This window comes from Rana temporaria, chromosome 6, assembly GCF_905171775.1.
Source record: "Rana temporaria chromosome 6, aRanTem1.1, whole genome shotgun sequence".
Taxonomy (NCBI): domain Eukaryota; kingdom Metazoa; phylum Chordata; class Amphibia; order Anura; family Ranidae; genus Rana; species Rana temporaria.
In genome coordinates, this window is record NC_053494.1 from 17,453,850 (window position 1) to 17,516,545 (window position 62,696).

Here is a 62,696-nt window from a genome sequence, read left to right on the forward strand (position 1 = left end):
AATCTCCTATTGCCTGGTGGCCCCATAATCTCCTATTGCCTGGTGGCCCCATAATCTCCTGTTGCCTGGTGGCCCCATAATCTCCTATTGCCTGGTGGCCCCATAATTTCCTATTGCCTGGTGGCCCCATAATCTCCTATTGCCTGGTGGCCCCATAATTTCCTATTGCCTGGTGGCCCCATAATCTCCTATTGCCCGGGGGCCCCATAATCTCCTATTGCCTGGTGGCCCCATAATCTCCTATTGCCTGGTGGCCCCATAATCTCCTATTGCCCGGGGGCCCCATAATCTCCTATTGCCCGGGGGCCCCATAATCTCCTATTGCCCGGGGGCCCCATAATCTCCTATTGCCTGGGGGCCCCATAATCTCCTATTGTCTGGTGGCCCCATAATCTCCTATTGCCCGGGGGCCCCATAATCTCCTATTGCCTGGTGGCCCCATAATCTCCTATTGCCCGGGGGCCCCATGAGTTTTCAGTCCGTCCCTGTGTGTGTATATATATATATATATATATATATATATATATATATATATATATATGTGCGATTTGCACAGGAGTCCTGTGCGTCTTTCGGGTCCAAATTTAGCCAAAAATTCAGGCTGAAGTCAGACCCGAAGCGGTGAACGAGGACGCGCCGGACTCCCGCTGCGAGCTGCCGCTGCTGCGCGCTCATAGGTGAACCCAGGCTTCATCTTGCACTCGGCAATGCGGATTTCACATGTTAAACCTGAAACACTGCTGCAGCCTTCACCTTGTTTAAAACTTATTGGAAGAAGCGACTCAGAAAAAGAATGTTAGCGTGAGGTAGCTTGTCATACGGCGCCACCTGCTGGCCACATGGTGCAACGGCCTCCCGTTTACAAAGCTGTCAGCGTCTTCGGAGTTTAGAGCAGGGGCATGCTGAGGCTTGTAGTTCTCCATCTGTTTTTTAAAGCATATGATGGTTAATATTACAGACAGGAACTCCGCTCATAATAATTTCAGCAATTACTTTTCTAGATCTGGACATAAAATAAACACGTAATTTGGTTGTCTCTTGATCTTTTACAGCAGGGGGTAGGCAACCCCGGCCCTCCAGCTGTGGTGAGACTACAAATCCCATCATGCCTCTGCCTCTAGGGGTCATGCCTGTGATTGTCGGGGTCCTGCAATGTCTCATGGGACTTGTCGTTTCAAAACAGCTGGAGGGCTGAGGTTGCCTTCCCCTGGTTTACAGCATGGGGCGGACTGACAACTCATGGGGTCCCCGGGCAAAAGGAGATCATGGGGCCCCCGGGCAATAGGAGATTATGGGGCCCCCGGGCAAAAGGAGATTATGGGGCCCCCCGGGCAATAGGAGATTATGGGGCCCCCGGGCAATAGGAGATTATGGGGCCCCCGGGCAATAGGAGATTATGGGGCCCCCAGGCAATAGGAGATTATGGAGCCCCCAGGCAATAGGAGATTATGGGGCCCCCGGGCAATAGGAGATTATGGGGCCCCCAGGCAATAGGAGATTATGGAGCCCCCAGGCAATAGGAGATTATGGAGCCCCCAGGCAATAGGAGATTATGGGACCACCAGGCAATAGGAGATTATGGGGCCCCCAGGCAAAAGGAGATTATGGGGCCCCTAGGCAATAGGAGATTATGGGGCCCCCAGGCAATAGGAGATTATGGGGCCCCCGGGCAAAAGGAGATTATGGGGCCCCCAGTCAAAAGAAGATTATGGGGCCACACAGTATACACACACAATATACATACACACACAATATACACACACACAATATACACACACACACAATATACATACACACAATATACATACACACACAATATACACACACACACAATATACACACACACAATATACATACACACAATATACACACACACAATATACATACACACACACAATATACATACACACAATATACACACACAATATACATACACACACAATATACATACACACACAATATACGTACACACAGTATACACACACACACACACAATATACGTACACACAGTATACACACACAATTTACATACACACAATATACACACACACAATATACACACACACAATATACACACACACACAATATACATACACACACAATATACATACACACAATATACACACACACACAATATATATATACACACAATATACATACACACACAATATACATACACACAATATACGCACACACAATATACACACACACAGTATACATACAGACAGTATACACACACAATATACACACACACAATATACACAATATACATACACACAATATACATACACACACACACAATACAGTATACATACACAGTATACACACACAATATACATACACACACAATATACATACATACACACAGTATATACACACACATACAGTATACATACACAATAGGTTAAGCGCTCATGTTTTACAGTGTGACAGAATAAGGTTATCTCTAACCAGCTGGTTTATGATCTTCCAAGGTGGACGAAGTATTAGAGAAATAATCAGACTGAGAAGTGTTCCTCAGTTTTTCTTTCTAGAAATAAAAATAAAAATTCTAATAAAGAAATAAAAAAATAAATAAAACATTTAGAAATCGTCAGGATAGGGCGCCCCCTTTTGGCTGGTCCTCCTCCCAGCAGTGTCTGCGCAGGGATTAGTATCCTTATTTTTGAACCTATAACAACCTTCAGAAGGATGACAGAGCGGATGATTCTTTAATTGGAACAATGAATGTCAAATGATCGGTGCGGGGGATGGGCTGTTATTAACATTTTAAAAAGGTCATATAAAGTTATGGGATTTGTTGGGATGCAGCTTTGCTGATCCTCACACACCCAGAGTCGTTCTACCCCTTGTAAAAACCTTCCATGTGTGCGCACAGAAGCGTAAAGATGGATTCCAGGTATGGCAGGTTCAATCTCGGATCATTGGAACTATGTAGAGATCATACCTGTGGGATCCCTCCAAACCCTCGCAATAAAGGGCCAGTGTACCGTCCTTCAGAGTTTAGGGGGCCGGAGGGAGAAGAAAATGTCTCAGACTTGGTGGTCAGTGGAAGTAGAAAACTTACATAATGTCTGTGATCAGTTGGATGAGAAATAATGCCCCATCATTGGTGTCAGTGGGGAGGAATAGTGCCCCATCATTGGTGTCATGGGAGGAATAGTGTCCCATCATTGGTGTCAGTGCGAGAAATAGTGCCCCATCATTGGTTTTAGTGGGAGAATTATTCCCCATCATTGGTGTCATGGGAGGAATAGTGCCCCATCATTGGTATCAGTGGGAGGAATGGTCCCCTATCATTGGAATCAGTGAAAATAAGTATTCCCCATCATTGGTGTCAGTGGAAATAATATTTCAATATCATTGGTGTCAGTGGGGGGAATAGTGCCCCATCATTGATATCAGTGAAAGGAATAATTCCCCATCATTGATATCTGTGAAAGGAATAATTCCCCATCATTGGTGTCAATAAATAATAGATCAATATCATTGGTGTCAGTGAAAAGAAAAATGCCTCACTGTTGATGTCAGCAAAAAGAATGGTGCCTCGTGGTTGGTGTCAGCACACTTACTGTTTGGTCAGGAGCAGGGATGGACTGGCCATCGGAACTACCGGGAGTTTCCTGGTGGGCCGATGGCTCTGTGGGCCGTTTTAAAAAGGAGACCCCCCTCTGTCTCTCAGACCCCCCTCTGTCTCTCCGACCCATCCTCTCTCTCAGACCCCTCCTCTGTCTCTCAGACCCCTCCTCTGTCTCTCAGCCCCCTCCTCTGTCTCTCAGCCCCCTCCTCTGTCTCTCAGCCCCCTCTTCTGTCTCTAAGATCTTCTCCTCTGTCTCTCAGCCCCCTCTTCTGTCTCTAAGCTCTCCTTCTCTGTCTCTCAGCCCCCTCCTCTGTCTCTCAGCCCCCTCCTCTGTCTCTCAGCCCCCTCTTCTGTCTCTAAGATCTTCTCCTCTGTCTCTCAGCCCCCTCTTCTGTCTCTAAGCTCTCCTTCTCTGTCTCTCAGCCCCCTCTTCTGTCTCTAAGCTCTCCTTCTCTGTCTCTCAGCCCCCTCTTCTGTCTCTAAGATCTTCTCCTCTGTCTCTCAGCCCCCTCTTCTGTCTCTAAGCTCTCCTTCTCTGTCTCTCAGCCCCCTCTTCTGTCTCTAAGCTCTCCTCCTCTGTCTCTCAGCCCCCTCTTCTGTCTCTAAGCTCTCCTCCTCTGTCTATCAGCTCCCCCCTCTGTCTCTCAGACCCCTCCTCTCTCTCAGACCCCTCCTCTGTCTCTCAGCCCCCTCCTCTGTCTCTCAGCCCCCTCTTCTGTCTCTAAGATCTCCTCCTCTGTCTCTCAGCCCCCTCTTCTGTCTCTAAGATCTCCTCCTCCTGTCTCTCAGCTCCCCCCTCTGTCTCTTAGACCCCTCCTCTCTCTCAGACCCCTCCTCTGTCTCTCAGCCCCCTCTTCTGTCTCTAAGCTCTCCTCCTCTGTCTCTCAGCCCCCCTCTGTCTCTCAGCTTCCCCCTCTGTCTCTCAGCCCCCTCCTCTATCTCTCAGCACCCCCCCCCCCCTCTGTTTCTCAGGTCCCTCTGTCTCTCAGCACTCCCTCTGTCTCTCAGCTACCCCCTCTGTCTCTCACCCACCCTTTCTCTCTTACACTCACTCCCTTTTTCTTACACTCACCCCCCTTCCCTCAACCCTCCCTCTCTCTCTCTCTCTCTCTCTCTCTCTCTCTCTCACACACTCTCATGATATACAATAATGGATGTAGGGGCCTTTTGGTGGGTGTGATTTATTTTTTTTGGGGGGGGGCAGGGGCAGCATTTTATTGAATTAAAGTGGGCCGATCTGGATGAAGTCCAGGGCCAAATTTTTGTCCCAGTCCAGCCCTGGTCTTAGGATTCCAGGCCAATCGGGTCTTAGGACCCACTTACTGTTTGGTCGGGAGGAGAAGCAACAGCCCCAGAGCGAGGAGTAACAGCGAGGAGCAGCAACCCTACCCCGGATCCTTGTCATCTGCCTTCCTAAGGTAAGGAAGCCCCTTGATCGTCCGTCTCCCGTGGTGGGGGGGTGGGGGATGATCGCCGCCTTCCCATCCATCTCCCGCAGGGGAGGGGGGATAGAAGCATTGGTTTGCCCCTCCACCCGCCCAAAATATTGAGCACCAGCCGCCACTGCTTTGAATACACCTGAGCTCATTCCTACTTGCCATCAAACTGAGGACATCTAGTGGCAGAAAAAAGCACTGCAGGGCTGTAGTTCTTAAAAGTAACCTCCTTCCTTCCTTGGCACTACATTATATACCCACGGCACGGTGTCACCATAACCACTTGTGTTCCCCCCCCGTTGCGCCCTGCATCACTTGATGAGGGCAAACATTGTGCTGTCTCTATAGAAGACTTGAATGTCTGAGAATTATACCAGACAAAGGTCACATCTGACGCTGGAATTCTCGTACATTCTAACCTGGCAAATGAGATGAGCAATCTTTTTTTTTTTCTGTTCCATTCAGGACCTTTATAACATTTTATAACGTTCTGTACCTGCGCTCAAGTATGTATTCACTAATTGCCGTCAAGTATGTTTTATTTCATAGCTGAGCTAAAAGCTCTCCCAGCCGGCCTTCATTTTATGTCATCTCTAGCTTTCCATAACGAGTATGTCAAATCCTAAAGCTGGCCACAGACCGATCGCAAATTCGCCCAGGAACCGGCTGACTTTCCATCCACCTGTGGGCAGGCTGGTTGTACTGGAGTCGATCTCTTGATCGAAGTGGCGGCACATCCATAAGGGGCACAGGGGTGCCGCCCTCCTAATCCATGTGCCCACCATCTAATCTACATGAAGGGTGCCGGATGCATGGATTTCAATGGGATTGAGGCTCTAATTGGCTGCAAAAAAGGGTGGGCACTGAGCCCACCCAGTTGTGTGACAATAGCAAACTAATATTCGCTATTGTCTTCCTGATTCTCCTCCCAGCTAATCAGGAAGTTGGTCCTGAGATCCGATTGGTCGGGGAGTCTTAGTAGGGTGACTACATTTCCAACCCCCCCCCCCCCCGCCCCCCAACACGACCAAAAAATATGATTTTTGATACTTTTTTGACAATGTTTGGGAAAACAAAAGCAGTGGTCACCAGTTTGGACAGGTTATCAGCTTCATTATTGTCCCCCACTTGTGCCACCTTCTTCATTACTGTCCCCCACTTGTGCCACCTTCTTCTTTATTACTGTCCCCACTTGTGCCACCTTCTTCTTCATTACTATCCCCACTTGTGCCACCTTCTTCTTCATTACTGTCCCCACTTGTGCCACCTTCTTCTTCATTACTGTCCCCACTTGTGCCACCTTCTTCTTCATTATTGTCCCCCACTTGTGCCACCTTCTTCTTCATTATTGTCCCCCACTTGTGCCACCTTCTTCTTCATTACTGTCCCCCACTTGTGCCACCTTCTTCCTCATTACTGTCCCCCACTTGTGCCACCTTCTTCTTCATTATTGTCCCCACTTGTGCCACCTTCTTCTTCATTACTGTCCCCACTTGTGCCACCTTTTTCTTCATTACTGTCCCCCACTTGTGCCACCTTCTTCTTCATTACTGTCCCCACTTGTGCCACCTTCTTCTTCATTACTGTCCCCCACTTGTGCCACCTTCTTCTTCATTACTGCCCCCCACTTGTACCACCTTCTTCTTCATTACTGTCCCCACTTGTGCCACCTTCTTCTTCATTACTGTCCCCCACTTGTGCCACCTTCTTCTTCATTACTGTCCCCCACTTGTGCCACCTTCTTCTTCAATACTGTCCCCCACTTGTGCCACCTTCTTCTTCATTACTGTCCCCCACTTGTGCCACCTTCTTCTTCATTACTGTCCCCACTTGTGCCACCTTCTTCTTCATTACTGTTCCCCACTTGTGCCACCTTCTTCTTCATTACTGTCCCCCACTTGTGCCATATTTCTTCTTCATTACTGTCTTCCACTTGTGCCACCTTCTTCTTCATTACTGTCCCCACTTGTGCCACCTTCTTCTTCATTACTGTCCCCCACTTGTGCCACCTTCTTCTTCATTACTGTCCCCACTTGTGCCACCTTCTTCTTCATTAATGTCCCCACGTGTGCCACCTTCTTCTTCATTACTGTCCCCCACTTGTGCCACCTTCTTCTTCATTACTGTCCCCCACTTGTGCCACCTTCTTCTTCATTACTGTCCCCCACTTGTGCCACCTTCTTCGTCATTTCTGTCCCCACTTGTGCCACCTTCTTCTTCATTACTGTCCACCACTTGTGCCACATTTCTTCTTCATTACTGTCCCCCACTTGTGCCACATTTCTTCCTCATTACTGTCCTACACATGTGCCACCTTCTTCTTCATTACTGTCCCCACTTGTGCCACCTTCTTCTTCATTACTGTCCACCACTTGTGCCACCTTCTTCTTTATTACTGTCCCCCACTTGTGCCACCTTCTTCTTCATTACTGTCCCCACTTGTGCCACCTTCTTCTTTACTGTCCCCCACTTGTGCCACCTTCTTCTTCATTACTGTCCCCCACTTGTGCCACCTTCTTCTTCATTACTGTCCCCCACTTGTGCCACCTTCTTCTTCATTACTGTCCCCCACTTGTGCCACCTTCTTCTTCATTACTGTCCCCACTTGTGCCACCTTCTTCTTCATTACTGTCCCCCACTTGTGCCACCTTCTTCTTCATTACTGCCCCCCACTTGTACCACCTTCTTCTTCATTACTGTCCCCACTTGTGCCACCTTCTTCTTCATTACTGTCCCCCACTTGTGCCACCTTCTTCTTCATTACTGTCCCCCACTTGTGCCACCTTCTTCTTCAATACTGTCCCCCACTTGTGCCACCTTCTTCTTCATTACTGTCCCCCACTTGTGCCACCTTCTTCTTCATTACTGTCCCCACTTGTGCCACCTTCTTCTTCATTACTGTTCCCCACTTGTGCCACCTTCTTCTTCATTACTGTCCCCCACTTGTGCCATATTTCTTCTTCATTACTGTCTTCCACTTGTGCCACCTTCTTCTTCATTACTTTCCCCACTTGTGCCACCTTCTTCTTCATTACTGTCCCCCACTTGTGCCACCTTCTTCTTCATTACTGTCCCCACTTGTGCCACCTTCTTCTTCATTAATGTCCCCACGTGTGCCACCTTCTTCTTCATTACTGTCCCCCACTTGTGCCACCTTCTTCTTCATTACTGTCCCCCACTTGTGCCACCTTCTTCTTCATTACTGTCCCCCACTTGTGCCACCTTCTTCTTCATTTCTGTCCCCACTTGTGCCACCTTCTTCTTCAATACTGTCCCCCACTTGTGCCACCTTCTTCTTCATTACTGTCCCCCACTTGTGCCACCTTCTTCTTCATTACTGTCCCCACTTGTGCCACCTTCTTCTTCATTACTGTTCCCCACTTGTGCCACCTTCTTCTTCATTACTGTCCCCCACTTGTGCCATATTTCTTCTTCATTACTGTCTTCCACTTGTGCCACCTTCTTCTTCATTACTGTCCCCACTTGTGCCACCTTCTTCTTCATTACTGTCCCCCACTTGTGCCACCTTCTTCTTCATTACTGTCCCCACTTGTGCCACCTTCTTCTTCATTAATGTCCCCACGTGTGCCACCTTCTTCTTCATTACTGTCCCCCACTTGTGCCACCTTCTTCTTCATTACTGTCCCCCACTTGTGCCACCTTCTTCTTCATTACTGTCCCCCACTTGTGCCACCTTCTTCGTCATTTCTGTCCCCACTTGTGCCACCTTCTTCTTCATTACTGTCCACCACTTGTGCCACATTTCTTCTTCATTACTGTCCCCCACTTGTGCCACATTTCTTCCTCATTACTGTCCTACACATGTGCCACCTTCTTCTTCATTACTGTCCCCACTTGTGCCACCTTCTTCTTCATTACTGTCCACCACTTGTGCCACCTTCTTCTTTATTACTGTCCCCCACTTGTGCCACCTTCTTCTTCATTACTGTCCCCACTTGTGCCACCTTCTTCTTTACTGTCCCCCACTTGTGCCACCTTCTTCTTCATTACTGTCCCCCACTTGTGCCACCTTCTTCTTCATTACTGTCCCCCACTTGTGCCACCTTCTTCTTCATTACTGTCCCCCACTTGTGCCACCTTCTTCTTCATTACTGTCCCCACTTGTGCCACCTTCTTCTTCATTACTGTCCCCCACTTGTGCCACCTTCTTCTTCATTACTGCCCCCCACTTGTACCACCTTCTTCTTCATTACTGTCCCCACTTGTGCCACCTTCTTCTTCATTACTGTCCCCCACTTGTGCCACCTTCTTCTTCATTACTGTCCCCCACTTGTGCCACCTTCTTCTTCAATACTGTCCCCCACTTGTGCCACCTTCTTCTTCATTACTGTCCCCCACTTGTGCCACCTTCTTCTTCATTACTGTCCCCACTTGTGCCACCTTCTTCTTCATTACTGTTCCCCACTTGTGCCACCTTCTTCTTCATTACTGTCCCCCACTTGTGCCATATTTCTTCTTCATTACTGTCTTCCACTTGTGCCACCTTCTTCTTCATTACTGTCCCCACTTGTGCCACCTTCTTCTTCATTACTGTCCCCCACTTGTGCCACCTTCTTCTTCATTACTGTCCCCACTTGTGCCACCTTCTTCTTCATTAATGTCCCCACGTGTGCCACCTTCTTCTTCATTACTGTCCCCCACTTGTGCCACCTTCTTCTTCATTACTGTCCCCCACTTGTGCCACCTTCTTCTTCATTACTGTCCCCCACTTGTGCCACCTTCTTCGTCATTTCTGTCCCCACTTGTGCCACCTTCTTCTTCATTACTGTCCACCACTTGTGCCACATTTCTTCTTCATTACTGTCCCCCACTTGTGCCACATTTCTTCTTCATTACTGTCCTACACATGTGCCACCTTCTTCTTCATTACTGTCCCCACTTGTGCCACCTTCTTCTTCATTACTGTCCCCCACTTGTGCCACCTTCTTCTTTATTACTGTCCCCCACTTGTGCCACCTTCTTCTTCATTACTGTCCCCACTTGTGCCACCTTCTTCTTTACTGTCCCCCACTTGTGCCACCTTCTTCTTCATTACTGTCCCCCACTTGTGCCACCTTCTTCTTCATTACTGTCCCCCACTTGTGCCACCTTCTTCTTCATTACTGTCCCCCACTTGTGCCACCTTCTTCTTCATTACTGTCCCCACTTGTGCCACCTTCTTCTTCATTACTGTCCCCCACTTGTCGAGTGTTGTAGTGAAGGAAAATAGGACACCGGGGAATACATCTTAGCATAAGCCAATGAAGTTACTCTCCCATCACATCATTTTATGTATAGCTTATACCGGGTGGGTGTAGCTGCCTCTATCAAACATGTGCTCTCCTGTCATCATCAGTGGTGCTACCTCCACGTGGTGCTTTCTCCACCCTGACTTATTATTATTATTATTATACTAATGCGATTATTAAAGCAGCAGGCGGCCTGTTACACCCACGGTCATTTAACTACGCTATTTAATGGCTTTTATAAAGAGTGTTCTCTCTGTTCTACTTAATGTGAGGAATTAAACTGTAAGAGAAAAAAAAATATACCTTTGTGCTGCTGTGCCCGTGCCTTTACCCTTTCATCGTGCCGCACGTGTCTGTATTGAGTCACTGTGTCTGGTTTTTAAAACTCAACTACTGGTTAGAATTTTTTTTGCTTTGGTTGCAATGCTCACCTCCCCACCAGAACTGTCCCCTGGGAGGTTGGGGGGCCAGAATTGGGCTTTAGACTAGGGTGACCAGACATCCCTGGTTTCCGGGGACAGTCCCCGGATTAAGGACACTGTCACCGGAGCCACTCTGTCCCCGGATTTCATTGGTATGGGGGGGGGCTGGGAGCAGCGGCGGTCCATCCATAGAGGACGCTGGAGCGCCGCCCCCTCTGGCTCCGCACCGCCACTGAAAATAACATACATTCATGTATTGCATGAATGTATGTTATTGTTGCCAGCTGCCGCTGGTCTATTCAGGTGGCCGGAAATTGAGCGCCGACCACCTGAATAACGGCAGCTGATTGGCTGTGCGGAAGTGCCTATCAGAGCCAGCGGCATCAATGGGCACAGTAGTGACAATGGGCACAGTGGCGACAATTAAAGGGCACAGTGGTGACTATTGGCACAGTGGCGACAATTGAGGGGCACAGTGGCTGCGTTTGATGGCATGGCACAGTGGTGACAATTGATGGCACAGTCAGTGGCTGTGTTTGATGGCATGGCACAGTGACTGCGTTTGGCATGGCACAGCGACTGCGTTTGATGGCATGGCACAGTGACTGCGTTTGATGGCATGGCACAGCGGCTGCGTTTGATGGCATGGCACAGTGACTGTGTTTGATTGCATGGCACAGTGGTGATAATTGATGGCACAGTGGCTGTGTTTGATGGCATGGCACAGTGGTGACAATTGATGGCACAGTGGCTGCGTTTGATGGCATGGCACAGTGGTGACAATTGATGCCACAGTGGCTCCATTTGATGGGCAGAGTGAGGCTGCAATTTTTTTCTTTACGGGGGGGGGGTCATCTGGTACTCTCGCCTCAGGTGCAACATTTAGAGAGGTCACAAAATCATTACTGTGCCCCCCCCCCCAAGTCATGATCCCTCTGGTGCGGGTGGCCCATGTGTGTGAGAACGGCGGAGGGGAGGGGAGGGGCAGTGTAAGCGCGTACGGTGGCTATTGCAGAAGCTCTTGGCAGGGGATACCGAGGAGCGGCTGGGTTTCAGGAACAGCACCTGCTGCTGGGGAGGGCCCTGCTCCGATGGATTATCATGGAAGCCATGGAGAGGTGAGCAAAATCGATCAACAATGTTCATGTGGGTGGGGGGGGGGGGGGGAGTAGTGCAGAAAATCAGGTCAGTGTAGTGGGCAGTATAGGAATCAGGTAGGTCAGTGTAGGAATCAGGTAGGTCAGTGTAGTGGTCAGTGTAGGAATCAGGTAGGTCAGTGTAGGAATCAGGTAGGTCAGTGTAGTGGTCAGTGTAGGAATCAGGTAGGTCAGTGTAGTGGTCAGTATAGGAATCAGGTAGGTCAGTGTAGTGGTCAGTGTAGGGATCAGGTAGATCAGTATAGGGATCAGGTAGGTTGGTGTAGTGGATAGTGTAGGGATCAGGTAGATCAGTGTAGGAATCAGGTAGGTCAGTGTAGTGGATAGTGTAGGGATCAGGTTGGTCAGTCTAGTGGTCAGGTAGGTCAGTGTAGTGGTCATTGTAGGGATCAGGTAGGTCAGTGTAGGAATCAGGTAGGTCAATGTAGTGGTCAGGTAATCAGGGTAGTGGTCAGTGTAGGAATCAGGTAGGTTAGTATAGTGGTCAGTGTAGGAATCGGATCGGATTAGTTCTTTTTTAATAAAGGATTTTACAAAAACAGTTTTTTTACTTTTTTTTTACACTTTTTTGGTGAATGGGTAGGGGTGTGATGTACCTGGTACCCATTCACATGGGGTGAAGGGATCTGGGGGGCCCCTTGTTAAAGGGGGCTCCTGGATTACGATAAGCCCCCTGACTGCAAACCCCGACAACCACCGGCCAGGGTTGTCTGGAAGAGACCCTTGCCCCCATGTTCATTTTTTTATCTCTAGTGTCGGGAGCTGCCAATACATTACAGCCGCAAGCAAGTTTAAATGGCATTTTTTCCTTTAGAAATGTCATTATTGCTGCAGCATGTTCTATACATTGCACAGATGCTCCACTTTACAGGCAGAGTAAGGGGACCCCCCAGACACGGTTTTTAAAGTAATATTTCATTTTTATTGTTTAACTTTAAGCATCATTAAAATCACTACTCATTTAAAAACGATTGTTTTAAAAACTTTTTGTTTGCATTGATACATGTCCCTTAGGGCAGTACCCGGGCCCCCTTGCGCTTTTTATGGCAATAACTTGCATACAAGCCTTTAAAATTAGGACTTTTGATTTTTCATGTCCCATAGACTTTACTAGGGTTCGCTAGAACTTTTTGCCTGTTCGAGGTGTTCTGGTGCGAAGCGAACCAGCGGGTGTTCGGCCCATACCTAGTGAGGAGGAATTGGAGTATCCTGTACAAAGCTCTGACCTCAACCCTACTAAACACCTTTGGGATGAACTGGAACAAGCCAGGTCTTCTCAACCAACATCTCCATAAAGATACGGTTTGATGTAGAAGAACTGGAGTGTCCTGCACAAAGCCCCGACCTTGACCCCTAGTGAATACCTTTTGGGATGAATTGGAACCATTGTGAGCCAGGTTTTCTCATCAAACATCAGTACCTAACCCCACAAATGTTCTTTTTACTAAATGGGCCCAAAATCTTGTGGAAAGCCACACCAGAATATCGGAGGCTGGTAAAGCCACAAAGCAGGTTATAACCCATGGTTTTGGAATGGGATGCCCAACAAGCTCACCTGGCCTTTTGCTATGACAACGCGTTTCAGAGGTGTGGCCTCCTTTAACAAGTATTAAAGTAATCATGGGGATATTGGGATCCTTTGTCTGCACCACGGCCATCATCTCTGGTTACATGTCATATGCTTCGAGTGGTAAATATATCCCCACTACCTGTACTATGGGTGCCAGCATTTTGCATGAATGTTCGTATCCTAACATACTTTTTTTGACATCTTTCCAGAATACAAATCCCCCTGAAGAAGACCAAATTGTGGTTGAAACGCGTCAGTGTAAAGATCTCTTTTATATATTTCCATGTCTTTGAATTTAATATATTTTACACAGTATGTCGCTTAAAAGCCCCCGGGGGAATTTCTCTATTTTTGTCTTTACAACATCTTGGGGTGTGCGGCCCTTGGACTCTCAATATATGCGTTTTTTCTTGTCTCCTTTAACAAGTCCAAGCCCACGCCTCCAAAACACGTCATCATAGCAACCCAGACGTACTGTCTCTCCCCCCTGCTTTCCTGTGTCGACGACGTCTCTTTAGTGCACAGTGCCGGCTGGACTGCCAGAGCTGTCAGCTCCTTGGAGATCTGATGTTTCCAGCCAGATCCTACAGTGGCGACCCAGGAGAGAAGCTGAGACTTTATACATGTCTGAATGAATCACTAAATGCGAGTGTATTGATTTTAATCATTGTTCTTAAAGTGGTTGTAAACTCACTTTTCAAAAAAAAAATAACACCTGCAAGACAAAGGCATAATGAGCTAGTATGCATAGCATACTAGCTCATTATGTAATACTCATCTGGGATCGAAACCCCCCGCTGCGATGCCCGACACAGCACTGGCCGGCGACATGTCGTCCCGGAGTTACTTCCGGGTATCGCAGCTCCAGCGCTGTGATTGCATGCGCGCGCGGGAGCCGCCAGTCATGGCATGACCTCCTTTAGAAACGGCGCGATCGCCCATGGAGGTTTAGAAGATATTTCGAGCACCTATATGTAGAAAAGCGCAAATCGACTTTTACTTACACAAAATCAGCTAAAGCGTCGTACGTGTTGTACGTCACCGCGCTTTGCTAGAGCATTTTTTTTGTTCACGATCGTGTGTAGGCAAGGCCGGTTTAATAGGGAAGGGGTCTCGCGCCAAATTAATTGCACATGCACTTAATTGTGATTATTATCGTTACTGTTTTGGATTTTTCTTACATGTATTATCATTAATTTTTTCTAGCGCCCCCCTATTTATCTTATCAAGGCCGGTGTTGAAAAAAAAAAACGTTGTTTTTTCTAGACCCTTAAAAACTTCATTTTTTAGAACCCGAAAAAACCGTTGTGTGTACGCGGCATTAGTGATTTTTTTTTTTTTAAATGTCCTGCTTTATCATTTGAACTAGCGTTTCAAATTAGCGACGTCATGGCGTGGGCGCTGCGATTTTTAAAAAACAGCTCGGCTACGAATAAATTGTCTTTTACAAAACATAAACTAAGAAAGGTTAAAAGGTTATTTATTTTTTTCCAGTAGGTTGAAGAGGAAGAAAAGATGTAAACAAAGTGATTTTCGATGCACCTGTAAAGCAGAGAGAGAATTGAGGTCAATCAGGCTGGTTGATGAGTGGGAGAAGAACAGAACGAGCCGAGCCAGAGGCTGCAGATGCAGGCCGCGATCTATGGGATGGGGCTATGTTTAGAAGATGTTGACGTCCCATCAATATCCCTCGGTGTGGAGTTTCCGCCTCTGTTCTGGGAGCCATCAAGCACTGGAGAGGGACGCTGAGTGCTCCGAAGATTGCACGGTGACTAACACAGCGAGATCGCGCCTCAAGCCCGTCCTGGATCTGCTCCAGAGCTGCAGATTAGTCATTTGATCGCAGAACCTCAGCTCTGGCCAAGCCAGCGACACCGAGGTTGTCTCACAGCATGATAATGATATGGGTCAATGCCCGTCCTTTAATCATACAGCACCTTCCAAAAACTTTCCTCCTCAAACATGTAAATTATAGAGGACTTCTATTTGATGGACGCAATCAGTGACGTCTTCGAGGCGGGCCAAGCCTATCTAATGAGTGGTGCTGCCGGAAATTAATTAAAAGAAATTGAACAGATTACAGGTGCTTTAGATAACTGATAGCACTGTTGTAACTGAGCTGTTCAGTCATTTAAAGTGAACCTGTCATCAAGCCACATACAGCACCTTGGATACAGAACCTTGGATTGCAAGCATAATCCGTTCCAGGAGAATGCTTGTAATCCAAAGCGAGTTTCCCCATAGGAGTCAATGGAAACAAAGATAATTCGTTCCACATTGACTCCAATTGTATGCAGTACAGCATGTGGCCAGGGGTGCCGGAGAGACTCGGAAATACGTGGAGACCGCTCAGAAAGAAAACCTTGGAGAGGGACCCGAGTTTTTCTGAGTGCATCAAGCGGCTCCAAGTGTCACCGGTGCCCCAGCACCTCTGGCCAAATGCGGTACTACACACCGCAGAGGCTTGAATTCTGCTCGTTTTGCGAGACAACACTCGCAAACCAAGTCAGGATTTTTTTTAAATAATAACTCGTACAGTAAAAATAGGATTTTTTGTACTTGCCATAAAATCCTTTTCTCTGTCGTCCATGGATGGACACAGCTCTTTAACCCAAATGTCAAGATTTAAGGAGCTGTGTCCGCCCATGGACTTAGGGAGAAAAGGATTTTACGGTGAGTAGAGAAATCCTACTTTCTCTTTCGTCCATGGACGGACACAGCTCCTTTAGTCTTGACAAGTGGGTTATGTTCCGTCTATTAGGAGAGGACTTATGAACAGGAACATAACCCAAATGTCAAGATTTATGTTCCTGTTCATAAGTCCTCTCCTAATAGACGGAACATAACCCACTTGTCAAGACTAAAGGAGCTGTGTCCGTCCATGGACGAAAGAGAAAATAGGATTTTTTGTACTCACCGTAAAATCCTTTTCGCTGAAGTCCATGGACGGACACAGCTCCTTAAATCTTGACAAGTGGGTTATGTTCCGTCTATTAGGAGAGGACTTATGAACAGAAACATAACCCAAATGTCAAGATTTAAGGAGCCGTGTTAGTCCATGGACGAAAAAAGAAACTTTGGATTGCGAGCATAATTCGTTCCAGAAACATGCTTGTAATCCAAAGCACTTGTATATAAATTTTTGTTTTTTAACAGGGTATAAAAGAGGAGAGAGGAGCCTCTAAGTGTAGCAATAAGTTGCTAAATGTTGTACCTTCATTAAATGTAATCATATTGCTACACTTAGAGGCTCCTCTCTTCTCTTTTATACTCAGTTGGGACATGACGCTACTCTTATATCAAGACATCACTTGTATATCAAGGCAAAATTTATAAAAACACTTTGCTTGTCTTGCAAAACGCTCTCAAACCAAGGTTTTACTGTATTGCAAAATGCTTGTTAACCACGTTACTCGCAATCCAAGGTATTACTGTACTTAAAGTGGTTGTAAACCCTTCCATATACCCAGTGACTGGCCTCGGGTGATACACAGAGATTAAACAAATCCTCCTACATGTGTTGTACCCGTTTATCTGCATTCTTCTCTTCTCTACATCCGTTCAAAGTCCAGAATTTATAAAGCGTGTCTGAGCAGTGCCCCATTATTGGAGGGTCCTTGGGAGGAATAGCGCTCCATCAATAGCGTCAGTGGGAGGAATAGCGTCCCATCGTTGGGGGACCGTGGGAGGAATAGTGTCCCATTATTGTGGGTCCATGTGAGGAATAGTGCCCCATCATTGGAGGGTCCATGGGAGGAATAGTGCTCCATCGATGGTGTCAGTGGGAGGAATAGTGCCCCATCACTGGGGGGTCCGTGGGAGGAATAGTGCATCATCATTATGGGTCTGTGGGAGGAATAGCGCCCCACCATTGGGGGGGGCGTGGGAGGAATGGCGCACCACCGTTGGGGGGGGCGTGGGAGGAATGGCGCACCACCGTTGGGGGGGGCCGTGGGAGGAATGGCGCACCACCGTTGGGGGGGGCCGTGGGAGGAATGGCGCACCACCGTTGGGGGGGGCCGTGGGAGGAATGGCGCACCACCGTTGGGGGGGCCGTGGGAGGAATGGCGCACCACCGTTGGGGGGGCCGTGGGAGGAAAGGCGCACCACCGTTGGGGGGGGGGGGCCGTGGGGGGAATGGCGCTCCACCGTTGGGGGGGGGGGGGCCGTGGGGGGAATGGCGCTCCACCGTTGGAGGGTCCGTAGATGTGCCCGATTGTTGGTGTCAGTGGGAGGGAGGGTGCCCAAGGGCCGTATAAAAGTAAGCAAACGGACACATCTGGCCCCCAGGCTGCAGTTTGGAGATTGCCAATTTAAAGCATGCCTAAACCCAAGAACGAAAAAAAGTGCCTCATTGTTGGTCTCATGGGGGGGCAGTAGGGCCCCATATCAGCAGAAGTAATAGTGCCCCATCGGCATCAGTGGGAGGAATAGTACCCAAGGGCCAGATAAAGGCAAGCAAAGGGCCACATCTGGCCCCCAAGCTGCAGTTTGTAGATCATCACCTATTTAAGGTATGACTAAACTCAAAAACTAAATGTTTAATATAATACAGCTTTGCATATGTGTTGGCTGCATAAGCTTCGTATTTTTTTTCTGTCATTTTTACCTAGTGGGAGTAAGAAAATTACTGCTAATCACAGTGGTCACATGATCATTGACCATTCCTGCCCTCCCCCCAGGCGTACAGACCCTTATAAAGTAATTACGAGGCTGGGCAGGAAGGGGTTAAAAATGCCATCCCAAGTGAAATGACTTGCTCTCTGGCTGTCATCATAATCCAGTGATGATGATCAGAGATCTGGAAGAAGAATGAAGTTTGCATGCATGCTCCAGATCCGTGTTTCAGTATTAGGAACTTGCGAATGATAATGGCGGTGATAACAGTTAGGATCGGATACGCAATTCTTTTAACAAAGTGGATGTAAACCCAACAAAAGTACATTTGAGCACGTGGGATCCCTTTAGGCCTTAAGTCTTCGCCAAGTTACCTGCAATGTATAAGTATACAGGCTGACACAGATAGTTTAACACCCTTTAATTATCAGATTGGCAGGATTACCTAATAATAGCTTAAAGCACATGATCTGAATGATAACATCTTTCCAGCTTGAAATAAAAAACAACAACTCTATACACAAATTGTACAGGCACTTGCCCACGTGTTTGCCGCACAATTTTTAAAAAAAAACGCCCTCAATACAGGGAATTGTTCCCGCTCAAGGGCTGGGGAGTTGGAATTAAAGACACAACACGGGCCTTTCCATACACATGACCTGTCAGGGTTATAATCCAATACAAGAGACACAGAAGAGGTCTGTGTGCAATGGAATGATCTCCACTGGAGCCGAAGCCATTGTCTCCGGCAGCAGAGTCCGCTGAGTCCGGCCACGTCGGCTCCCATTGTCTCTGCCCCCCCAATATTAATCCTTGGGGATCTCAAACATGCACAGGCTCTTGTACTTCTGCAGGAGCTCGTTCTTGGTCTGCACTTGCGCTCGCAGGCTCTGGAGGTGCTGCTGTTGCTGTTCGGGGGTCATGTCGATCCCTGGCATGTTATTGATCTGCTTCCTCATGGACTGGAACTTGTTCTTGAGTTCGTTCAGCTCGTGGCAAACGTCTTGACTGTCTTTGTCCATGCTGAAAGAAAAGAAAGGGGGTTTTACAATAAAAAAAATAAAAAAAAAAGACGGATGGCTTTAGAGATTAAAGTATATCTAAAAAACGTAAAAAAAAAAAAAAAAAAAAGAAGAAGAGGAGGAGCTCCAATCACCCACCCCCCCCCCCCCCAAAAAAAATCAAAGTCAGCAGCTACAAATACTGGCCGGGCACCCGCAATCGCTCGTGACAAAGCAGGGATGTGGATCTGCTCGTCATTCTGCTGCCCCCCCCACCATCCTTGGTGAGGGAACCAGGAAGTGAAGCGCTCCGGCTTCACTGCCCGGTTCCTTACGGCGCATGTGCGAGTTGCGCTGCGCCTGCTGATTGGCTCCCGCTGTGCTCTGGGAGCCAAGTGTTCCCAGAGCACAATGGGGGGACGGGACGGGAGGCGACGTCCTGCCCGCAGTCTGCCCATAGACTGTGGCTGGAAGTGGGTGCAAATACCTGTCTTTAGACAGGTATCTGCACCCCCCTCCCCCCTGAAAGGTGTGAAAGGTGTCAAATGTGACACCGGAGGGGGGGAGGGATCCGATCAGCGGGAGTTCCACTTTAGGGTGAAGCTCCGCTTTAAGTGGCACCGATATGCAGCACCGATGAGCACTGACTGATGGGTGGCACCGACAGGCATTGGGCACCGATATTTATGGGCACTAATGGGCAGGCACTGAAATGCAGCCAGCAATAAATGACATGAGAGGAAAGGCTGCCTGCTACGCCCATCTTGGTACTCCTTGCACTCAGCCGCATAAAAGCAGCAGCGGACATCTTGTTACACCCATGCAAAGATACGAAGGAAACTTGGACAGCCGCACTCCAAAAATGTTCTTTTAATTAAAATCGATCACAAAATGAACATGCCACAGCAAAAAAGATTGGAACAAAAGCGAACGTTTCGCACTGTAGCTTCAGTGCTTAGTCATAGCTAGTACAAAGTCTTGTTACACCCAGCCTGAACTATATGGGCTGGGTGTAACAAGATGTCTACTGCTGGCTTACTGCAGCCGAGTGCAGGGTGTATCAAGATGGTCGTCGGGATGTTCCGTTGTTCCGCCCACTGACTTCCGTTTGCGCTGCCTCTCCCGGGTATCGAATTAGGCATCGGGAGCATTTGCACAAGTATTTGCACAAATGCTCAGTATCGGTCCCGTAATAGTATCGGTATCGTGACAACCCTACTTGAAAGCAACTGGGGTAAAATTCCAACCTCAAAACTAAAGCACCATAACCGTGGCATGTGTAAACCCCCCAGTCACTGTTTCTGCAGCCAAAGAGGGAAGTAGTTGGGAGCAGTAAATATGCAGCTCAGCTGCAAGGTTTTACCACCCCTCAGTAGTGTGTAACGAGCCCTATAAGCCAATTAAGGTCTTTGTGCGAAAGTAACTTTATATCATTGTTTTCCAGATCTACAGAATGGTCCTTACCCAGTAGGCTCGCTGGAGTGTATTGTGACACGCCATAGATTACACAGCAGACCGTCACACTTATCCATGACATTGTATATCACACACTGAATGTAAACAAAGAGATATGTCACATCCTTTAAAAACAGATCGTTACCAGAAAACAAAGTATCCTTTAGTGGTGACTGCTGATCCAATACCAGGAAGAACGTCTCTGTAGATTAGGTGGATTCCGCCTCGTATCGCCGCGTAAATGCTGTTTGTTTTTGAAGTGAAAACTTTATCCTGCGCTGGCTGAACGTGAGATTTAGATACACATCTCTGGCCAGATGGAGGGGAGCGTCTTTCATATGCATTCTTCTGGAGGCCTACGCACAGGAGCCCTTTCTCAAAGGTCTTCATATTTATTACCTGCCTTATTAATATCATTTCAGTCACCTGTCATAGTGCCACTAGACAACGTGCCGCTCTGCTGAGTTACTACAGGAGGCCTGGAGAAGGACTGGGTACCCATTGGAAATGTGGCAGCCGATTTCCTAGAGCAGCAAACATTATAATGCAGCTTTTCAATTATTCGATGTGGTGGCTGCATTCATTTTCTTTTTTTTTTAGACTTCCTTTCACCTGGTAAAGCAGCCAGTAAATCTGTTTTTTTTTTTTCAAAAGCACAAGCTCTCCTGAAAATGTATCAGTTAAGGTGGTTGAAAAAGCAGAAGGTTTAAGAAAGGACACACGGACCCGATCGCCGATGGAGTCCCGCGATCGGTCCCCGGAGCTGAAGAACGGGGAGAGCTGTGTGTAAACACAGCTTCCCCGTTCTTCACTGTGGCGCTGTCATTGATCGTGTGTTCCCCAATATAGGGAAACACATTCAATGATGTCACACGTCCAGCCCCGCCCCCTACAGTTAGAAACACAGATGAGGTCACACTTAACCCTTTCAGCGCTCCCTAGTGGTTAACTCCCAAACTGCAATTGGCATTTTCACAGTAAACAATGCATTTTGAATGCATTTTTTGCTGTGAAAATGACAATGGTCCCAAAAATGTGTCAAAAGTGTCCGCCATAATGTCGCAGTCACGAAAAAATAAATCGCTGATCGCCGCCATTAGTAGTAAAAAAATTTTTTAAATTTAATAAAAATGCAATAAAACTATCCCCTTTTTTGAAAACCCTATAAATTTTGCGCAAACCAATCGATAAACGCTTATTGCGATTTTTTTCACCAAAAATAGGTAGAAGAATACGTATCGGCCTAAACTGAGGGAAAAAAATGTTTTATATATTTTTGGGGGATATTTATTATAGCAAAAAGTAAAAAATATAGAATTTTTTTCAAAACTGTCACTATATTTTTGTTTATAGTGCAAAAAATAAAAACCGCAGAGGTGATCAAATACCACCAAAATAAAGCTCTATTGGTGGGGAAAAAAGGACGCCAATTTTGTTTGGGAGCCACGTCGCACGATCGCGCAATTGTCCGTTAAAGCGACGCAGTGCCGAATCGCAAAAACTGGCCGGGTCCTTTACCTGCCTAAAGGTCCGGGTCTTAAGTGGTTAAGATGACAAGTCATTGCACCCACCTTCCATGGTTGTATCTGCACTCATGTGCTGAACTGCATTAAAATGATTGCTAAAGCTGTTTGTTCCTATCCATTTGGGAGCGCCAGCAATCTCTTTTCAACTTTTACTAATTTCAATGACAATTATACTTTGACCTATGTAGATGAGTAACAATTTACTGTCAATGTTGTTCTCATTTGCTTGTTTGAAGTCCCCACGCATGTGATGCGGGCTTTTACTTCATTTTGTGTTTGAATGACAACCATTTATCTGCTGTTAGTTTTTCCTATTCCTTGTGAAAAATTCAGTAAACATGTTGAAAGGAAAATTACTGAAGCTGAATTACTGATGGTGAGGAAGGGGGTGGTTGTGAACCCCCCAATAAAATAAATAAATAAAAAAAGACAAACATGAAAAAAAAAAAAAAAGACAATCTAGCATCCAACTTCCCCAAGTGGCGGTTGTCGGGGAGCATCCCTCTAGAGTCTAGACACTGCTGCTTGGATATTAGGCTGTTGTCTACATTATTTTCCCCATCGCTGGAACGGAAAATATTGACAATAAAAAGACAAAAACAGCAATTCAGGAACCGCTCTTCCAGACGAGGGACTAATTGCACAATAGCCATTGGTTAACAATATTAACTCATTAAATCTGTGAAGTGGAAGAGTAAATACTAATACAGAATTGGGAAAACAGAGGCGTCTGTAAAAATCTATACTCCTGAGCTAGGTGGGTGAGGGCACAAAAATGACACCTCTCACCCATACACCAAAGAAGAAGCTGTTTTATCCATGGAGCAAACACCCGCCAAGTAATTCTTCTATCAGAACCAGGAGGAAAACACCCAACCAGTGTGCTGGAATGGTTGGCTGGGGTTCATAACATGGACCATCCATTCCAAACAAGGATTTCTCCAGAGGGGGTTCCTTGAGCTGTGGTTATTGACCTCCCAGCTGATGATGCCTGCAAAGGGCTGGGCTCAATGCCAACAGTATGACACCAATGATCTATTTTAGTGGTCTGTAAGGGTGGCATCCTTCCCCGCAGACCACCAATGTAATGGGAATCCTTAACCCTAGACCAGGGATAAGCAATTAGCGGACCTCCAGATGTTGCCAAACTACAAGTCCCATGAGGCATAGCGAGACTCTGACAGCATCAAGCATGACTCCCAGAGGCAGAGGCATGATGGGACTTGTAGTTTGGCAACAGCTGGAGGTCCGCTAATTGCTTATCCCTGCCCTAGACCATCAATGTAAGGGGCATTCTTCTCTCCCCCCTCAGACCACCAACGTAAGGGGCATCCCCTTTCCCCCCAGACCACCAAGGTAAGGGGTATCCTTTCCCCCCAGACCACCAAGGTAAGGGGAATCCTTTCCCCCCCCCCCCCACCCCCCCAAGGTAAGGGGCATCCTTCCCCCCCCCCCCCCACACCACCAAGGTAAGGGGCATCCTTTCCCCCCCCCACACCACCAAGGTAAGGGGCATCCTTTCCCCCACACACACCACCAAGGTAAGGGGCACCCTTCCCCCCCCCCCCCCACACACACCACCAATGTAAGGGGCAACCCTCCCCCCCCCCCACACCACCAAGGTAAGGGGCATCCTTCCCCCCCCCCCACACCACCAATGTAAGGGGCATCCTTTTCCCCCCCCACACCACCAATGTAAGGGGCATCCTTTCCTCCCCCCACACCACCAAGGTAAGGGGCATCCTTTCCCCCCCCCCCCACACCACCAAGGTAAGGGGCATCCTTTCCCCCACACACACCACCAAGGTAAGGGGCACCCTTTCCCCCCCCCCCCCCACACACCACCAATGTAAGGGGCATCCCTTCCCCCCCCCCCACACCACCAAGGTAAGGGGCATCCTTCCCCCCCCCCCACACCACCAAGGTAAGGGGCATCCTTTTCCCCCCCACACCACCAATGTAAGGGGCATCCTTTTCCCCCCCACACCACCAATGTAAGGGGCATCCTTTTCCCCCCCACACCACCAATGTAAGGGGCATCCTTTTCCCCCCCACACCACCAATGTAAGGGGCATCCTTTTCCCCCCCACACCACCAATGTAAGGGGCATCCTTTTCCCCCCCACACCACCAATGTAAGGGGCATCCTTTCCCCCCCCCACACCACCAATGTAAGGGGCATCCTTTTCCCCCCCACACCACCAATGTAAGGGGCATCCTTTCCCCCCCCCCCACCACCAATGTAAGGGGCATCCTTTTCCCCCCCACACCACCAATGTAAGGGGCATCCTTTTCCCCCCCACACCACCAATGTAAGGGGCATCCTTTTCCCCCCACACCACCAATGTAAGGGGCATCTTTTTCCCCCCACACCACCAATGTAAGGGACATCCTTTTCCCCCCACACCACCAAGGTAAGGGGCATCCTTTCCCCCCCACACCACCAAGTCAACGAATAATCAGAGTTTGCACTTTTGGTTGGAACTTCGCTTTAAAGCGATTGTGAAGGCAGAAGTGTTTTTTAAATCTTATTGCATTCTATGCATTAAGATAAAAAAACCTTCTGTGTGCAGCAGCCCCCCTAATACTTACCTGAACCCCATCTTTATCTAGCGGTGTTGCAGGAGTGTCTCAGCTGCCTGGGACTCCCCTCCCTATTGGCGGAGACAGCAGCATAGCGCGACTGGCTCCGGCTGCTGTCAAAATCAGTCAGTCAATCAGGAGAGAGGGGGGCAGGTCGGGGCTCTGTGTCTGAATGGACACGGGGAGCTGTGACTCGGCTCGGGTGCCCCCACAGCAAGCTGCAGGGGCCAGAAGCACAGAAGTGGGACCCGAGAAGAGGAGGATCTGGACCACTCTGTGCAAAACCACTGCAACAGAGCAGATAAGTATAACTTGCTTTTTTTTTTAAACAAGACTTTACAATCACTTTAAGCCTTTAGAACCACTTTAAAGGAACACTAAAGGCAGATTAAAAAAAATAAAAATAAAAATAACAAACATGTTATACTTACCTCCACTGTGCAGCTCGTTTTGCACAGAGTGTCCCCTAACCCTGTCTTCTGGGGTCCCTCGGCGGCTGTCTCGGCTCCTCCTCGCAAAAGCTTTCTACCTTCATGCGAGCTCCCTCGCATGGTGGAAAGCTTTTGCGAGCGCGCTCCCGTGATACAGCGGCGGCCATAGCCGCCGACTGTATCACTCGGCCCCGCCCCGCCACGTCAACCGCTGTGATTGACAGCAGCGCCAGCCAATGGCTGCGCTGCTATCAATCCGCCCATCCTAGCCAATCAACGGCCAGGCTGGGAACCGAACAGGATGACAAGCATGCGCCCGGGACTTTCGAACTGTGAGGTAAGTAAAACGGGGGCTGGGGGGGGGGGGGGGGTCGGTGCTGTCAGATGTTTTTTTACCTTAATGCATAGGATACATTAAGGTAAAAAAACTTTTACCTTTACAACCCCTTTAAGTCATTGGATTCTGGTGCTCTCATAGGCCCACATGTACCCCAGAAAATAACCAACTTGGCCCTCCATGGGGAAAACAAGTCTGCTTTAATGACAAAATAAATAATACAATTAACGTTTATGTGTTTATTTTAGCACTGAGTGGCCCGAGGTGAAGTTACAGTTACTTTTAATTAAACATCAGTTGACATTGAACAATAAAATTATTCATCCGTTTTTCTTGGTATCCATCGGATACGAGGAATCCAAACTGCGGAACTGGACCAGGCTAATATTACCTCACTTTCTGCAGATCTGTGGGAAACTGGCCAAGCCCAGCAGCCTGGGACCATGAAAAGAGCTGCTATAGGCTTGACATTATAGGTATTATGTAATAAGCCGACAGACAACCACGCCATTTAAAGTAGAACTAATGGCAAAACTTTATTTTTTCCCCCTTGGCTAGAGTAAAGCCGGGTACACACTAATAGTTTTTATTATTTTTTTCAAAAAACTGACAGCTCCAGTCGGAGCCGCTGTACTAATGACCTGACGTTAGTACATCGATTTCCCCCACTGAGCTGTTGTGTTCCGACAGGGGGATGCCCCACCCACCCACGCTATAACACTCCAATCAGCACTCTCAGCCAGGTCCGTCTTCAATGTTGATTGGACCCTGGGCAAAACTTTTCTTGCCCCCCCCTCCCATGCAATTTTTCTCTCCATCTGCTCTGAGACATACAATAAATATCAGCTAGACTTAAAATCAATTTACTGTATCAGATCAGGCAGTGATTGCGGTTGGTTGCCAGAGGTTACAGCATATCATTACCACTTACTGACTGGTTGCTAGAGGTTACAGCACACATTACGCCTCACTGATAAGTTGCTAGAGGTTACAGCACATGATTTCTTTTAGTTGCTTGGTTGCTAGAGGTTACTGTACAGTAATACTGCTCACCGATTGGTTGCTAGAGGTTACAGCACATTATCTCTTCACTGCAGAGTGGCATAATATACATATGAACGCTCCCGTTATTTACATATGAATGTCGGGCATGTGGAGGTGGAATCTTATCTGATATAATTGATATTGTACAGTATTGCATTTGCTGGGCATGTGGAGGTGGAATCTTATCCGATATTGTCAATATCGGATAAGATTCCACCGCCACATGCCCAGTAAATGCAATACTGTACAATATATCAGATAAGAGTGCATGCCCAGGCTGGCCCCAGACTAGGTCGGTCTCCCCCCCCCCCCCCCCCCCCCCCAGTCCCAGACACTTCCAATCCACACATGATGCCGGTCCTCACCTGCGCTGCCTGCTCTAGTGCACTGTCTGTGTCACTCGTCGTCTGTCTCTCTCACTCTCTTCGCAGGGCCACGGTCTTTAATCCGGAGCGAAGCCTCCGCGGGGGATATGTCGGGGGCTGAGCTGAGAGCTCTCGAGTCGTGACAGGCTGAGGCGGGCGGGAGACTCCAGGCGCGTGCATGCGCCAGCGCCACCAGGGTCGCGACCACAGACAGGCCAGCCCTTGGCTGGCGCTGCTGTCAATCACATCCAAAGGCTGAGGGGCGGGGCCGAGTAATACAGTCAGTGGCTATGGCCGCTCGCTGTATCACGGGAGCGCGCCCGCAAGAACTCCACACAATGCGAGGGAGCTTGCATGAATGTGTGTAGTTCTTGCGGGGAGGACCATAGACAGCCGCCGAGGGACCCCAGAAGATGTGGATCGGGGCCAGTCTGTGCAAAACGAGCCGTACCATGGAGGTAAGTATAACATGTTTGTAATTAAAAAAAAAAAAAAAAAAAAAAAATTCTTTACAATCCCTTTGAGAATTGTGTAAAGGGCGGATGGCTACAGAAGAGGTTGTATAATTGTAATACACCCGCCCCTTGCAAAGTAGCACGAGCATCAGGAGCATGCGGCAGCGCGTGGCACATTGTCGTGCTCATTGCGCAGGCACCGTGTACAGCTGATTCACAGCTGGTTATCTTCTGCGATTTTTTGCGGCTCCATTGTGCTCCGCGCTGCACCTGCGCAGTACAGGGCGAGCATTATCCGCCGGGGGACCTTTCTCGGCAGGACACCCATCCCTTCCTTGCCTGAATGAACACAGTAAGTGATTAGTACTTTTTTTCTTGTGTCCATTCATCACTAAGGCATAGTAAACTGTGTATACCAGGGATATGCAATTAGCGGACCTCCAGCTGTTGCAAAACTACAAATCCCATCATGCCTCTGGGTGTCATGCTTGTGGCTGTCAGAGTCTTGCTATGCCTCATGGGACTTGTAGTTCTGCAACAGCTGGAGGTCCGCTAATTGCATATCCCTGGTTATCCTTCAGTTTGTGAATGAACAGGAAGCCGCTCAGCACAGAACACCTCCCATTTATTCGCTGTCCAGTGCAGCCGAGGCTGCAGAAAAAAGGACCAAGGACTCTCTGTCCTCAGTCCCTTTCCCTGTCTCTAAAGCGAGATAAATCTGTTTAGACCCTGATATTTCACAAAATGTAAAAAAATTAAAAATGTAATCCACCCCCCAACCCCGCCGCCAAAAAGGACTTTTTCATATGCGTAAGGTAGGGTTGTCTCGATACCAATACCGAGTATTTGCGGGAGTACTTGTACTCCCGCAAATACCCCCGATGCCTAAATAGAATACTTCCCCCCGCTGCCGCATATCGCAAAGCCGCCGCCGCGTTAATCACCGCGCGGGGAACATTAGAGTCAGCTTTCGTTTAAATAGCTGTTTTCCCCGCCGCGCATAGACACTCCCCCTTGCTCGGGATTAGACGGATCTGTCCAATCGCGAGCAAGGGGGAGTGTCTCTATACACAGCGCGGCAGGGAAAACAGCTTATTCAAACGAAAGCCGACTGTAATGTTCCCCGTGCAGTGATTAACGCGGCGGCGGCATCATTTAGGTACGGGGGACATGGCTGCATGTGGGGGGACATGGCTGGATATGTGGGGGGACATGGCTGCATATGTGGGGGGACATGGCTGCATTTGGGGGGACATTTTAAAAAAAGTATCGGTATTCGGTATCGGCAAGTACATAAAAAAGAGTATCGGTACTTGTACTCACTCCAAAAAAAGTGGTATCGGGACAACCCTAATGTAAGGGGTTAATATAATCGCACAAGCACTTTTTTTTTGGAAGCCCATTCCAAGGATATGGTGGCTGTAACGGCACACGCATGATCACGGCGCAAACAATGTGATTGCCGCTTTTTTCTCTGGGCTGGAGATGGCAGACGTGCATGTGGTGGAGAATGTAAGGCCTCTTTCACACGAGACGGACTCCGTCGCTACGGAGTGCGCCAGCTCAGCAGGAGATCTCTCCGCTGAGCCGGCGGATGACAAGTCCCTCTCTGCTCACTGAGCGGGGAGGGGCTTGTCCAGCGCCGCTGTCTCCTATGGAGCGATCTGGACGGATGGGGATGTATCGCCATACGTCTGATTTTGGCAAGTCGGATGTCAGCGGACATGTCTACGCTGACATCCGACGCTCCATAGGATTGCATGGCGCGGCCGTTCAAGTCCGCCGACAAAACTGACAGGCGGACCTGAATGATCCGACCATATCAATGGGGCCTAAGTGAAGAATGTAACTAAATAAGTGTAAATGAAGAATGTAACTAAATAAATGCAAATAAAGAAAAAAAATAATGTAAATAAATTTAATAAGAATGGGGTAGATTCAGGCATCTCCGCCTAAAGTCACGGCGGCGCAGCGTAGTGTATTTACGCTACACCTCCGCAACTTACAGGAGCAAGTGCTGTATTCAGAAAGCACTTGCTCCGTAATTTGCGGCGGCGTAGAGTAAAAGGGGCCGATGTAAGCGCGCGTAATTCAAATGATCCGGTAGGGGGCGTTGATTATTTAAATTAGGCGCGTTCCCGTCCCTAAAATTTCCCGACGTGCATTGCGGTAAATGACGTCGCAAGGACGTCATTGGTTTCGACGTGAACGTAAATGGCGTCCAGCGCCATTCACGGACGACTTACGCAAACGACGTAAAATTTTCTAAATCGCGACGCGGGAACGACGTCCATACTTAACATTGGCTGCGCCTCCTAATAGCAGGAGCAACGTTACGACGAAAACGACTTACGCAAACGACGTAAAAAACTACCGCCGGGCGCACGTACGTTCGTGAATCGGCGTAAGTATGTAATTTGCATACTCTACGCTGGCAACTATGGGAGAGCCACCTAGCGGCCAGCGTCAGAATGCACCCTAAGATACGACGGCGTAAGAGACTTACGCCAGTCGTATCTTAGGCTAAAGTCGGCGTATCTAGCTTTATGAATACAGAAAGTAGATACGCCGGCGCAACTTAGCAATTACGCGGCGTATCTATGGATACGCCGGCGTAATTGCTCTCTGAATCTACCCCAATGTAATTAAATGAAAGTAAATATAGTAAAAAAAAAAAATGTAACTAAATAAATATAAAGTAAATAATAATGTAACAAAATGAACGTAAATAAAGTAAATAAGAATGTAGCTAAATAAATGTAAATAAAGGATGTAACTAAACATAAATAAAGTAACCAATCCTCACTCAGACATGAGCACACAGACAATCCCTTTGTACAGGGTGGAAAACACGAATACTGGTTGGAGAAGACCCCCTCCCCCTCTATGGTCTCTGCCAAGAGCTGTCAATCGCACTGAGCCCCGCGCATGCGCATTTGCGGCCCCGTGCCGCGCTCACGGTAACCGAGTTCTCTCACCATTTAATAATGTCGTGCACCAGCGGCAAGAAGGTGTAATCTTCTTCTTCCTCCTCTTCAGCGGCTTCCTCTTCCTCTTCTTCCTCCTCGGGCTCGTCTCCCGTTCTCGGCGGTCCTGCCGTAGCCATAGTGCTTCAGAACCTTGAGTCACCCCTCCCCTACCCGCCCGACAAGCCGCCGGTGGCACCGGGATGGGTCGCTTTCACAATGACGTCACGGAGGCGCGACGGGCCCCTGTGTTGGCGTCACTAGCGCGCGCGCACGCTGCCAGCTGCTGCTTTTGTGTTGCTGAGGCAGTGGTGATGTGTGTGGGATTAGTGTTACCATGGGGACGAAGCCGTGGCCTGCAATGATATAACGGAGCAGTTTTGTTAATAAAAAGTTATCATTAAAATATTGTTTTATTGGAGTTGTGTATTCTGAAGGAGGGAGGGAGAGATGGGGACATTTAAGGCTCCATTCACAAGTGTTTCATGAACGCGTGAAAAAACACGACGTGACGCGCTTGCGGTGACATACATCATTATTGGCACCCTCAAAACACGGCAAGCGGACGGCGAATGCATCAAAAAAACGCTTAAAATTGAACGTGCAAAAAGCTACAGAAGTTCCTTTGGCTCGTGTACTGCAGTTCATTGAAATGAATCTCCTCTTCGCATGCAGCACAAAAACGCACAACAAATAAAGTGCGTTTACAAGATGAACCTAACCTTAGGGCTCAATTATAGTGGTGGGGGAGCGCTAAAACATTATCGCCCTTCTTAAGCTGCAAAGGCAGGGTACCTACTGGCGGTGCGTCCATAAGGGGTGCCCCCCTCTCATGCCATCCCTCTATCACCAATACATAGATTCATGCATTGCATGAATCTATCTATGGTCGCTGCTGCCAGCCCATATTCAGGCGCCCGACCCCTTTTCGGGGCGCCTGAATCACAGCGGCGGGGTATTTTTTTTTAAGCACCTGATTAGAGCGGAAAGCTCTAATAGGCGTCAAAAAAGGTGAACAGAGGGCGCCATGCTGGGCACTCGCAGTAAACTCGGCGTTGTGTTAGGAAAGCGAATGAATATTCACTTTCCTAACACTGAAAGGCCTCTCCGTCAATCAGGTGCTCGAGTCACCTGATTGGCTGAAACGACAGGCGCTGTGATTGGACGCCTATCAGGCATCCAATCATAGCAGAGGACGGGAGAAGACATCGAGGAGCATGGAGGACACTGCCGCCCGTGACCCGCTTCCCCACCGAGACAGGGTAAGTGGCGGGGGGCACACTGGCAGCATTTGATGGGCACAATGGCGGCAATTGATGGCACAGTGGCGGCAATTGATGGGCACACTGGCAACAATTGATGGGCACACTGGCAGTGTTTGATGGACACAGTGGCGGCAATTGATGGGTACAGTGGCTGGGTGTGATAGGCACAGTGGCTGTGTTTGATGGCACGGTGGCAGCAATTGAAGGGGAGAGTGGCTGCGATTGATGGCACATTGGCTGCATTTGATGGGCACAGTGGCTGCGTTTGGTGGCACAGTGGCTGCGTTTGATGGCACAGTGGCGGCAATTGATGGGCACAGTGGCAGCATTTGATGGCACAGTGGCTGCGTTTGATGGGCACAGTGGCTGCATTTGATGGCACAGTGACGGCAATTGATGGGCACAGTGGCTGCGTTTTATGGGCACAGTGGCTGCGTTTTATGGGCACAGTGGCTGCGTTTTATGGGCACAGTGGCTGCAATTGATGGGCACAGTGGCTGCGTTTGATGGGCACAGTGGCTGCAATTGATGTTTTTTTTCAGAATTTCTTAGTTTGTTTGCACCCCCCAAAAATTTTGAGCGCCAGCCATTGGCTCCCGCTGCTGTCAATCAAATCCAGTGGCACGAGATCGGGGGGCGGGGCCGAGTCCTGCTGTCTGTATCAATCAACGCAGCTGCATAACTCGTGAGCGTGCCCTCACGGGTGCCCAAAGGGAATGCGGGTCTTCGTGGGGGCACCGATGAAGAGGAGGAGCCAGGAGCGCTGATGGGGGACCCCAGAAAAGGAGGATCTGGGCTGCTCTTTGCAAAACCTGTGCACACAGCAGGTAAGTATAGACAGGTTTGTTATTTAAAAAACAGAACAAAAAAACAAACCCTTTAAGCATAATGAACTGCATACCTCCCAACTTTTTGAGATAGTAATGAGGGACACCTATTAGCAAAAATATGTAGGCATAGGACACACCCCCCCCCCTGCTACGCCCCCTTAAAGGAGAATTATACAAAATAAAAGATTAGTTAAACCCATAAGTGTTTTTTTGCCACTACCATTGACACGTGGATAATAAAAAACTGATACGGTGGAACATGAAAAATTGATATGTGGACCATGAAGTATTGATACATGGACCATGAAGTATTGATACATGGACCATGAAGTATTGATACGTGGACCATGAAGTATTGATATGTGGACCATGAAGTATTAATACATGGACCATGAAGTATTGATATGTGGACCATGAAGTATTAATACATGGACCATGAAGTATTGATATGTGGACCATGAAGTATTAATACATGGACCATGAAGTATTGATACGTGGACCATGAAGTATTGATATGTGGACCATGAAGTATTAATACATGGACCATGAAGTATTGATATGTGGACCATGAAGAAGTGATACATGGACCATGAAGAATTGATACATGGACCATGAAGTATTGATACATGGACCATGAAGTATTGATATGTGGACCATGAAGAAGTGATACATGGACCATGAAGAATTGATATGTGGACCATGAAGAATTGATATGTGGACCATGAAGAAGTGATACATGGACCATGAAGAATTGATATGTGGACCATGAAGAATCGATACATGGACCATGAAGAAGTGATACATGGACCACGAAGAATTGATGTGTGAACCATGAAGTATTGATATGTGGACCATGAAGTATTGATACATGGACCATGGAGTATTGATACATGAACCATGAAGTATTGATACATGGACCATGAAGTATTGATATGTGGACCGTGAAGAATTGATATATGGACCATGAAGTATTGATACATGGACCATGAAGTATTGATACATGGACCATGAAGAATTGATATATGGACCATGAAGTATTGATACACGGACCATTAAAGCGGGAGTTCATTAAAAATGCATTGTTTACTGTGAAAATGACAATTGCAGTTTGGGAGTTAACCACAAGGGGGCGCTAAAGGGGTTAAGTGTGACCTCATCTCTGTTTCTAACTGGAGGGGGGTGTGGCCGTAGGTGTGACATCATTGATTGTGTTTCCCTATAAAAGGGAACACACGATTAATGACACCGCCACAGTGAAGAACGGGAAAGCTGTGTTTACACACACCTCTCCCCGTTCTTCAGCTCCGTGGACCGATCGCGGGACTCCAGCGGCGATCGGGTCCCGCGGTCACGGAGCTTCGAACCGGGTCGAGTGCACGCGCCGGCAGCGCGCGCGACCCACCGGCTTGGCTTAAAGGGCAACGTACAGGTACGTTGATGTGCCCAGCCGTGCCATTCTGCCGACGTATATCGGCGTGACGGGGTCCTTAAGTGGTTAACAACGTGAAAAAAACTCACATGCTCAGAAGCAAGTTATGAGATGGGAGCACTTGTTCTGGTAAAACTACCGTTCGTAATGGAGTAAGCACATTCATCACGCTGTAACAGACTGAAAAGCGCGAATCGTCCTTTACTCACACAAAATCAGCGAAAGCAGCCCCAAGGGTGGCGCCATCCGAATGGAACTTCCCCTTTATAGTGCCGTCGTACGTGTTGTACATCACCGCGCTTTGCTAGAGCATTTTTTTTCTTTCGATCGTGTGTAGGCAAGGCCGGTTTAATGATCGGGTTGAAAAAAAACGTTTTTTCTAGACCCTTAAAAACATAGGGCCAGATTCACAGAAGAAATACGCCGGAGTATCTACTGATACTCCGGCGTATTTTCAAATTTGCCGCGTCGTATCTTAATTTGTGATTCACAAACAAACGACGGCATTTGGCTAAGATCCGACAGGCTTACGGCTTCGTACGCCTTCGGATCTTAGGCTGCAATACTTTGGCCGCCGCTGGGTGGAGTTTGCGTCGTTTTCCAGCGTCGGGTATGCAAATTAGCTTTTACGGCGATCCACGAAGCTACTCGCGTGCGTTACGTCGTCGCAAGTTGTTTTTTTCCCGTCGCAAAGTTAAGCCTGCTTTTTCATGGCTTAACTTTAGACGAGCCATGTTAAAGTATGGCCGTCATTCCCGCGTCGAATTTGAATTTTTTTTTTTTTGCGTAAGTACGTTAGGCACGTCGCCATTCACAAATACGTCGTGGGGCGCCGTAATTTCGCGCTAAGCGCGGCGGGAAATTTCCAAACGGAGCATGCGCAGAACGTTCGGCGCGGGAACACGCCTAATTTAAATGGTACACGCCCCATTTGAATTAGACGGGCTTGCGCCGGACGGCTTTACGCTACGCCGCCAAAAGTTTACACGCGAGTGCTTGGTGAATCAGGCACTTGCGCTGAAAACTTACGGCGGTGTAACGTAAAGACGATACGTTACGCCGCCGCATTTGTACCTGAATCTGGCCAATAATTTTTTAGAAGCCGAAAAACGGCCGTGTGTACGCGGCATTAAGTTTACGTTTTTAAGCATGTTTTTTTTCTCCGCCGTATTTGCAAACAAGCAATAATCAGCAGTTCCTTTGTTGGTCTGATGTTTGACATTCTGGTGTAATTCAGAATCAGACCCGAGGGTCACCATCTCCGGAGAACTCAATGTACATTTACAACACAACCTGTAATTAGAGGAGGCCGTAAAAGGACATGTCTGAGGCAGTGAAAGGCCTTCTCTCCGAGGCTTCTGTTCCGTGTCTAGTACAGGAGCGTGGTTTGTTTGCACACAAGATAGAGAACTCGCTGATCTCCTGAATTATCTCTACCTGCTTATTTCATGGCATTTTCATACAAATTATACCTTTTGCTGCTTTCAACTCTGTCGGGAATGCGGTCAATGAGGAAACTGTTAATTCAAAGAGGAAATGATTGTAAGTAATTAGACCTCGGACAAGGAGGCATTCAGAAAGGTTGTCCATACTCATAAAATAGCCATCTTAAAGCGACAGTTAAAAAACGAACCACTTAAGCCCCAGAAGAATATACCCCCTTCCTGACCAGGCCATTTTTTGCGATATGGCACTGCGTCGCTTTAGTGACAATTGCGCGGTCATGCGACGTTGTACCCAAACAAAATTTATGTATTTGTTTCCCACAAATAGAGCTTTTGGTGGTATTTGATCATCTCTGCGTTTATTTTTTGCGCTATAAACAAAAAAAAAGGGGGCAGATCCACAGACAGAGTACGCCGGCGTATCTACTGATACGCCGGTGTACTTTCAAATTACCCACGTCGTATCTTTAGTTTGAATCCTCAAACCAAGATACGACGGCATCTGGGTTAGATCCGACAGGTATACGTCCTCGTACGCCTTTCGGATCTAAGATGCAATACTTCGGCGTCCGCTGGGTGGCGTTCACGCCGTTTTCCGCGTCGGGTATGCAAATTAGCTATTTCCGACGATCCACGAACGTACGAGTGGCCGGCGCATTTTTTTTACGGCGTCTCTAGTCGGCTTTTGCCGGCGTATAGTTAAAGCTGGTATTTTGCGGCGTATAGTTAGACTTGCCATGTTAAGTATGGCCGTCGTTCCCGCGTCGAAATTAGATTTTTTTTTTTTGCGTAAGTCGTCCGTGAATCGGGATGGACGTAATTCACGTCTAAGTTAAAAAAATTACGTCGTTGCGACGTCATTTAGCGCAATGCACGGCAGGAAATTTAGAAACGGAGCATGCACAGTTCATTTGGCGCGGGGACGCGCTTCATTTAAATAAAACACGCCCCCTAATCGCCGATTTGAATTCCGCCGCCAGAGATACACTACGCCGCCGTAACTTACGGCGCAAAATCTTTAAGGATTCGAAATTACGCCAGGTAAGGTACGGCGGCGTAGCGTATCTCTGATACGCTGCACCGCTCTATTTCTATGTGGATCTGGCCCAAAGACTTTAACTTTTTGCTATAATAAATATTCCCAAAAAATATATAAAAAACTGACTTCTTCCTCAGTTTAGGCCGATATATTTTATTCTACATATTTTTGTAAAAAAAAATCGCAATAAGCGTATATTGATTGGTTTGCGCAAAAGTTACAGCGTCTACAAAATAAGGGATAGATTTGTGGCATTTTTATTGTTATTATTTTTCTTTACTAGTATTGGCGGCAACCTGCGATTTTTATTGGGACTGCAACATTGCGGCGGACAGACAGAACACTTTTCACACTATTTTGGGACCAGTGACATTTATACAGCGATCAGAACTATAAATAGACACTGATTACTGCATGAATGTCACTGGCAGGGAAGGGATTAACACTAGGGGGCGATCAAAGGGTTAAATGTGTGTCCTAGGGAGTGATTCTAACTGTGGGGGGATGGGACTGCCTGGGGGAGGAGACCTATTTTTTTTTCCTAAGCAGTAGGAACAACAAATCAGTCTCCTCACCCCTGACAGAATGGAGATTTGTCTGTTTACATTGACAGATCTCCGTTCGCGCCTTCTCATTTCCCCTAGTGAGGCCACCCCTCTACAGTTAGAACACACCCAGGGAACATACTTAACCCCTTCCCCGCCCCCTAGTGTTAACCCCTTCACTGCCAGTGGCATTTTTATAGTAATCCAATGCATTTTTATAGCACTAATCGCTATAAAAATGCCAATGGTCCCAAAAATGTATCAAAAGTGTCCGAAGTGTCCGCCATAATGTCGCAGTATCGAAAAAAAATGGCTGATCGCCGCCATTACTAGTAAAAAAAAAATATTAATACAAATACCCCCTATTTTGTAAACGCTAGAACTTTTGCGCAAACCAATCAATAAACGCTTATTGCGATTTTTGTTTACGAAAAATATGTAGAAGAATACGTATCGGCCTAAAGTGAGAAAAAAAAAGTTTTTTATATATATTTTTGGGGGATATTTATTATAGCAAAAAGTAAAAAATATTAATTTTTTTCAAAATTGTCGCTCTATTTTTGTTTATAAACCAAAAAAAACGCAGAGGTGATCAAATACCACCAAAAGAAAGCTCTATTTGTGGGGAAAAAAGGACGCCAATTTTGTTTGGGAGCCACGTCGCACAACCGCGAAATTGTCAGTTAGCCCCCGTTCACACCTAGGCGTATATACGCCTGTAGTGCGACGCCACAGCCGCCCCTGAGACGCTGGAGGGATGATTTCACATTGCCCTCTATGGAGATGGTTCACATCTCCACGCTGAACGCCTGCCGCCTGCCGCCTGAAAACAAGTCCTGGACCTTTTTTTCAGGCGGCTTTCGGCGTTCGGCATAGGAGATGTGAACCATCTCCATAGAGGTGGTGAAGGCTGCATTCACAATCGCGGCGTTTTGTCATCGAAAATCGCGGTACAAAACGCTGCAATTCGTGGGACAAAAGGCCGCGATTTTGTACGCCTAGGTGTGAATGCAGCCTAAAAGCGACGCAGTGCCGAATCGCAAAAAGTGCTCTGTTCTTTGACCAGAAATATGGTCCGGGGGTTAATTGGTTAAATGTCTTTTTGTCCGGAGTCTTCCCTTAATCCGGCGCTGCCTAGTTGCACGACTTCGGTAAATTAAAGTGACGTGGAAAAGAGGCACAGATGGAAGCAGTTCTGTAGTGACTCCCATGAGGAACCTCCTCAATGGTCTGATATTCACGAGTACGCAATTAAGAGCGTGCGTGGTGCACATCTTGTGCTCGGGGACGCAGAAACACTTGTCATCAATTAGCTGCTTCTAATTTCTTGCCTGTCGATTGACCCCCGACCATCACCTCCATCATATCCCCTTGTACATCTATAAACGGAGAATTCTATTTTCGTGGCCTCTGCTGTGCTCTGATTCGTCAACCTCATTAAGCGAAAGAAATCCAATCCCTTCCCTGTGTTATTTTTAGGTCATTGATTCCATCTTGCAGACAAGACATCCACTCAATTCAATTTGCCCTCTTTAAGTCGGCCTTATTGCTTTTTTATTTTTGCATACACACGTTAAGGGTTTTTAAGATTCAGTGACATGTGGTGAGGGGCTGAAGCTGGGCCGGTGACATAAAAGGCCCCTAAAAGAATTCAATTAAATATAGACAGATGTACCAAAGCGGGGATTTAAATAGACTATTGATGTGGATTGCGCTATTTATATTACCAGCATTTGTGATCTAGTTAGTGACATAGTTGCCTCGATTTTACAGTAAACACCGAGGGCCAAGGGGCATGCACGGCTCAGCTATGATGTTTATTGAATTATAAATACAGATTTCACATTTCACAGAATTTGTATATTTTATTTATTTTTTTATTAACAATACTGTTTATGCCATGTACATGGTGGCAGACATATACCTATATAGGATGTGCTTTTAACCACTTCAGCCCCGAACCATTTGGCTGCCAAATGACCAGGCCACTTTTTTGCGATTCGGCACTGCGTCGCTTTAACTGACAATTGAGCGGATGTTATTTGCGAGAGGGGGTGGCGCTGCAGCGCTCCCTCTATAGACGGCCGCCAGAACTGCAGTTAAAGTTAAAATGACAAAATAAGCAAAATAAAAATTCTTAAAGGGCCCGTTTTTTTATTTTTATTTTTTTTATTTTTATGTGACTATAAGAGGGGGGGGCGCCCAGGTGTCCCCTATGGAAGGGGGGCCACTGATCCTCAGTGGCACCCAAAGGACTTGTAGCAGGACTGCCCCCCCCCCCCCCCCCGGCTAAACACAGCTGGGACCTCAATGAGATAGGCAGAATCTTTATCAGGATGGGCTGGCAGCCCTTCTGGCTGGTAACCTCTCCTCCAGGGAAAAGAACCCTGGGGCTCCAAACTATTTACTCACTACCCATCCAGCATCTGGGCACACCTCCCCAGGAATTGGCTGGACCTTCATAAATATTCAGCCTGCTTATTTGACTCTCCCATACACTATGTTCTGGAAATCTCCAGAAAACAGGGGAAAGCAATCAGCCTTGCATCCGGCAGAGCCCAGAGCAGCCTAAAGCAATCACACGCTGCTCTGCTGATTACAGGACAGACACAGAACTAAATTTTCCTAACCAAACCTAGCAGCCTATCTGGGGGGGGGGGGGGGGTTGCTACATATGGTAATTATTAGCAGGTGTTCCCTGAAGCCTCGTACACACGACCGAGGAACTCGACGGGCGAAACACATCGTTTTCCTCGTCGAGTTCCTTGTTAGGCTGTCGAGAAACTCGACAAGCCAATTTTCTCCATTCCCGTCAAGGAAACAGAGAACAGTTTCCTCGACGAAAATGTACACACGACCGGTTTCCTCGGCAAAAAAATATCTCCCAGCAAGTTTCTTGCTGGTTATTGCCGAGAAACTTGGCCGTGTGTACGAGGCCTGAGTCTGGAAAATAATTTCTAAGGATCCTCCATGTTAAAAAAAAGGTTGAGAAAGACTCTATTAGATTATTGAGAGGAGGCTCTTGTGCGTGGAGTTAAGAAACGATGTCTTTTAACATCACAGTCTCAAGTTTAGGTGTTCCCAAATCACCAGGATACCCAACTCAAGTTATTTCAGGAAGAAAATAAAAGCCTGCAGTAGGCAGACAGGCTGTGGCCCTGGCTTTTATTTCTCTTTTTAGACTGCTGTTCCACTTTAATCCCCTATTTCTCTGAAATGTACTCCCATGCCATAGATCTTTATTCTACCGATTGGGGCTATAGCCTGTTTGTCAGTGTTGGCTGCGTGTGATGAGAGGATGTTTTGATTATTTAGAGTCAGCCATAACTGGGTCAAGAGAAGGAAACTGATTAATTTATTCTGCACACCTGCGGCCTGGGATTGAGAGCCTCATTTCTCCTGCGCTCTTTCTGAAAGCGAGCTGAGGACAGAAAATAGACAGCATTATAGGCTGCGTACATCACCAGCGGGGGGGGGGGGGGTGCTCAGCTCCCCTCTGTTCCGATTCTGAGCCTTTGTTTTGTCGAGCAGCTCTCGTCCTCAATATGGAAACTAGGCTAATGGTGTAGGCTCGGTTGAAGAAGAGCCATAGGTAAAACGGTGTCAATTTTCTGTTAACTCTACAGTACATCAAATAGCACAAAATGAATAGAAAAACACGGGCTTTTGTAGACAAACAAAGAAGACATGGATGTTTTTTCCAAAACTCTGGGCCTCTTGTAGGAAATTGAAAGAGAAAGAGAAACTGTCCACATTGTTTATATAAGCTAATGATTTAATGATTTACGAAACATATATGTTCCAAAATGTGCCTAAAATCAAGTTTTCTGAATGTAGAGGTTTCTAATAACCAGCAGTAGCCCGTCCATTAGAAGTGCTGGAGCGCTGCCCCATCTATCCACGGCCGCCACCCCAACGCTCTATGCATGGCCGCTTTTTTGACAGGACACCGCCACCTCCCTATTCATGCATCCGTTTTTTTTTTAAGCACCCAAAGGCTCTAATAGGCTCTAATAGGCTTCAAAATAGGCTGGGCTCGTGACACAGATTATTGCAACAGGAGCCCACCAAGGTGTTCAGAAAATCTAATTTTCTGAACGTAGAAGTTTCTACTAACCAGTGGTGGTCCATCCATTAGAAGTGCTTGAGCGCCGTCCCATCTATCCACGGCCGTCACCCCCCACGCTCTATCCACGGCCGCTATTTTGACAGGACACCGCCACCTCCCTATTCATGCATCCGGCCCCTTTCAGGACGCCGTGACCATGAATTACAGCGGCAGGGATGTTTTTTTGAAGCACCTCTCTAAGAGCATCCTCTCTAATACTCTTCAAACTAGGGTGGGCTCGTGGCACAGATTATTGCAACAGGAGCCCACTCAAGTGTTACAACAGCGAATAAATATTCGCTGTTGAAACACTGATACTCAATCTGGCCAATCAGAAGCAGGTCTGAGACCCGTTTTCTGATTGGCCGAAAAGAGAAGAGTCCCAAGGAGGCCTATATAAACTTTTAATGGCGACGCACTGAACACCATATAAAAGGACGTGGAGGACGGCAAATGGCGCCATTCCTCTCCTTAGCTAGTTAGCTGAAGGAGTAAAACAACCACCGGAGCGCTGTCTTATGATTCTTCATTGCCAGAGGACCTTAACCTTCTTCTATTCGCAGAGTACGTTTTTCCTTTTCTTATGGGAGTTGGAAATTGAGGAAAATGTCTTCCTTTGTCCTGGCTATAATTTTGCATTTTACACAACACCCAGATTGTATGGGCCAGATTCACATAGAATTACGTTGCTCCACGGCAGCGTAACGTATGTGATTTACGTTACACCGCCGCAGGTTTACAGCGTAAGTGCCTGATTCTCAGAACTCTTACCTGTAAACTTGCGGCGGTGTAACGTAAATGCGCTCAGCGCAAGCCCGCCTAATTCAAATGGGGCGGGCACCATTTAAATTAGGCGCGTTCCCGTGCCGAACGTACTGCGCATGCTCCGTCGGGTAAATTACCCGACGTGCATTGCGCTAAATGACGTTGCACGGTTGTCATTTGTTTAGACGTTAACATAAATGGCGTCCAGCGCCATTCACGGACGACTTACACAAACGACGTTGTTTTTTACAAGGGCCTGGTAATTGAATTTGGGGGGACCCCCACACATTTTTTTTTTATGAATGACTTTTCTCTGTATTGCTGGGAGCCGACAATTCATTATAGCCACGAGTGATTTTAAATGACTTTTTTCCTTTAGAAATTACATTTTGCGCAGGGACAGTTCTAAACACAGGAATAATGCGCTGCTTCACAGGCATACTATACACCCCCCTAGGTATGAAATTTAAAGGAATATTTCAATTTTATTGTTTCACTTTAAGCATTATTAAAATCACTGCTCCAGAAAAAACTGCAGTTTTTAAAACTTTTTTTGCATTGATACATGTCCCCTGGGGCAGGACCCAGGTCCCCATACACTTTTTAGGACAATAACTTGCATATTAGCCTTTAAAATTAGCACTTTAGATTTCAAACGTTCGAGTCCCATAGACTTTAACAGGGTTCTAAAGTTCACACGAACATTTGGTCTGTTTGCAGGTTCTGGTGCGAACCGAACGGGGGGGTGTTCGGCTCATCCCTACACTGGAAGAAGAGTCAAAGAGGAAACAAAAAATAAAAGAATATCTGAGAGAAGCAAAATTACCAAAGGTTTCAACAGAAAGATTAGCTGCCCTTGAAGATCCTATAACTCAAGGAGAAATTAGATCAGGGATAAAAAATACAGGGAATGGGAAAAGTCCAGGCCCTGATAGGTTCACAATTTTATATTATAAAAGATTTAAAGATCAACTGGTACCAAAATTAGAAATATATATGAACTCAATGGGGAATGGAGAAGGGTTGAGACGGGAATCGCTACAATCACACATCAAAGAGGTAAAAAAACCAACTCTGTGTTCTAATTATAGACCAATTGCGCTATTAAATTATAAAAATTATATGCAAAGATTTTAGCTACAAGATTAAAGGAACTGATGCCTGAATGGATAGATACAGACCAGACGGGCTTTATATCAGGTAGGAAAGGTAAGTGATAATGGAATAATAACATTACTGATGCACCATAAAGTGACTGAGAGGTTGAAAATCCCCAGCTCTATTCCTGTCGATAGATGCCGAAAAGGCCTTCGACAGGGTAGACATGGGATTTATGATAGAAACAGTGGAGGCCCTGGGAGTGAAGCGGAGTAAGTGGATTTGATAGCTCTGTGGTTGCCCCTTCAATATGGTGAAGGTCAATGGGAGTCTGTCGCTCCCCTTTGAAATATTCAATAGAACTAGACAAGGATGTCCACTTTCACCTTTTTTGTGTGTACTATCATTAGAACCCCTACTGGCTACCATCTGTAGTAGTGCAGATATAGGGGGACTAAAGATTGGAGAAACAGAACACAAGGTAACAGCATATGCCGATGATGTGTTGCTTTATATTACTAATCCTAGAACGACATTACCAAATTTAATAAAAGAATTAAAAAGATATGGAGAGTTGCCAAATTGAAAGATAAACCCTGTAAAATCCGAAATACTAAATATAAGCTTGAGTAAAAACAAATTACTGGCGTTACAGGGAGAATTTATATTTAAATGGGGGAATACAGAGGTAAAATATCTGGGGATAAAAATAATCCCTTTATTAGGGGATCTATATCAGACAAATTTGATTCCGTTACTTAATGAAATTAAAGTAGAGATAAAAAATAAAATTCTTAGGGCCCGTTATCTTGGGTTCGAACGGATAAATATATTAAAGATAGCAATAGTCCCAAAGATTCTAAATACATTTCAAATGCTTCCAATTGCCCTACCTCAGATTTTCTTTAGGGTAATAAAAAAAATGTCCCTAAGCATGGTATTTCACCATTGTAAAAAGGATCCTTTGAAAAAGTGGCGTGGACAGTCACGATATGCGTGAGGACAGAGAGCCATGGTGACATCACTTTCCGGGTGCGGCCGAACCCGGAAGTCTTCCTGCACACAGTACTGTCATTATATGCTGAATTACCTCTGCTTAAAATGTAAGTGTTTTGCCATTAATAAAAGTTTGTTTTTGTGTTAAATACTACACTAGTACCCTCTTTTTCCTGTATGTGTCTGTCTGAGCATCTAACAAGGAGGTGTGACCATAAAGAGAAAGTGAGCAGGGATCTTTTTTTATAAGGGAACAGAAAGGCTTATTATTTAGCCTCTTAAGGTGAGAGAATTATTTTGTAAAATGTTTTTGTATATGGAAAAATAAAGAAGACATGAACACACTGTGATGATTGAAGCTGGCGTAGGTGACAGCCTTAGCAGGCACTCAAAGGTAACATGGAGCCAAATCAGAGACTGAAGCAAAGTCACAGGTCTAGCCGAGGTCAGCAACAAGTAGGCAATGCAGTACAGGGGCATAGACAAAAGCGTAGTCAAGAGTAGTGCCAAGGTCAGGAACAGGTAGGCAGAAAAGCAATCAGGATGCAAGATCAGGTCAATAGCAAGCCAAGTCAGCAACGGAGGTTAAGCGCAGGATACAAGCAGGACACAGAAACAGCTTAAAGGGGTTGTAAAGGTAAAAAATCTTTCCCCTAAATAGCATCCTTTACCTTAGTGCAGTCCTTCTTCACTTACCTCATCCTTCCATTTTGCTTTTAAATGTCCTTATTTCTTCTGAGAAATCCTCACTTCCTGTTCTTCTGTCTGTAACTCCACACAGTAATGCAAGGCTTTCTCCCTGGTGTGGAGTGTTGTGCTTGCCCCCTCCCTTGAGAGGGAAGGGGGCGAGCAGGAGAGTCAGGACCCCCACTAACACACAGCTCCTTTCTCTATCTGCAACGTAGAGTTGGTGGGTGTCCTCAAGGGAAGGGGTGAGCATGACACTCAACACCAGGGAGAAAGCCTTGCATTACTGTGTGGAGTTACAGACAGAAGAACAGGAAGTGAGGATTTCTCAGAAGAAATAATGACATTTAAAAGCAAAATCGAAAGAAGGGGTAAGTGAAGGAGGACTGCACTAAGGTAAAGGAAGCTATTTAGGGGAAAATGTTTTTACCTTTACAACCCCTTTAAGACCAGTGAGCACAGAGCATGGTCATGAACATCCTTTAAATAAACCATCTGGCACCAATGGGAATTGTGCATGTGTGCACGTGCGTGTACGAGCACGCCCGGCCATTGTTCTGTGGGAAATACTATGCTCATGTGCATTTCTGCACACCAGACATCTCACAGGAATTCCCTGACAGACCCCTAGGGTTGCTCCAGAGGTTTTTAGGGGCTCCTTGAGCTGTGGATGAATGTCCTCCCATTTGATGGGGCCTGCATATTTCCGGAGTTGGTGCCCGTTGGCAAAATCAGCAGTATGACACCAATTGTAAAAAGGATCCTTTGAAAAAGTGACGTGGACAGTCACGATACGCGTGAGGACAGAGAGCCATGGTAGCATTCTGACCATCACTGTAAAGAAGACTTTCTTACAACTGTCCGCTAATGTAAGAGGTATTTTATCCACTAGCTGCCCATAATTTGGTTTTTATCAGCGGTTTCCTGAGACCTGAAAATTATATCAAGGTTGAGGCAGCTAGTACATTTCTATATGAAACTCTGTGCCCACTAGACCTAGAAGAAGGACAGAAGGGTTTGGGTCAAACAGTTGGAATATATGGAATTGCAGTACCTCAGTTTTCTCTTATGATTGAACTGATATTCTGACATAAACACCATGGGCCAGCTCCACATAGATGTAGAATGGCGCAGTGTATCAGAGATACACTACGCCGTCGTACCTTACCTGGCGCATTTTCGAATCCTCAGCGAGTTCGCGCCGTAAGTTACGGCGGCGTAGTGTATTTCTGTCGGCGGATTTGAAATTGAGCGGGTTGGGGGCGGGTTTAATTAAAATGAAGCGCGTCCCCGCGCCGAATGAACTGCGCATGCTTCGTCCCGAAATTTCCCGACGTGCATTGCGCTAAATGACGTCGCTAGGATGTCATTTTTTTAACTTAGAATTGAGTTACGTCCATCCCTATTCACGGACGACTTACGCAAAAAAAATAAAAAATTCAAATTTCGACGCGGGAACGACGGCCATACTTAACATGGCAAGTCTACCTATACGCCGCAAAATACCAGCTTTAACTATACGCCGGAAAAAGCCGACTACAGACGACGTTCGAAAATGTGACGGCCGCGCGTACGTTCGTGGATCGTCGTAAATCGCTAATTTGCATACCCGACACGGAAAACGCCACCCAGCGGACGCCGAAGTATTGCATCTTAGATCCGAAGGCGTACGAAGATGTACACCTGTCGGATCTAACCCAGAAGCCGTTGTATCTTGTTTTGAGGATTCAAAACAACGATACGACGCGGGAAATTTGAAAGTACGCCGACGTATCAGTAGATACGCCGGCGTACTTCTTCTGTGAATCTGGCCCCATGCCTCATTTTCTAATGACACACAACTTTACTCGGCATGGCACTCTGTTGTCCTGTGGCTTTGGCGTGTAGCAAGTGGCTGCACGGGGGCAAACTGCGAGATGCAACCATGGAAACACATCCCATGCTTGCTTTCATTACAAGTAATGGTCTAAGAGGGAGATTATAGCTGGATCCATACCAGCCACAGCCAGTTCTCTCTGCAGGATGGAAACTATTTACGCAGGTTAATTGCATATTTTCTCCAAATTCCCAATTAGTGAAGTAGTCATAGGTTTCCATCCTTCTGACAGAAACATCATTTTTATGGCTATTTTGGGCATAGCCAGCCACATCCAGTCTAGACCAATATATACAGAAAACTGTTTATGTTGTGTTTTATTAAAGAGCTGTAGGTCCAAATGGATGTGTACATACCATATTCACAACAAAGCTACTGCAGAGGATCCATCTTTTGCATGGTGGTTCTTAGGATGGCTGAACGGTTCGACCCAAGCATTAATTTCGGGACGAACATTTGCTGTTCGGAAGTTCTCCGAACAACTGAATTAGAGGATTGTTTGACCGTTTGTTCAGCTCGGCGAACGACCGCAATGCACTGCCGCACAGTGCATTGAAAGCCCTTATTGGCAGAAGCAATGAAAGCTTCGCCCAATCAAGGCACAGAGCACTGTCAGAGCTATGATTGGACACTGTCATGGTGTGTCTGTATCCAATCATGGCTCATTACTCTTAATCCCGCCCCACACTATAAAGTATTCTTTCCATAGTGGCCATTTGTAGCGTGATAGCGGCGTAGAGAGAGATAGAACAGGGCTATGGTCTGTGCTATTAGACAGTTAGGGCCAGATCCACGAAGAAGTTACGACGGCGTATCTATTGATACCCCGCGTAACTTCTAGTTTGCTCCGGCGTATCTTTGTTTTGTATCCACAAAACAAGATACTCCTGAAGCTGGGCTAGATCCGACTGGCGTACGTCTTAGTACGCCGTCGGATCTAAGGTGCATATTTACGCTGGCCGCTAGGTGGCGCTTCCGTCGATTTCCGCGTCAAGTATGCAAATTAGCTAGATACGCCAATCCACAAACGTACGTCCGGCCGGCGCATTTTTTTTACGTTGTTTCCATGAGGCTTTTTTCGGCGTAAAGTTACCCCTGCTATATGAGGCTTATCCTATGTTAAGTATGGACGTCGTTCTCGCGTCGAATTTTGAAAGTTTTACGTCGTTTGCGCAAGTCGTTCGCGAATAGGGCTTTGCGTAGAATTACGTTCACGTCGAAAGCATTGGCATGCTGCGGGTTAATTTGGAGCATGCGCACTGGGATACCCCCACGGACGGCGCATGCGCCGTTAAAAAAAAAACGGCAATTACGTGGGGTCAAGTCAAATTAACATAAAACACGCCCACATCTTTATCATTTGAATTCCGCGCCCTTACGCCGGCAGATTTCAGCTACGCCACCGTAACTTTAGAGGCAAGTGCTTTGTGAATACAGCACTTGCCTCTCAAAGTTGCGGCGGCGTAGCGTTACTACGATACGCTACGCCTGCCTAAAATTACGATCCGCTACGTGGATCTGGCCCCCTAGTGTGCTATAGTGTTCTATTCTGATCCTATTGTCAGTGTACAATATCAGTTTAGTGTGCATCTAGGGATAGTTCAATGTGAGTGTAGTGACCACCATTCATCTTTACATTAGTGTGACTGTAGGGATAGTTCTGTCATTGTGAGTGTAGTGACCACCATTCATCTTTACATTAGTGTGACTGTAGGGATAGTTCTGTCATTGTGAGTGTAGTGACCACCATTCATCTTTACATTAGTGTGACTGTAGGGATAGTTCAGTCAGAGTGGGTGTAGTGATCGTTTACCACAGTTTAATGCCATATAGTTCTGTGCGTAACTGTACGTATAACACAATATAGTTCAGTGCATTACTGCAAGTTTAACGCCGTATATTTCATTGCGTTACTGCAAGTTTAATGCCATATAGTTCTGCGTGTTACTGCAAGTTTAATGCCATATAGTTCTGCGTGTTACTGCAAGTTTAACGCCATATAGTTCTGCGTGTTACTGCAAGTTTAATGCCATATAGTTCTGCGTGTTACTGCAAGTTTAATGCCATATAGTTCTGCGTGTTACTGCAAGTTTAACGCCATATAGTTCTGCGTGTTACTGCAAGTTTAAGATGTTATAATTAACAGGGGCTTCTCAAAACTTGAAAATGACTGCAAGGGCAAAAACCCAGAGAAAGGTTGCTTTGAGCCTTCAGGGCCATCAAGCTGAAGGGTTAAAATTGTTTCCCGGTTTAAGATAAAATGACAGACAGTGTGTGCCTGCCAAAGGCTTTTGTGTAAGGCCGTTTTGTTTTATTGCCTTATCAGCGCTGAGTATTGCTGCGCATAATGCAGGACGCCTGTAGAGCAACAAAGGAGAGGCTCTACTAACTGTGCCAGGGTACTAAAAGATAATTTTTTGCACAATCACTGTCCCTTTCTGAGTGAGATCTGTATGACAGAGACATCATAGGTTCAGCATCTGCCTTTATTTACATTAATATCCACCCACTTAACAACTGAATTTAGGTACATTCTACGTGCCCTAGCAGAGGCGTAACTTATACTGGAAGGGCACCCTGTGTGACATCACTGCCCAGATAAAGAAATACTATACTTCCTTATTAGGATTGTATTTAATAAAAAAAAGGGTAATACCTCCTTATCAGGCCAATGACATCACAGATGATGGCGATTCTCCTCTGCTAACCCCCCTTCCCCATAAACCTAAATGTGGGAATACTGCTGGGTCACCTATGCCAGACAAGGTTTCTTTGGAACCTCAGCTTGAAGTGAACACAATAGCACAATGGAATAAATATAGGGGTGTACATCAGGCCAGATGCCCGGTTTGCTTTTTTGCCAGCAAATTATTCCATCTGAAAGCAATTGGTCACCAAACATTATGGCCCAGATTCTCGTAGATGGGCGTAATACAGCGACGGCGTAACGTATCTCATTTTCGTTACGCCGCCGCAAGTTTTACGGGCAAGTGCTTGATTCACAAAGCACTTGCCTGTAAAGTTGCGGCGGCGTAGCGTAAATCCTCCGGCGCAAGCCCGCCTAATTCAAATGATCCGGGTAGGGGGCGTGGATCATTTAAATTAGGCGTGTTCCCGCGCCGATCGTACTGCGAATGCGCCGTCCCTAAAATTTCCCGACGTGCATTGCGATAAATGACGTCGCAAGGACGTCATTGGTTTCGACGTTAACGTAAATGGCGTCCAGCGCCATTCACGGACGACTTACGCAAACTACGTAAATTTTCAAATTTCGACGCGGGAAGGACGGCCATACTTAACATTGACCACGCCTCATATACCCAGGGGCAACTTTACGCGTCGCAAATCTTACGTAAACGTCGTAACTTCACTGCGTTCGGGAATTCGCGTATTTTGCTAATTTGCATACTCGGTCGGGAAAACGACGTCGGTGACACCTAGCGGCGAAAAAAAAATTGCATTTAAGATCCGACAGCGTAAGAGCCTTACGCCTGTCGGATCTAATGGTTATCTATGCGTAACTGATTCTATGAATCAGGCGCATAGATACGACGGGCGGACTCAGAGATATGACGGCGTATCAGGCGATACGCCGGCGTATCTCTTTTGAGAATCTGGCCCTTAGTCTATGTAAAATATCTATACCTGGAATCCATCTTTCAGGCCAGGGGTGCCCAACCTTTTGAAGAGCGAGGGCCACTTAAGCCACTTGGTAACCGGTCGCGGGCCACAATAAGCGGAGTGGGTGGATGGCATGTCTGTGTCTGCTCTGCATATGCAGAGCGGACACAGCCCTCAATACTTTTTAGCCGATCGAATTGGAGGTAGAACACAAGTCGGTTTATGTCTGCCACTATTTAGAGGTGAATGGAGGGTCCAATTGGTCGGACTTTCGGACTGACCGTGTGAAAGGGGCCAATGGCTGCTTTCACACTGATGCGCTGCGGTTTACACGCACCACGGGTGCAACGCAGCGTACCTTTGGCTTTCCTGCACTTTGCAATAGACTTTTATATTATTCAGCAGGTTTGGTGCACTTTAAGAAAGCTCACAAAACTTGCAGGTAATAACAGAAGTCTATGGCTCAGTGCAGGTAACCCGCAGGTAAACTGCTCTGCACCTGCAGATCAGTTTAAAAGCAGCCCAGTAACCACTGCAGAACAGATATGCCCATATATACATTGTGATTTTAGTAATAAACCAACCTTTAACCACTTAAGCCCCGGTAGCGGCGGAGGCAATCGGGTCCTTCTTTCTCTTTGGTATGGATACGAGTGAGGGCAAGATGGCCCCCACCCGTCTCCATACCATAGCAGGGCGGAAGCGACGTCAAAACTTCACTTCCGCCCATACGTCTTAAAGGCACATTTTTTTGTTGTCATTTTTTCAAATGACAATTTTTTTTTTTTTTTTTTTGCATTTTAGTGTAAATATGAGATGTGAGGTCTTTGACCCCAGATCTTATATTTAAGAGGACCTGTCATGCTTTTTTCTATTACATTCCTTGTAATAGGAATAAAAGTGACCCACAAATAAATAAAATCAAGTACAATAAATAAGAAGACAATTTTTTTTTTTTTTAAAGCGCCCCGTCCCGACGAGCTTGCGCGCAGAAGCGAATGCACACTTGAGTAGCGCCCGCATATGAAAACGGTGTTCAAACCACACATGTGAGGTATCGCCGCAATCGTTGGAGAGAGAGCAACAATTCTAGCGCTAGACCTACTCTCTAACTCAAAAGATGCAACCTGTATAATTTTTTAAACGTCGCCTATGAAGATTTTAAAGGGTAAAAGTTTGACGCCATTCCACGAGCGGGCGCAATTTTGAAGCATGACATGTTGAGTATCAATTTACTCGGCGTAACATTATCTTTCACACAATAAAAAAAATTGGGCTAACTTTACTGTTGTCTTATTTTTTAATTAAAAAAAGTGATTTTTTTCCAAAAAAGGTGCGCTTGTAAGACCGCTGCGCAAATACGGAGTGACAAAAAGTATTTGGCATTTTATTCTCTCAGGTGTTAGAAAAAAAAAAAACAATATATAATGTTTGGGGGTTCTAAGTAATTTTCTAGCCAAAAAAAAATGTTTTTAATGTGTAAACACCTAATCTGAAAAACAGGCTCGGGACTTAAAGGGGTTGTAAAGGTAAATGTTTTTTCACCTTAATGCATCCTATGCATTAAGGTGAAAAAACATCCAATGGTACCGCCCCCCCCCCCCCGAGCCCCCGTTTTTCTTACCTGACCCTTCGAAAGTCCCGGGCGCGTCCATATGATCTTCTTCTGTTCCCAGCCTGGCCGTTGATTGGCTAGGCTGGGCGGATTGATAGCAGCGCAGCCATTGGCTGGCGCTGCTGTCAATCACAGCGGATGACGCGGCGCGCCGGGAGGCAGGGGGCGAGTGATAAATGTTTTGCTTTTAGTGACCCTTTAAGGGGTTAAGAACAGTATTCTATTCTATTCCATCCCAGAGCAGGAGGTCATGGGCCACATCAGAGGGCTCCGCGGGCCACTGGTTGGGCACCCCTGTTTTAGGCGATAGGTAAATGTTTGCATCAATTTTTTTTCAACCCGATCATTAAAACGGCCTTGCCTACACACGATCGTGAAAAAAAAATGCTCTAGCAAAGCGCGGTGACGTACGACGGAACTATAAAGGGGAAGTTCCATGCGAATGGCGCCACCCATTAGTCTGCTTTAGCTGATTTTGTGTTAGTAAAAGACGATTCACGCTTTTCAGAAATTTTTAATGCCCATTTTTTAGATCGTGAAAAATGCTCTGGAGCCCACACACAATCGTTTTTAATGACATTAAAAAAAACTTCATTTTTTTAGAACCCGAAATACGGTCGCGTGTACGCGGCATCATGATTTAAAGTCTGTTATGTTTGGAGTCGTTTCAATTACCAGACGTGCTTAATTACACTAGCAGTTATACTCTGTGGTTCTTTATCTTATAATTGGCCTTTTAAAACTGTTGGCTTGCAGGCCTGAAGGACTTAAATATGACCTTACTTGGTAACCACACATCCCACGGCGTATTGATAAGACAATATTTCGGTGGGCAGTGCAATCAAAATATTTTTAACAGCCTGAGGGTCAAACTTTGAGATATCTCTCTTCAAGGAAGGTCAGGGATTTCACAGCTACAAATTAGAATTACGTCTGACATACGCTCCTAGGGCCGGATTCAAAGAGATTTGCGCATTTATTACGGAGGCGCAGGGCAACGATTTTGCCCTGTGCCCCCGCAATTTTTTTGCGCTGCCCTCGATTCACGGAGCAGAAGCTCCGTAAATTGCGCGGGCGCGCCGGCAAAATGCCCGGCGCAAGAGCACGCAATTTAAATGATCCCGTAGGGGGCGGGAATCATTTAAATTAGGCGCGTTCCCACGCCGATCGTAGAGCGCATGCTCCGTCGGGAAACTTTCCCGACGTGCATTGCGGCAAATGACGTCGCAAGGACGTCATTTGCTTCAAAGTGAACGTGAATGGCGTCCAGCGCCATTCACGATTCACTTACGCAAACGACGTAAATTTCAAATTTTGCAACGCGGGAACGACGGGTATACTTTAGCATTGGCTGCCCCTGCTATAGAAGGGGCAGCCTTACGCAAAAAACCAACGTACGCAAACAACGTAAACTGCGTACGCAGGGCTCGCGTAGGGTAGTGAATCAGCGTTAGTATGCAATTTGCATACTATACGCTGATCACTACCGGAACGCCACCTAGCGGCCTGCGTAAGAATGCAGCCTAAGATATGAGGGCATAAGAGCCTTATGCCACGCATATCTTAGGCTGCAGTCGGCGTAACGAGCTCTCTGAATCAGAAGTCGTTACGCCGGGGCAAGTAAGCAATTGCGCTGCGTAACTATGGTTACGCAGGCGCAATTGCTACCTGAATCTACCCCACTGTTTTCAATGAGGCTGGTTCACATATGTGCGATGCATTCGCACTGCGCATTGCAGTAAAACCGTGTGCGTTTTTTAGGCATTGCGGTGCGGCTCAGGTGCGAATTCAAGCCCATTATCTTCTATGGGTACGCAGCTGATTCGCAGATGTGTTCAGTTCTCTTCAGGAATTTCTCTCATTCAGCTCAATACACTTCTCCCCCACCCTCCTCTCACCCGTAACTTCTCCCAGGTCTCCAAATTCGCATCTAAAATGTTGCTAATCTGCTGAACACTTCTCTTATCTCTCTGCAGAGATAAGAGAGCTAAAATTCGCACCGCACTAGTGTGATTCCGGCCTTAAACTTGGATGAACGAGTTTATACAACTTTTATCCAGTTCTTTATTGTTACTAAAGCTTGCCTTGTTTTGGGGCCGCAGATGGCTTTTTTTGACAGCGAGCCATCACTCATCGGTTGCCTGGCCTTCAAAGTTCAAGTATCTATACTTCATGCAGCTAGGAAGGAGAGAGAAATCGGGGACTGTTCTGCAGGCCAGGCTGCAGAGTGTCTCCATCATTCTCTTCTCCTGGACTTGTCAGACTGTCCTACAATGTGAGAGTAATGCCGCGTACACACGATCGGAAATTTTGACAAGGAAAGCGTGGATTTTTTTCAGACGGAATGTTGGCTCAAACTTGTCTTTCATACACACGGTCACACAAAATTACGACCATCAAAAACGCGGTGACATACAACACTACAACGAGCTGAGAAAAATTAAGTTCAATGATTCCGAACATGAGTCAAATTTATTCCGAGCATGCGTGTTTTTTTGCGCGTCAGAATTACATACAGACGATAGGAATTTCCGACAAGAACTTTTCCCGTTGGAAAAATTAAGAACCAGCTCTCAAATTTTTGCTGTCGAAAATTCCCACAGCAAAAGTCCGATAGAGCCTACACACGGACGTAATTTCCTACCAAAAGCTCACATCAAAGTTTACTTGTTTTTGAGCCGGCGTAGCGTATCGTATTTACGCTACGCCGCCGTAAGTCAGAGAGGCAAGTGCTGTATTCACAATACACTTGCCTCCTAAGTTACGGCGGCGTAGCGTAAATGGGCCGGCGTAAGCGTGCCTAATTCAAATTGTGAAGAGGTGGGCGTGTTTTATGTAAATAAACCATGACCCGACGTGATTGACGTTTTTAACGAATGGTCCGTGGACATATCCCAGTGTGCATTGCTCCAAAGTACGCCGCAAGGACGTATTGGTTTCGACGTGAACGTAAATTACGTCCAGCCCCATTCACGGACGACTTACGCAAACGACGTAACATTTTCAAAATTCGACGCGGGAACGACGTCCATACTTAACATTGGCTAGGCCAGCTTTTTGTTCGACGAACTTTACGCCAGAAAACGCCTTACGTTAACGGCGTATCTTTACTGCGACGGGCAAGCGTACGTTCATGAATAGGCGTATCTCGCTGATTTACGCATTCTAGGCGTAAATCAGCGTTCACGCCCCTAGCGGCCGGCGAAACTAGACAGCTAAGATACGACGGCGCAGGCTGTCGTATTTTAGCTACATTTAAGTGCCACTCAAGACTGCACAACAATGGCAAGTAACATCAGCGCCTCAATTGAACCCTCAGAGAGTGTGCTATTTTTTATTTATTGTTACTTCTTTTGAAATTTTGCACATCTAAGAATTTTGCACCCAATTTTGCACCCAATTATCTAAGCAAAGGGCATGCCACGCCTCCAGTAACATGGACCTTCAAGGGGTTGTAAGGGTTCATGTTTTTTCACCTTAATGCATCCTATGCATTAAGGTGAAAAAACATCCAATGCTTACTGGCCCCCCAGCCCCCCGTTTACTTACCTGAGCCCTCGAAAGTCCTGCGTAGAGAACGCACTGGATTTTGGCCTGGTCTTCTTGGCTCTTCATTGGTTAGATTGATAGCAGCGCAGCCATTGGCTTGTGCTGCTGTCAATCAAATCCAATGACGCGGGTGTCAGGGGGCAGGGCCAAGTCCTGCATTCATGTCTATGGACGCAAATGCTGGACTGGGGAGCGCACCTGCAAGGTAACCCCCCGGGACAGCGCTTCCCAGGGGGGTTAGCTGATGCGGGGAGGAGCCGAGACAGCTGCAGAGGGACCCCAGAAAACGAGGATCGAGGCCACTCTGTGCAAAACTAGCTGCACAGCGGAGGTAAGTATAACATGTTTGTTATTTTTTTTATTTAGTACCAAATAATTGGTTTAACCCAAAGTTGCTTTTACTTGCAGCACTACCTGTCTTAATTTTCAAAGAAAATGGCAGTCACTTCAAATGAGGGACAGGTGGGCGATATGACTAGGGTGTGTAAATTCTAGCTCCAGCTATTGACTTCCTTCTGACAACCTTCTGATTAGATAGGAGAATACATGATATTCATATGCAATGTTTTATATTTATCCGACATCCCTTTTATTCCAAAGGTAAGGCATGTACTTATGTGCAAGAAAGTTGTTTTCATCCTTAAAGTGGAGGTTCACCCAAAAACGTAATTTTTAACATTAGATTCATGCTCATTTTGTCAAGGGGAATCGGGTGTTTTTTTTTAAATCGAAGCTGTACTTACCGTTTTAGAGAGCGATCTTCTCCGCCACTTCCGGGTATGGGCTGCGGGACTGGGCATTCCTATTTGATTGACAGGCTTCCGACAGGCTTCCGACGGTCGCATACATCGCGTCACGATTTTCCGAAAGTAGCCGAACGTCGGTGCACAGGCGCCGTATAGAGCCGCACCGACGTTCGGCTTCTTTCGGCTACTCGTAACGCAATGTATGCGACCGTCGGAAGCCTGTCGGAAGCCTGTCAATCAAATAGGAACGCCCAGTCCCGAAGACCATACCCGGAAGCGGCGGAGAAGATCGCTCTCTAAAACGGTAAGTACTGCTTCGATTTTAAAAAAAACACCCGATTCCCCTTCACAAAATGAGCATCAATCTAATGTTAAAAATTGTTTTTCGGGTGAACTCCCGCTTTAATTATCTTATAATCTGACAAATATTCAAGTCCCAATGCAATTCTCTTAATAATACTGTCACTGATCAGGCCATGTTGTGTTGTGCACCTCTCCAAAAGCTCTGGAAATCGAATTGGGATAATTTCTAATTATATTCTGTTTCCTGGTTATTGAAACCGTGCTTCCTGCAATTTATAGAAGGATAGCTGACAATGTTTTATAATCATTTCCAGGGCCGCTATGATGCTCAACCAGTGAATTCCAAGTGCGTCACGCTCAACTCCAGGACTCCGAGGACCACAGATCACTATATGTTCAATATGTTATCCTTTAGGGAACCCGTCCCCCCTAATAGTGGCCTTCCCCTTGGCTGAATACTTACCTGCAGCCTACCGAAATCTTCACTTTGTGGCCCTGCCCCACACCACACAACCTTTTCTTAAAGTCCAACTCCAGGCAAAAATTGCATTGTAATCCCCATTTTTTGTCATGTATCAGAGGCGGCTCTTGGTCTTAATTAGGCCAATTAGGCGGTCGCCTAAGGCCACGCACTCACAGGGGCCTCACAGCCACCTAACTTACCCAATGCATTACCCCAGTTTTGAGGGACAGGGGACCTTAACTCTGCTGTGCTCAGGCAGCTTGTTAGTGCTCAGACCATATGCCGCACCCTGCATCAAATTGGTCTATACGGCTGTCGTCCCAGAAGGAAGCCTCTTCTAAAGATGATGCACAAGAAAGCCTGCAAACAGTTTGTTGAAGACAAGCAGACTAAGGACATGGATTACTGGAACCATGTCCTGTGGTCTGAGACCAAGATAAACGTATTTGGTGTCAGGTGTGTGTGGCGGCAACCAGGTGAGGAGTACAGAGACAAGTGTGTCTTGCCTACAGTCAGGCATGGTGGTGGGAGTGTCATGGTCTGGGGCTGCATAAGCGCTGCTGGCACGGGGAGCTACAAGTTCATTGAGGGAACCATGAATGCCAACTGTGTACTGTGACATACTGAAGCAGAGCATGATCCCCTCCCTTTGGAGACTGGGGCGCAGGCAGAGGCGGCTCTTTAATTAGGCCAATTAGGCGGTCGCCTAAGGCCTCGCACCCACAGGGGCCTCACAGCCACCTAACTTACCCAATGCATTACCCCAGTTTTGAGGGACAGGGGACCTTAACGCTGCTGTGCTTAGGCAGCTTTAAGAGCCCTGACTCAGGAGCGGGGGCAACAAACGCCCCGAACAAACAGTGAATATCGGTGACACCACCCATTGTGACGTCAATGACCCAGCATACTCTCAGTCAATGATATCACAAGGGGGTGGGTTCACCAGGTGACATCACCGGGTGGACCCCCCGCCCCTTAGTTATTAAAGAGCAGGATATGGGGGGCTTCTATATTCCGATAAGCACCCTGCCCGCAGTCCCACAACCACTGGCCAGGGTTGTGGGGAAGAGTCTCTTGTCCTTGAATTATTTTTCCCATCATGGGCGAGAGTGGGGCCCCATGTCAAGTTTTGCCTCAGGCCTCACAAAGCCTAAAGCCGCCTTTGTCACGTATCTCTATATATCCTCCATAATGGAATAAAAGAGGATCTTGTTCTGCATGCATGCGCAGGGCCCAGCAACGACTTTTTTGAAGAAAAGGTAGTGCAGCTATTAACCTCTAATTACCTTGTTTTGCCTAGTTTTTGTGCCGATCCTCTTTTTCTAATTTTGTAATTATTACTTTTAGGGCTCATTTACACCACTCACATTAGGGGTTGGTTTACTGACGGCAAATAGACTGTAGACTTTGCAAGTGCAGCTGCTCCAGAGCTTAATAAATGAGGGGAAGCTCTGTCAACTTCCTTCATCCAATCACATACCTCCCAACCGTCCCGGATTCCGCGATTTGAAGTAACTCCCGGGGTCCCGCGGATCTAGGCTGGAGTCCCGGAATCCAGGGTTGGAACTGGCCCACATTTGCTGGTGGGTGCCCTGGGTCCTGGTGCCACAACTGCCCACATTGCTGCCCTTACATTTGGGAACGCCAGAGGTGTCTTTCCCCGCCTGTCAGGACTGTAACATGGAGCCGGTGAAGTGCTGTGAAACTCCTCGGCTTCATGCTACAGTCACTGCACTGGGAGCTGTCAGAAGCACTGTGCTTAAAAAAAGCACAGGAATAAATATTTATCTGCATTTGTGAGAGAGTTGGGGGGGCATTAGTAAGAGCGAAGGGGGGACTTGTGAGAGAGTTGGGGGGGCATTAGAAAGAGCAGAGGGGGGACTTGTGAGAGAGTTGGGGGGGAATTAGTAAGAGCGGAGGGGGGACTTGTGAGAGAGTTGGGGGGCATTAGAAAGAGCGGAGGGGGGACTTGTGAGAGAGCTGGGGGGGCAATAGTAAGAGCGGAGGGGGGACTTGTGAGAGAGTTGGGGGGCATTAGAAAGAGCAGAGGGGGGACTTGTGAGAGAGCTGGGGGGGCAATAGTAAGAGCGGAGGGGGGACTTGTGTGAGAGTTGGGGGGGAATTAGTAAGAGCGGAGGGGGGACTTGTGAGAGAGTTGGGGGGCATTAGAAAGAGCGGAGGGGGGACTTGTGAGAGAGCTGGGGGGGCAATAGTAAGAGCGGAGGGGGGACTTGTGAGAGAGTTGGGGGGGCATTAGAAAGAGCGGAGGGGGGACTTGTGAGAGAGCTGGGGGGGCAATAGTAAGAGCGGAGGGGGGACTTGTGAGAGAGCTGGGGGGGCAATAGTAAGAGCGGAGGGGGGACTTGTGTGAGAGTTGGGGGGCATTAGTAAGAGCGGAGGGGGGACTTGTGAGAGAGCTGGGGGGGCAATAGTAAGAGCGGAGGGGGGACTTGTGTTAGGGAAGTGATTCCCTAACACAGCACTGTTTAAGTAGGGAACGCACAGCAGTGCGCCCGCTGTTTAACAATATGGAAGCCGATAGGCTCTAATAGGCACTTCCAAAACACACCCACCGCTGTTATTCAGATGGCCGGTGCTCAACAAGGTGTCGGACACCTGAATAGGGGCGGCAGCGGCGACAGTAGAAAGATTCATGCAATTCACAAATCTATCTACTGGAGGTTGACGGGTGCAGGAGAGAGGGGGCGGCGCTCCTGCGCTTACTATGGACGCACCGCCACTGAAATCCACTTCCCTGTGTGTGACATATCAATCAAATGGGTTATCGACTACAGATCCAGTATTCCTATTGGAAGACATCGGTCAGATAAGAAATCGATCATTTATCAGACCTTGTATGGCCACCATTAGAGATATGGGCCCGGATTCAGAAAGGCGATACGCAGTCGTATCTCTGAGTGCGCTCGGTCGTATCTATGCGACTGATTCATAGAATCAGTTACGCATAGATTTCCCTAAGATCCGACAGGTGTAAGTCTCTTACATCGTTGTATCTTCGGCTGCATATTTACGCTGGCCGCTAGGTGGCGCTTCCGTATATTTACGCGAGGAATATGCTAATTAGGTAGATACGCCGATTCAGAAACGTACGTCCGGCGCATTTTTTTACGTCGTTTACGTTCGGCTTTTTCCGGCATAAAGTTACCCCTGCTATATGAGGGGTATCCTTTGTTAAGTACAGACATTGTTCCCGCGTCGAGTTTTAAAAATTTTACGTCGTTTGCGTAAGTCGTTCGCGAATAGGGCTGTACATAAGTTACGTTCACGTCTAAAGCATTGACTATTTGCAGCGTTTTGAGGCGTAATTTCGAGCATGCGCACTGGGATTTTTTCACGAACGGTTCGTAAAAAACGTCAAATGCGCGGGGTCACATGTAATTTAAATAAAACACGCCCACATCCTCCACATTTGAATTAGGCGGGGTTACGCCGACACACATACGTTACGCCGCCGTAACTAAGGGCGTTAATTTTATTCTGAATACGGAACTTGCGCCCTAATTTACGGCGGCCACCCGGAAAGATACGCCAATGTGTCTGAATCCGGCCCATGGAGGCAGAGAAAAAGAGGGACAGATGGCGGCACTGGCAGACAGCGGGAGAAGGACGCCAATGTCTTCATTCTGGAATCATTTCCAGCTTCACAAAATTGTTTTGCTTATAACATACGCTATTAAATAAACGCTTTTGTCTCTCATTCGCTAATGACTCAGAGTTATGACAGAAGACATCAGTGAGAGGAGCTAATTAGTGTACCTGTCATCGTCTAAATGAATTCATCACCCATGTGATTTGGCTTCTATCGTCCCCAGGACGCCAATGGAACGTTACCGGCCTGGCAAAGTGGAGGTTGTCAGTTATGAGTCACGCAAACTTCACTGAAATCGTGATTGTGCCATTCTCATTCATGTCATAGGAACACATTACTGTCATCAATAGCTAGATTCAAGTACATGGTCGCAACTTTGCGGCGCTTGACCTTACGTTTTTTACGGTTTTTCATAACTGCGCATGCGCCGGGCGCCTAAATTTCCCAGTGTGCATTGCGGCTAAGTACGCCGTACGGGCCTATTGATTTTGACGTGGACGTAAACGACGTAAATCCCGATTCACGGACGACTTACGCAAACGACGTAAAAATTTCGAATTTCGACGCGGGAACGGCGGCCATACTTAACATTACTATTCCAACTAGTGCCTAGCTCTAACTTTACGCGGCCTATCTCTAACGTAAACGGCGTAAAAGTACTGCGTCGGCCGGGCGTACGTTCGGGAATCGGCGTATCTACTCATTTACATATTCTACGCCGACCGCAATGGAAGCGCCACCTAGCGGCCATCCGAAATATTGCAATTTAAGATAGGACGGCGCAAGCCGTCGTATCTTAGATATGTTTAAGCGTATCTCTGTTTGAGCATACGCTTAAACATAGGTCGGCGTAGATTCTGAGTTAGGTCGGCTTATCTACTGATAAGCCGGCCTAACTCTTACTGAATCTCTACCTACAAGTTTTTAAGGCCTCATGCACACGGGGGTCAAAAAATGCCACTTTTAAAAGTGTGTGATTTTTTATTTATTTTTTGCCTTTAAATGCCTCTTAGACCCCTTTCACACTGAAGCGTTTTTACAATAGCGCTATTAAAACGCTCATAAAACGCACTCCATGCATCTCAATGGACCCTTTCACACTGAGTCCTGCAAGCAGCATCTTTGGAGCAGCTTTTGGGTGCTGAAAAAAACGCTCCAAAAACGCCCCTCTCCATTGAAATTAATTGAAAGCGCTGTAAAAACGCCTTACCCTTTCACACTGAGGCACTGCAAAAAACGCCCTAAAACGTTAGGGTCTTAGCAGGGCTTTACCAGCACATTGGGATTGCAGATGAGGCTTCGCTCGATTAACGCTCGAATAACGCTCGAATAAGCTCAAAAAACGCTCGAATAACGCTCCAAAAACAATCGAATAACGCTCGAATAAGCTCGAAAAACGCTCGAATAACGCTCCAAAAACAATCGAATAACGCTCGAATAAGCTCGAATAACGCTCGAAAAACGCTCCAATAACGCTCCAAAAACAATCGAATAACGCTCGAATAAGCTCGAAAAACGTTCGAAAAACGCACCAGTGTGAAAGGGGCCTTAATGTTAGCCTATGTATTCCATGCACACATAGTCCTCTACGGGAAGGAGAGTTTAAAGTGGGAAAAACGGCGCCAGCACATTCAGAAGAGGAGCGCTTAGGCCCCATGCACACGAGACGCCGGTGCAAACTCTCCTAACACACGTTTTTAAAGGCTGAAACCGGCGTTTTTTGTAAACACCCGTTTTGCCGCGATTGCAGCCGCGTTTAGCATCGTTTTACCGCGTTTGGGTTTATAAGCGTTTAGTTAAGAAACATCATAAGACCCTCCCTGAGCTCAAAAAAACAGTATTATTTAACCATTTCAGCCATTTTGTGGGACCAGAGTGAGTAGCAGCAGCTGAGAGAGCAGCAGTGTACTTGTATTTGCCACATCACCTGCCACAAGCTGTGGGTTGTCTGCTTGCCACGTTTCCGGCCACAAGCTGTGGATTGTCCACTTGCCATGTCACCTGGTCACCTGGCCACATCACCTGCCACAAGTTGTGGGTTGTCCACTTGCCACATTACCTGGCCACATCACCTGCCACAAGTTGTGGGTTGTCCACTTGCCACATTACCTGGCCATGTCACCTGCCACAAGTTGTAAACTGTCCACTTGCCACATCTCCTGCCACGTCACCTGGCCGCATCACTTGCCACGTCACTTGACACATCACCTGGTCACATCACCGGCCACAAGTTGTGGATTGTCCACAATGCAATCCAAGCAATTACAGATTTGCCTAAGTGGGCCTATTTATCTTTTTGTACCAGATGTTATGCAATTGTTCATGATTCTTCTACTAATATAATATTTTTTACTGCCAATACTCATTTTTACATACTGTGTTATGTAAACGATTGTTCAATAAATGTATTCACTTCCAAGTCCGGTTCCTTTATATGCCTCATTTCCCAATGTCCCAATTCGCCTCTCTATTACTTTAAGGGGTTGTAAAGGTTTGTTTTTTATTTTCTAAAT

The 62,696-nt window shown here is 46.9% G+C and overlaps 1 protein-coding gene across 1 annotated transcript; it reads right to left on the reverse strand.

The window, feature by feature from the left end:
• Window positions 1-18,435: 18,435 nt before the first annotated feature.
• On the reverse strand, window positions 18,436-30,438 carry MED9 (mediator complex subunit 9). Its single transcript, XM_040356347.1, has 2 exons — window positions 30,206-30,438; window positions 18,436-19,054 (listed from the first exon to the last, which is right to left on the reverse strand). Exons 1-2 carry the CDS (start codon window positions 30,331-30,333, stop codon window positions 18,838-18,840), a joined length of 345 nt encoding a protein of 114 aa, XP_040212281.1. The 5' UTR covers window positions 30,334-30,438; the 3' UTR covers window positions 18,436-18,837.
• Window positions 30,439-62,696: the final 32,258 nt, after the last annotated feature.

Excerpts from the sequence above, each read along its gene's own strand:
- MED9 (XM_040356347.1), bottom strand. The coding sequence starts at position 30,333 with ATGGCTACGGCAGGACCGCCGAGAACGGGAGACGAGCCCGAGGAGGAA. Across the intron at positions 19,055-30,205 it reads GTGCACGACATTATTAAATG|CATGGACAAAGACAGTCAAG; the intron begins GTGAGAGAACTC and ends CTTTTCTTTCAG.